Raw genomic sequence first — 71,471 nt, forward strand, 5'->3', positions numbered from 1 at the left:
ACAATTAACCTAATAAGTATATCCCTATCTTCTAAGTATGTAATATGAAACGTGCACATTTTCTAACTCAAGCAAGCTAAACAAGGTCCCTTAGTCAAACATAAGATTTTACTTTTGAGTAGTGTTACGTTATCTGTTAAATTCATTACAAATAGCAAAAATGAAAATGATAGTTGATTTTTACCTTTTTAAATCATTTTGAGCAAATTATAAATTAAAAAAATTAATTAATTAACAAATTATATTACACTACTTTTGAGTTATGGTGTGATTAACAAACTTAGTTTATGAATTCCATTCAAAAAATTGTGAGTTACTGCCTTACAAAGTAGGAGTAATTTCAAGAGATAATATGGTTTTTGTTCGTTAGTACACCATTTCTCTCATCCACCATTACATAAATAGAAAAGAAAGAAATTGCATATCTTCCTTGTTTTTCACATTTTCTCTTCTATCAAAATATGATAACCCCTCACCGACACATCTTCTACTCCATCCAACTGATTTTGCCTTAATGGAAAAATAAAACGGAAATTAAGAAAATAGGTTTGGTGGGTTAAAGCGGTTGAAGTCATTAAATATAAAAAAGTATATAAAAAGTTAGATGTATTTAAAGGGTGAAATCATATTCTAAAACAGTAATAAGACAAATTTATTGAAATGGACTATAATACAAAATATAACAAATTGAAAAGAATCAATTATTAGTAAAAAAATATTATGACCCATAAATCACAAATAATCCAAGCAATGAATCAGAAAAAGTGGGTCAAACTTGACAATGACTCGATCCGACCCATTTTTCAAGTTTGATTTGCTTCTTGAGTTACCCATCTTAATTAGTATACGTTCGTCCAATTATTTTTTAAGTCAATATTTAATTTTAGTTGAAATCTTTAATTTTGTATATTGGTTTATTCTTACACGAAATAATAATAAAAAATAAACAAAAATATACTTTTTTTTTGTGATGACTAGAAAAAAATTCCCCAACAAAAAGCTACATTCGATCTAAGCTTTAACAAACTTACGGTTATGACTTATAACAAATCTAATATCAGACCATATAATATTTTTTAGAGTCTTAACTATCAGTTTAAACTTTTACTTAAGTTGATTTCTTAACATGATATCAGAAATCAATTTGATAAGAAGTCACAAATTCGAATCTCAACCACCCCTCATTTAGTATATGAAATATTCAGCACAAGGTATAAAAAGAGTCTATGCTACATCCACGTGTAAAGGATATCATGAGGTTGTATTGATTCCAAATTCATTCGGTTCTCCTCTATCCCTCTAAATTTACACTAAAAAAACTATGACATATTGAATTAGTGATATACAAGTCAAAGAACAATATATTATGTATTCCCAGTATTTGCTGGTATAATCAAGAACAGGCAGGGTCACAAGCTTTATGAAGGAATAACATAGAAGATTATACATTTTGATTAATACAATCATATTTAAACAGCACTAATTGCTGCAAGCATATCTTAATTTTAACACTCCCTAAAACTTAGACCAAAAATAGAAAAAATATGCTTGAACCCTAGTTCCAACTTTAGTTTTTAGGAACTTCAGGACTTTTTCCTAGATTCAAGGCTCGAGTTTCTACTGATCTCGGACTTGGCCCTGTCCTACCAGACTGGGGATTTATTTCTCCCCTAAGTTCGCGCACACGAGGACTGTATGCTGCAAGACGCGGGCTATGAATGCCTTTGATCTCTTGTGTTGGCGTTGCTGTTGAGCTCGTAATCTTCGGACTAGATATGCGCCTTATTTCACCACGACTTCTAGTCACCATTTCGTCTAATATCTCTGCATCCCCAGCAAGAGTAGTTCCCGATGCCAGCTCCATTTCCTGTTTTATTTCATACAATATCGATATATATCAGTCAGATCATTGTGAATGTAGTCTCGACATATGAGTATACACGAATAGTACCGTTGCAAGATTGAAGGGTAAAGCGGGAGACTCTTCAAATTCGGCTGCATCTAAATCCTGCAGATGGGCTCCTTTGAAGAACTTGGGTAAAATGTATTGTCTTACAGGAACTAAAAGCATGATCATAAGAGGAAACAAAACCCCGGCTATTGGGATCCATGTAATTCCGAAGCACACCAGCAGATATAGTGTCTGAAAAACGGTGAAAATCGCAATGGTTTTGAAAGGTACTGTTTCCACAAAGGTTGCATGGTAGTCTTCTAGAACCCTGCATTTTTCATTCAGTCGCAATGATTTATGAACGAAATTTTGTATATATAATGAAATATTTTGTTGGGACGAAGGCTTACTTGTATCGTCTGCTTGGTGCAGTGAAGAGAAGCAGAATCCGTTCCCAAAACTGATTGCCCGGTAAGCTTTCAATGGCCATGAACGCGAAGTATCCCCAAAGAACCGAGGTTGGGATCATTTTAAGGATAGGCATGGCCGCAACACAGCCACCAACCATGACTGATTGAAGTAGGTTACTGACACGCTGCTCTTTAACCTCGACAGGGAGCAGCTCATCTATCTCCTTCTCGACATCAAACACACTCTCGTCCACTGGGGCATCGATGTGCCCCATGCTCGCAGCCGCTTGAATAGTTGAATCTTTCAACTCTTTGAGTCCCTGATTAACAAATTTAAGTTCATTTCTCATTAAGGTTGATGGAAATACTTTTAAGCTATGTTACTTGGATTCGGGTAATGATTCCGGATACTAGTACGTGTCCAAGTGTCGGATACGTTTAAATATTCAATATTTACGCCTAAAATGAAATGTCTAAATGCCATACCAATGTCCGAGCATCAAGGATCGGACACGGGTACTTAGCAAAATGAAGAGTCCGCGTAACATAGCTTTTAAGTTTTAACTAATACTAGGTAAATAAATAGTTAAGCATACATAAGCTGAAGGCTGCTGATAGATAAGAGGGGTCTGCATTTGCTGATATGCTTCTTGCATATTACCGTACAACTGTCCTAGACTCGCGTTCAACTTCATGCTTTTCTTAGCCGTGGCCACAAGGCGGTTACGGAGAAGCTGGTGTTTTAGGGTAGCTAGACTCTTTGTATGCATAGGAGATTGCGGGATGACTCCGTTTGCTGGAGGAATACCGATAAGACCACAGAATAATGTCTGCAAGAGAGCGAGAACAAAAATTCCAATCCGTATCTCAAAAAGTTCAAAAATCGGAAGAATGCAAAATTATCGGGACAAAATGAATACCATAAATCCCAAAAGGAGTAGATCATAGTGGAAAGACGGAGGCTTTCTCAAATTAAACTCTTTCTGTTGTGCAAGTTGAGATGCTACACTATGATCGAAATAGTACAGGACTGCTATCATTGTTGCGGGGATAAAAGCTCCGATTATGTATAGAACGGGAACATCAAGCATATCCTGTTAGGAAGAGGCACTATTGTGTTGGTGTTTGCACCTCTTATTTCAAACAACAAACGCAAACAATCAATCTAAGTTGGAATTAGCACTTGCCTTGATGACAGTCCAATTCTCGTATGCACCAGGGGACCATGGGTTTGGGCTAAAAAGGCGTCTAGGGATTCCATGCGGAACAGTTTTTGTAGGTATGTAAGAAAGACCCGTCCATACTAGAACCATGAGAGGAACTCCATAATCTGCTATCAAGCTTCGGAGCCAACCTGTTCGGCACCATAAGAGCCATAAAAATTTTATGTTTCTGTTCGATACATTATTTGATGTTAAGCTTCATATTCGGAAAAAGGGTATATGTGAAGGTGGTTTACCTGACCCATAGCGCCATGATCTTGCTTTTCTGCTCCGTAGTGCTGTCAGCATAAGTCCGAATGACAGAACCAAAGCAAACATTCCATTTGCGAATCTCCATGAAGGCAGATACTCTGTCAACTTGGGATTTGCTCGCTTAGGTGTGATGAACTCATCCACTAGTCCCTAAACGAATCGATAACATTCAACCAAAACAAAGCCATCAGTAAAAGTGCCACGCAATGGCTCTCACAATTCATAGCTTTAGATATAATTTGTCTCAAACCAATGTTACTTGGACTCGGGTACTGATGTAGGATACTGATACATGTCCAAGTGTCGGATACGTTTAAATGTTCAATTTTACGCCTAAAATGAAGTGTCTAAGTGTCATACCAATGTCCAAGCATCAAGGATCAAACAAAAATATGTAACGCAAAATTAAGAGTCCGAGTAACATAGTCTCAAACCCTCCAAGCCCTGACATAGCAAGAGTAAATTTGGGTTGTTGTCTATTTTATTAGAACTATTCATTTCACATTCAAGTTTCCAGGACGTGTTCTAACACTCTTAACAATTAGTATCTAGTATTTACACTTCAATTCGGACCAAAATCTGTGTGGTTGAGCGTCTTGCACATGTCCAGAACCACCCGTAAAGAGTACAAGCAAAACAAAAAGGGTGCATTGAACTTTTTTTACCTTAATGGCTTGCTGCATGAAGAGCATGGCTATTAGAAGGCCGAACAATTCTCCAGCCAAACGGGTGAACCGATTGATTATGGAGCAAGCCCCTAAGATTGCCATAAAGCACAGTAACAGTGCTGTCCACACACAAACCCTGATAACATTTGGAAAAATAATCAGAAAACAAACTCTCAGACTCAAAACAATTGGATTGCTACTACTTAATAAAGAACATTCAGATTAATAATAGCTCACCATCCTGCCCAAGCTAAGAACAAATTCCTACCCAATTCGGGCCGGTCTTTGGCAAAATTAAACATGAATGTGTACATTATAACTGTCGGTTCAGCAACTCCTAGGATCAGCAAGGGTTGACCTCCAATAATAGAGTGTATAATGCCACAAAGTGCAGTAGATGCTAATGTCTGTACTGCTGTTAGAACTCCATCTGCAGTTCATTGAGTTTATTAAGCATCTAAACATTTCATACTAAGCTGTCATGATGCTACCAAACTCTGTTATCGGGCCTGTACACAACAAGACCCTGCATAAGACGAGAGTTGGCTGCACACAAACCTGATAAGGTTCCATCCTAAAACCAATCGGTGATAGGAGAAGTAGTCGATCAAGTAGTCTAACTCTCTTTAAATCATCGATGTCGGATCACATGTGTGCTATTTTTCTAACAAGATAGTAGTATCAGGTGTGTGCTAAGCAAACTCGATTTTCATTCTTATGTGTTGATATATGTTACACAATTGTATTAATCGGGTTTTCAATTAAATATTCTAAGTCATGGCCTAGGCAGACATGAGCCTAGATTCCTACAAACTATTGCTAATGGTCTAGCAGAAAATCAGGATTGATTCATACCTGTATCTCTCTCAAGCTGTTCCCCAAAGGAAATGACAGGAATTGCTGATGCAAAGAAAATATATGTAGTAGGAGCTAAAATCCTGAAAAAAAGATGACTCTATGTCAAGATAAGTATATTTGTATGTTTCTTCAAATTTGCTGCATCACGTAAATCGAGCTTTTAAGGCGAGCTAATGCAGCAAACTCAATGCGACACGGGTATTTCAATAGTAAAAACCAGCACGAATAAGTGTGATACCTGAATCCTGCTTTGATCCCACCAGTCCAATCCTGCTTATAACACATGAATCTTCCTTTGAGATCATTTTTTATTCCTTGGAATGGTATAAATGTCTCCTCCATAGTTCAAGATCTAAACTTTCAAAGAAATTTTGACTTTTTAACACTTAAGCTTTTCAGAAAGTGGATCTACCACTCCAAATTTACAGGAGCAAGATCACTAAGCACAAAAAAACCCAAATGCCTATAAATTACATGACTTTTCAAGATTTCAACTAAAACTTTCCTTTCACTCAAAGTGCAAGAAACTAAATGAGATAAAATGTAAGAAACCCAGATGGATAAAATCAGCAAGGATTAAGAAAAATGGGTCTAAAACTCATAATATGAAGGAATATTACAAAAAGTAACTAAATTTAGAAAGGGTATACATTAATAGTAGTTGTATTCAGAAATTATAATGCAGTGTCAGTAATTAATAATATGAGTACCAAACGGAAACTCCCACAATAAGCTTTTATATGGGTTAAGGTTATGTGAAGAAGCTTATGCAGGAAAATGTAAGGAAAGATCCAAATATATACAGCTTAAAAAGGAAGAAATGTTAAAGGGTGGGTGAGTGTCTAAACTGAAAAGGTGAAAATGAGGTTGATGATGAATAAAACAAGCAAAATGCGGGTCAAAAGCCAATAATACACTTCGTTTTTTTTGGGTTTAAGGATTTAAAATAAAGGGTATGTACCCATAAATGTAAGTTATAAGATGCTGTTACATTATACAGTACACATGCATTATTTGTATTAGATGCAGACTGGCGGGTTCAGCTTTAAATATTTTTTCTTGTTGTAGATTTTTTTTTTCTAGGGTTCATTTCGAGCTGATGAATTTTTTAGTTGCATTCGTCTTTATGAATATGAAATTTTGACTTTCATTTTTTTAAATCCTAATTATAATTCATACAAATGATACATTGAATATCAAAAATAATAAATTATTTTTGTTAGGCAAGGTATTTTAAAGAAACAGGTAAGAGCCAGTCATAGAGTTGATGCATTGGAAAGAGCCATTTTTCTCTCACATGATTTGCATAAAATTTCGATGTATGACGTTTACTTTCAGGACAGATTACATTTTTAAAAACAAAAAATTTGGCAATGATATCATATTACCATTAGTATTGTTCTTCTGTCAAGGAAATAGTTTATACTTCCTGCGCGTTATTGATAGTGATATTTTTCTATACAACATTTCACATTTAGTAGTAAGTGTTATAGAACGAAGGAAGTATAATTATTTGGTTCTAAATTTGAGTTTTTTTAACTAATTTTCTTCCTAATATATTGATTTTTGGCTTAAATTTTTGTTTAAATTAATTTTATGTCAGATGGAATGTCATGAATTTGATTGTTATTCAACCCTCATATCAAGTGAAATATTTAGCGTAGATATGAGGAGAGTTTGCGTGCAGCCACCGCGGCGCTATGTGATAAGAAATTTCCAAGCAAGTTAAAAGGAAAATTCTACCGGACGGCTATCAGGCCTGCTCTGCTATATGGGATCGAATGTTGGCCTGTTAAGAAGTTTTTTGAACATAAGATGAAAGTTACAGAAATGCGTATGTTGAGATGGATGTGTGAGCAGACATTGATAGATCGAATTAGGTACCAAGAGTTTAGAGAAAAATTAGGAGTAGCCCCTATTTCTTGAAAAATATGTGAAAATAGATTGAGATGGTTTGGACATGTGCAGAGAAAGACTCTCGCCGCCCCTGTGAGGAGAGTAGAAAACATTATAGTAGAGGGTAAGAGGAGTCGAGGAAGACCTAGGAGAACTTGGAATGAGCAGGTAAAACTTGACTTGCGGGAGCTAAACCTCTCCGAGAACCTGACTAGGGATAGGGGTAGTTGGAGGCGTCATATCCATGTTTTAAATTACTGATGTCCTCGTAGGTTCTTGCCATCTTGCTCCTCTCGTTTCTTTATTAGTTTATTAGTTTTTATTAGTTTTTTGGTCCCCTTTTATTTTGTAGGTGGGTCTACTTTTTTCTTTTATAGGTCTTTTTTTCCCTTGTACGATTGTACCTACGTCTCGTATCTTTCTCGAGCCGGGAGACTCCTTTGGCTACACTTTCCTCTATGGGTATGAGTTGCCGCCGTCCTTCCCTCCCTAGACCATGTCCATAGTTTTTTTCTATATGCGGGATATACTAGGTTGGATGATGATGATGAGGAGGAGAGTTTGCGTTGAATCTACACTTTTATTTCAAATGTCTTTCATATAAAGGGGCATATTGAGTATATAGCATATTTTGATGGTTTAATTATCAACTTACACTTGAGTTGACTCGATGAATATATTATGGGCTGCTTGTTTTGCAATTAATTTTTAATTGGAGGTATTGACTGGTTTGACCAACAGGAAGTGTTGGTTGATAAACTAATTGTTTATGCTATTTGCTAAAAATTATTTGTTAGTTGTTTATTATTTATTAAGAAAAAATTGGCTAAATCCAAAAGCCAATGAAACAAGCTACAAAAACTAACCTCTTGATTTTAGTTTAAAAATTAGATATTACTCATTTAAAAGTCATTTATTAAATCTTTTTATAGTTATTTGACCAGCTAAAAAACCAAAAGATTAATTTAGATAAGCCACCCTAATTATTTGTGTCAGTGTTTTTTTGGTTTCATTTGCACATTTAGATTGTATCAAAAATTAGGGTTCAAATCATATTTTCCCCAATTCAATTTTATGCTTAGTATGTTGGTGGTATTTAATTAATTTAACTACTGACAAATTGGTCAATTATAACTCATCTTACTAGAATCAACACATAGTATTCTGTACAGCAGGTTTTGTCTCAGCTTGTTTGCCAGAAGCTTGTCCACATTTGTTTCTTGTGTTATTATTAGGATTCTGGAGTAAAACAAGAGAAATGAGCCAAATAATTTCACCTTGTAAGATTGTTGTATTATTGGAAATAATATCTACAATTTGGAATATGCATGTGTGATAAGATAATAGGGTGTTTAGTAAATGGTTGATAGTTAGTTATAATAGTTATTTTGTCTAATTGATTTTATAATTGATTTGACCAGTTAATTTTGAATCCGTTGCTATAAGTAGCTTGTTCAAAAACGACTTACTCATAAAAATAAGTTGTTTCAACCCTTTTTTATCAAAATAAACTAAAATTGTCCAATAAGCTATTTTGCCAAACACTCATATTTCTTGATAAAAATAGTGTATTATGATTTTTATTGACTATTGATTTTATTATGTATCTTACAAAATCTATATTTTGTCTATATTTTTTCTTAACATGGGCCTGGCCAAAAAACTTGCAAATTATTAGCGTGCATGGCACACCACTTTCATGTTGCACTATGCTAAATAGTCCGCTCGATCGAGTGATCTTGTGCTAAGTCAAGCGCAAGATTAGAGTGCAAAGTTTTTGCCTTTCTTTTGTACTTTTTTAAACACTTACGTTATTTACTCGTATAAATTATATATTTGTCTGTCTCTTTAAATTTAACACTAAAACTAATATTAAAGTGATATCTTATAAAAAAACAAATAGCTTTTAATAGTAAACTTAATTGGACTAAAAACGTATATAATTAATTTGAACCGCCTTGACAAAGCAAGTAGATGTAAAAATTAGAATGGAATATGATTTATATGAATGACGTTGCCTAATTCTTATTGGTGTAAAAAAGAATATTTAAAGAATCAGATCATTTTGGTACCAATAGCCAATAGGAGTAAATGAAAACGTCAGTCCTATAATTAGTTACTAGCTTTCATGTAAAGGTCGGTTCATATAATACTTGTATTTCCCCTACTTCGTTATCATCCGAGTAAACTATACTTATATGATTTATCACTAGGAGCTTTATTTAGTCAACTAGTTCAAGCATACATATGAGTAAACTATACTTACCATGTCTTTTAAAATGCGCCTCTTTATTATATTAATAGATAAAATATTTCACTTAAAAAATTAATTTAAAATAAAATATATTATAATATTATATTCTAAAATTACTTTAAATATAAAAGAGTTTACAAGTAAATCACTAAAAACGGTTGGCTATCCGGAATAGGCTAAGAACAGGCATTGAGAAGTAGCTCCATCAAACACATATATTCCCTCCGTTTGATGGAATGATTTGTGTTTTATTCTAGATTCATGCATTAAAACATAGTCAAATAGAATCTTATTTGATTCATCTCAACATAAGGTCTATTAATATCTAGTTTTTATAATTTTTAATTATACACAATTATCGCTATTAAGTATTAAATTAGTGCATTGACAAAGTATAAAAAGCAAATGAAACATTTGAAATGAAACTAAGGGAGTATATATATTAGTCAACCAACTCCCTAGTTCTTCAATGTAGGATCACATGTGCATTATTTTTCCAACGGAATAAATCGGATATGATGATGATGTGTTATAATTAAAACTTAAAACCGAGCCTGTTGGGGTTTTTTTCTTATAGTTTTGCTTTGATATCGTATACTCTTTCCATCTACTAGAGTTATTCAATATTTTTATTTTAGGTTGTCTCTTTTTTACATTTTAATATTTTCGCTTTTAGTAATGTCACTATCATTTTTTTTATTTTCGTATCTTTTTTCATTGTATTAATTTCATGTGACAGATGAAGTATATCATATCTTGCTAAAAACAAAAGTCCAACTACAAGAAAAAGAAAGAAAAAGAGGGCTAAAAAAGTTGGCTTAGTATATTAACAAGATCCAATAGAGAACAAGAAACTCCAAGTAATGTAGTTGAATTTCTAAAAAAACTTGGCTGTCATAACCAAAATCTCAGCATCTTCCAGTAGAATCTGGAACTTTTTACCTTTCCTCCATTGTCTTTTATCATCTTCTTTTCTAAAGGTTCAAAGATACACCAACTTTGTATTGGAATTTGTATTGTAAAGACAGGAAATTCTGATCAAAAATATTAATTAAACTCATAAATTAAAGTTTCTTCACGTACCAACTACTAATCATGCTTCCCAACCAACAAAGATACTTTTTTTTTTTTTTTTTTTGACAAGAACCAACAAAGATATACTTATTCATACAATAAACTACTAAAATGGAAAGTAACCAAAATGATAATCCTGAATTATCAATGCAAATTAAATGCTAATCCTCGTATTATAAGCTTAATTTTTTTTCAAATGAAAGTGATTTTTTCGGTTTTTTTTTTTTTTTTTTTGGAATTTCTAGGATGTGTTCTCTTTTATATCATGTAGTCTATTGGACAAATAGTTGTTCATTGAAATAGTTGGTGTGATTAAATACACTTGAGATTATTTGTAAGTTTGTGTTTTTATTCATTCCTCATACCAGGGGCGAAGTCATGATTTGGAATTAGAAGGGTTATATTATATAGTTGATATACGAGCAACTTATTTACTATATAAAAAGCAGTTACATTATGAACATTTTAATATCATAAAGACTAAAATGAATTTGAAGCATAGTAAAAATTATATTAAACAAATAAAGATGAAGTTTTCCCATAATTATCACTTTTGAAAACTCAAATGTTTTTTGACTCAATTATGCCTGTAGTAAGTCTCCAAAAAAGTACTACTTCATCCGTTCCAAATTACTTGCGATATTTGTTTTTACATGCAATTCAATACACTAATTAAATCCTTAATATCTCAAACTATATATAATAAAAAATATAAAAATTAAATATTAATAATTTTTGCATTGAGACGAATCAAACAAGATCTCACTTGACTATATTTTAACTTATAGTCTTAAAACTAATCGTAAATTAAGGGTTTTGGATGAATAATGTAATAAACCTAATGTTGCAAGTAATTTGGAACAAAGATAGTATTAAGGTTAAGATAGCAAAAACATAAACACACACTAAAAAGTAATGATATTATAATATAAATTTATTATTTTATTAAAACATTAATTAAATTAGGATTTGATCTCTTGACCTTATGTTATAAATATGTTACTCACTCATTCCATTGAGCTATATATTATAAATTAGTAAATAGGCCAAAGCTAAAAAATACAAAGGATTACATTTTCGGCAAGGGGGGTCGGGCCTCCCCAGGCCCCCGGTGTAGCTTAGCCCCTACCTTATACTTCCTTCTATTTACCACAAGTGTTCCATTTGCTTTTTGAACATTATTCATCTCTTGCTCTTAATTTTTATTTGATTATTAATTTATAAGTTAAAACATAGTTATGTGGGATCTTGTTTGATTCGTCTCAATGCAAGGATTATTCATATCAATTTTTCATAAATTTTAATTATGCACAATTAGAGAAATTAAGAATTAAATAACTGCATTGGATAGAGTGTATAAAACAAATGGAACACTTGTGGTGAATAGGAAGGAGTATTAAACACAAAATAAATATAAGATCATCTTGTTATTTTTTTAATTCGTTAAGTTCTATCAACAAACCCAAATCTTGATAATTTGACGTTATTGTTTAATATTTTAATAATATTTGAAAATTTTATAATTATATTAGATTATTCTTTTTTTGATTAGTTTTAATAAATTTCTTTCATATAGGAATATAAATATTAATACATTTATATTAAAAATAAATTGCGATTTTTAAAATAAAGAGATTCGAATTATATAATTATAATCGTATTAAAAATATATTAACAAACAAATATGATTTTTTTTAGTTGGGTTTTGTAAGAAAGTTAATCTAGAAAATAAATAAATAAAATAACAAAATGAGTTAGGGATTTTAAATGAGACCAAACCCTTTCTTAACCTAAATGAACCGCACGCCTCCTCTCCTTCTTCTCTCTCCCTCTTCCTCTTCTCCCTGTGACACCATACTCCCTCAAACCGCACGTCTGGAGCCACCCAAAAGCACCACCAGCCTCCTCCCTCACAGCAGCCAACAACAAGAACAAGGCTGCGTCTCTTTCCCCACGGCAGCAGCAATCTACAGATCCTCCCAACACCAACAGCTCGGCTGCTGTGCCGCTAGCAGGGGACAGGCCACGCGACTCCTTCTCCCCCATTACGCACAGTGAGTCACCACCAACACAGAAACCACCTACCTCCTTGTCCATCTGCTAGTTGCACCCTTGTGAGCCATGCTTTACTTTCCCATTTAATTAATTTCTTGTTCTAAGTAGAATTTACCAAGTTTATGAGTTTTGGGTTGATTATGTATTAATTTTATTAAGTCTTTTTGTGATTAATAATTAAAGATGTTATCTTTGAACAATAAATTAATTAGGGTTTAATTTAAGGATGAAATTTTGATGGTGTGTGCTCTTATGTTATATGTTAGTTGTGATATGATTGATAGGATAATTTCTCAAATTGTTTTAAAGCCTAGTTGTGTTAGCTATGATTGTGATAGATTTAGTTGGTAATGGTTGTGATCATAGTAGACTATAGAAGTGGTTTTAGTTGTTATTTGGGAGTAATAATTGTTAATTGTTAGTGATTTAATTGTTGAGAATTACTAATATCTTATTAGGTTGTTATTGAAGTTATAAATACATAATTTTAATAAGTCATGAGCATAGCATCTAACTTATTGTTGATAGTTGCTAAAGTTACTTGTTGTGATGTTTGATTGTAGTTTTTCTAACTTCAGAGAATATAATAAATGATATTGTGATGTGGTAACTTTAAGATTTGTCATTGCCGTCATATTAGCACAATATTAACATCGTAAGATTCAAGTGTGATTTGTTATTTTTTTAAGGTAACGTGAACCAATATAACTCAAATTTGGTCGATGTAAAGGAACGATTCACACAGTCCTTTTATTCTTATGTTGTTGTTGAGTCAATGATTATGATTGGTGTGACTGAGATGTGTGTGTTCGCTAGAGCAATTGGAAACTTATCTCGAACGGATGATAGTGGTTACTTGGGCATTTAGTTGGTATGACAAAGTAGTCAACGGAACTTATTAGTTCTATTCCTAAGTTGTATAGGTTTTCAATTCATAAGAGGAAAGTAGAACCTTAATTGGGTGACTTTTGTAACTTTTGGTCGTGCAGTGACGCTTACAGGTACGTGCACACAGTAGTTAACTATCAATTTCATTGATTCAAAGTATTATCAATATTTCGTAATTATATGCATTGTACTAGAATTATAGAGCGCCAGATTGTAAATTATGCTATCGAATAGTCATAATAGTGGCATAGGCAAGTAGAATGAAAACATTAGGAGACTATGAGAATAAATTCCTAAATAGTAGAGAACGCATTATGGTTGTGTGTGGTATCGAAGTGATTTTCTAGTTATTGAGCCTTGATTTTGATTAGTTGGCGTGACTCAACTGGATTTATGTCCAACTGATTTAGTAGTTCCCTAGGTGAGATTCGAGGGGATTACCGTACGGGGGTATGAGCATACTTTTGTCATTGGGCGCCGAGTGGCCGATACCGCCCCTTGTCCTAGGTGTTATCATGCGGGCCTTGCAACCCCCAATATGGTGGCCTCTTCACTAGATTAGTACCCCCAGTGTGTTAGGTTTTCCTGAAGGTAGGACCCGAGAGGGTCTGATGGAGAGGGTATGAGCTCATACTTTGTCATGGGCGCCGGGTGGCTGATAACGCCCTTGGCCGTGTCACTATGCCATGAATAGAGAAAAGATCCACTACTTTTGAATATACTTTGAGGAATTAGTAGTTTGGAAGAGAAATCATGAGTAAATAGAAGTATTTAGACAAATGAGTAGATATGTTACTGCTGTGCTATGTCGTCGCCTATCCCCTTGTTCTATGATTCTAATTAGTATAAGTTCATGATTACTGACGTGTATGTGTTTGTTCCTTGTTGTTTGTTTATGATTCTCTATGATGTTCCTGCTATGATACTTTTGACTATGGTCATTATGTTGAGCAGCAGAAGGATCATAGTCTGGCATAACAGATTTAGGAGCTTTTTTTGCATTACATTGGGGAAAGAGTGGAGTACGATTATAGCACTTGTTATAGAAGTAGTCTGATGTTTTGTAGCTCTTATATTGCTTGTAAAGTTTTTGGATGTATAATTTCTTTGTAAGGAGCCATGTAACTCCTTGTATGATTCGTAGTTCCGCTGCATGAATTTTTGATGTATGGTCGTAGGAATACTTCCTTTATAGCTGTTAAACCGAAGCGTTAACACTAGAACTACGATCCGTGTTGGAATTGATAAATTCATTAGCTGACGATGATTCATTTCGTCGCGACATATTCTGGAGGACTTTGATGCCTTTGTTTAGTTTAGTTGAATAACTCTACTTATCGATCTATGTTACGTTCTCAATTTCAGTAGAGATGTTGCCGAAATTTTTACTCATCTTTTCTTTAAAATTAACCTTTAACTTATACGATTTGATTTCGTTTAAAGGGTTAATAATTTAGGGGTGTTACATTGAGAATAAATTAAATCTATAATTTGACTCATTGTGAGGTTATTTTTATCATATATACCAAAACTTGAAGACAACTATCCTAAACTAAACGTTAATTATTTATTCATTATTCAATATTGAATATTATTATTGAGTACATGATTTTAATACTATAGATTAGCTAGCTTGGCTTGGTGTGGGTCATATATAGTATTGTATGTTTATGACTAGATGGGAATAGTAATAGATAAACTTTCTTATAGGAAAATAACGCAAGGTTTTGGCATTACTATAAATTTTGTATTAGTTGGAAATTAGAAAGATGATAGACAATATAGAGAATAAAAGTCAAAAATAAAAATGAAGTACATTCATTAAGATGGATTAAAATGGAAAATGAGTCAAATTAAATATTACGGAGAAAGTAAGTACTATTTCAATATAAAACTATTATTTTGAGATTGTTACTAATAGTAAATTCAGACCTGTACTGCAAGCGATTCTTATATAGATATTTCATTGCTAATTGAGATAATCCGAACCTAATAGTGGTCGAATAGAATCATATCCTACATAAATATGCGCAAAATCAAACATGAATCAACTAAAATTGACTTAATCAAAACTAATTTTTAGTCGAGTTGTTGTAAACCCGAACCGATTATTAACTTTACTTTGCTAAACCCAAAATAATTTTTCAATCAAAATATTATAAACCCAAACTGATTATTAACTCAACAATTCTAAATTTGAACATATATTAAACCGAAAATAAGTCAAACCTTGGTAGGCTTTTAAATTTTCCCTAATTGCACAATGTAGATGTAGATAACGGTTCGATAACAAGAAAGATTAAATTAAAATCTTATCTATGGTTGAAATCATATTTCATGTTTCATCTTATGTTTTATTTGATTAGTCAAGGAGGACATTATCGACCAATTATTAAAGGACGATAACCCAAGCCTAATTAACACTAGACTCGAACTTCAACCAGTACTGAATCGGTGCAAACCCATAACTTGAATAATTGATCTTCAATTGACCTGAAATTAATTGATTCAACCCGAGCATGGGCCGTTGCGCAATCTATCCAACAAATAATCAATCTGAAATCCAACTAAATTAAATGAGATCTGTTAGAAATCAATCCAATAACTCGAAAAAACATCTCTAATTATAGAAATCCTTTACGTGTGGTAAATTATGGTCTATATGGATAATTTGTGCTCCATACATACAAATGAATTTGCAATACGGATGTGAGACTTCTCGCAGCGTATGTGATGTTGTAACCACTTGCTCTAACTAAATCTAATCTGGTACATTACTATTAACTTTACGGCCTGTTTGGTACATGGTATTAGAGGGTGGTAATGGTAATAAAATTAAGTAATAAAAAATTTGGTTGTTTGGATACCTTCAATGGTAATGAATGGTAATAAAATAAGGTAATGAAATTACCAAAAATGGCCATTTTTATTACCATCAAACAACCTTGTATTAGGCTGTAATGGTAATGAAGTATTACTGTTGTAATAAAATAAGGTAATGTTGTTTCGAGCTGAAGAAAAAAAATAATGAAGAAAAAAAGGTAATGTATGTAATTATCCAAAAAAATATTATTATTAAAAAAAGAATCATTAGATAGAATAATTTAGATACAATAATGCTTTTAGATACAAATATACAATAATGAAACTAAGAGTCATTACCATTTTTTATTACTAACAACCAAATGCAATCAATGGAATATTATCTTCCATTACCATTCTTTAGTCATGCACACCAAACAAAAGAATCTTCATTACCAATTCTCATATCCATTCCTTCATTACTATTGCCATTACAACATTTCATTCTCATTACTTCATTACCATCAACTAAACGGGCGTTAATATTGTTTTATTTGTTACCTTAATGAACTCAATTGATTTTTTTACATGGTTGTCATTAGTTCCTTGAGTTAACCTTTTTCCATTTTAATTTCATCCATTGGTTGTTGGCATGCAATAATTTTGTCTGGTGGCATTACTTTGAGACTAAGGGCATCATTTATCATCATCATTAAAAGAAAAAGAGAAGGTTATTGAGTATATTCTCTGTTTCTACGCTCATCCCAATTTCTTCATCTTTTCAATCTTTTATGGTCCATATATCTTCTCCTTCCTCTATAATTCTCCCATTACCACAAAATTATGTTACTTTAGGGTTAATGATGCTCCTAATGTACATCCTTAATCATTGACCATCTAAAGGAGGTGTTGTCAAATGTTCCTTAAATGTTACATTCCCTAATTAAGGGCCATATCTTTTAATATGTTGAGTAGTAAGGGTGTCCTTATACATTGTTGTAAAGTGACTAATTGTCATTACATGAATTATTCATTGGTCAAACTCCAACATGATGGAAGTTGTCAAATTTAAATTTCATTTACCCCTCATATTAAGTAAAATAGCGCGAAGTATAGAATATATATCATATCATAAAATACAATTCTCTGCTTAAACTTTTGGTTAAGTTGATTCCTTAACACATTACAAATATTTTTAAATATAACTTTTTAATTATCATGAGACTAATGTTGAATGTGTACTTATCTCATCGTTATATGCATATGCATCTTCTACTTGATTCATTTTTATTGTTTTGGTATTTATAATTGCTAGGGGCGGAGCAAAATTTGAAAAATTCTTTGAAGGTCCTGTGTAATTTTAAAACTAATGCTTTTTTTTAACAACTTTGTATTTTTAAACACTTAACATATATTACGTAATTCAATATCGAGGTCCTATGCGGTTGAACATGTTGAACATGCTCAAAACCTCACCTAATAATAGCTTTTATATTTCTTTGATCACGTTATTAGCCTAAATTTTTTATTTTGTATTGCCTTGTCGTGTTTTTTTTTTTTTGTCTTGTGTGTTGTCTTGCTTTACTTTCCTTTTTAGGTCTTTCTCAAGCTGATGAACTTTTTGACCATATTCTTTTTATGGTATGATTTGCCTTTTTCCATCTCTTCTTAGACCCTATCATAGTTTCTATAAGTGATATACATTAGATATGAAGATAAGTGATAATCATGATCATGATGATGAGAGTAGTGTTTAGTGTTTAGATGAAACGCTGTTGGGATAATTTCTCTCACATTCAACTCAACTAAAAGTTTAAGCTGATGGTTGAGGCCTTATATACTCTACTTTTAAAAGTGTTTTGAGTTTAAAAAATCAGAACACTTGAATACACAAAAATACAAAGTCCAATTAGCTCATGCACTAAGGACATAAGCTTCAGATCATGTACGATACATAAAGTTTGCTGCACAGTTGAGCTTATTGCAGTAGCAATCAAGTGAATGGCTAGCCTTAGTAGACTGAAATAATCAGTCCCAGAACTGCTCAAGCTTCATTGGCGGAGTAGAATAAAGTCCTGACAGTATTTCAGTTGCTATAATACGATTAGCAGCTTCAGTGTAATGAACACCATCCCAAACTATGGACTGTGACACATTGCTACATATGGTTGAGCCTGGCTGCCCACATGTTGCATTTCTATCGTAATTGAATGGAGGTGTACGACCGCAGCAAGCTACAAATGGGTTCTTGAATCCTGTAACAAGACACCCCATTACACCTATTTATTTTGATCTCATCCCAAATTAATGCAAAACAAAATACCACTGTAATTGGTGCAATTTTGACCCGTTACACAAAGTTGATACGATCCAAAAGCGATCAAAATGGGTCAAGACTGACTGTAACCCGATTTGATCGCCTTAACTCTTTTTCCGAATTTTGTAAAATATTTGGTCGACAACCTCTATTTTTCTAGTCAATACCATCCTAAAAATGATATGCTCGGACATTTTTATAAGAATTCATTTATAAAACAAAAATGTATTTTATCTCTACTTTTTATAAAACAAAAAATGCATTTTATCTCTACTTTTAAAAAAATAGTGGTAAAAAAATGCATTATCCTCTATTATTTATTAGTAGCTACATTTGAATAGTAAATTCTATATAACGGTTAAGAAAAAATACAATCAAATAAGATTTTGTTAAATTGATTTATCATAATTATATTTTATCAAATTATTCTATATTTTTTTATTAGTTCACATTTAAAGATATTTAATGCTATAATAACACATTGGATAATGTGAAAACTAAAATTGTACTATTAAAAAAACCAAACGATAGTCAAGCATCAGCTACTTTTATGAGAGATATGCCCTTCAATGAGACAACCTCCAAATAAAAAGCACATATTTCGTATATAATTTATATTAGTTGAGTTATTTAATCAATGTGTGAGGTAGTGCAAACACCGCCTCATACAACAATGTGTGAACCAGCATAAATCGAAAACGAGTGATCCAACCAAAATCCATCCAACCTGACCATTTAACAAGTTTACATCCCATTTATAACTTTCAAAATTCGAAGTCAAAAGATCAAGTAATGACATACATGTTAGATATAGGCTGGATTGAGTGTAAATATTTAAAAGAGTAAATAAAAGTCAAAATAGGCAATTAAAGTTAGTTAAAGAGAAGATTAAAGGAATTTGATTGTTAGAGAGGTAGAAAAATTAATTAGAAAGTAATAAAAATTTGATAAAATAATAATTAATTCTCCCATTTTGAGGTATAAATTTACAGAGGGTGGTGGAAAACTTTTCTCTAAATCAGGAATATCATCCGCCTTTTTTATTCATTAATTTTAGTTTACTTTCATTCTATCTCTTTTATAATTATTTCAATAACTTTATTTGCATCTATACTTACCTTTGTTTCATAATTTGACTTTTTTTACTCCCTTAAATAATTACACTCAATCTAAGAGAGCCATAGAAAAAAAAGTTGTAAAGATTAGTAGTTATTACCATATTTTTCAGGATTAGCAGAAAGACTGTACTTGACAGAATATATATCAACATAGACAATAATAGCATCTTTGAATACCAATCTCAGATCTTCACAAAGCACGCGAAGACCTTCATTGAAGGTCTTCGCGGCTTCGTTAAGTACAGCAAGGCATCCAACTTCATCAAGATCACTGCTATTGTGGGGATGTAGAGCCATTTCTTTTGGTTGGCACCCTAAAGGTCCTGTATTTTGGATCCAAAAATTTCTTGCTCCATATTGGTATACTGTCTGAATTTATTGTTTGTCTTAGTAATTATCCCACATTGATGAATTAAAGATAGCGTGCATATTAGGATGGTTTATACCGCGTCAATAAATTAAAGATGGTGTAGTATGTGCATCATTTTTAATTCATCGATATGGAATAAACCATTCAAAAAATACTTGTCTTTGAAAATAAAATTGAATGTAGCAAGTAAGAACTTAGTTTATACCTCAACAGCTGTTTTTATTTCTTCAATATATGATGGGATTTTTTTGGCCATTGGATCATAGGTTAAGTTTGATGCATAACCGTCCAGTAGAATATCGTTTTGTCCAACGTCAATCATATATAGTGCGTTACGGAACCCTTCTTCGTGAATCAAATTCTTTGTTCCTACACGGCCAAGGGATCTGTCATTTTAACCACTACACAAGGATTTAGCAAGGAAAAAGACCATTATAACCTTTTAGAAGATGAGTCTAAAAGTTAATAAGACATGACAAAGGCAAAAAAATGTATAATAGAATAGATGAACTATGAAGTATAAGCATACATTCAACAATAAGGCTTCAATTTCTCATAAGTTCTGCAAATTGATTTAAGTATATAAAATATCATTCTTAAGGCTTCAACTATTAATTTAAATTTTTGTTTGAATTGGTCTTTTTACATGACATTAGAGGCCAACATGATAAAAGATTGCGAGTATAGCTAGATCTCATTTACCCCTCTTGAATATTTAGCGTTTGGCATGAAGGTAAGTATTGTATCCACCCTTCTTCTATGAGGAGGCGTGATAGAGTACATATCTTGAGCTTTTAATTTCAACTTATCAACTTAAACTTTTAATTAAGTTAGTTTTCTGACAAATGTCTTTATCTATGTTCCAACAACGACAATTGAAGTTTGTACAAAGACAGCCAAACCTACCAAAAAAAATTAGTTCCAAGGAAGAAGTATTCATGACTAAGGAGGCGAGTTTTACCAAGTGAGAGTAGCTCAAGTGACCGATTTTTGAAGCGAATGAACTGACGGACTTGGACGCTCAATGTAAAAGGAACATACTTGGGCAAAAGCGTTGCACCTGAGACCGCAAAGTTGACTCCACTGGTAAAATTTGGTGCCAATGAATCGAAGTATGGGCTTAAGTAACTCAAGTTAAGGTGTTCACCTGCCAATGACATATAAAGAAAAAATATACGTATAAGCACATTCTCCAAATTTCACATAAAAAAAGTCCGTTATGATATAAATGAATACTATATGCATGTTACTTACAGTAAAAGTCGATGATTAGACGACCATCGCCTAATCTTCCGGTACCCTCACGGAAGAAGGTAATACCATGAGGCAGGCCAATAGGAAGTCCTGCCCCAGCTAGAACACCTCCCGTATCAGAATTAGCATCTCCTATATTGATAATAAGAGGCCTTCTATCACTTCCTTTTACATAATTTAGTCTATTTGAGAGTGTTAAAAAGATTACTAAAAAGCTCATCCAATTCATTTTTGCACTCATCTTAGTATATCCCAATTGTGTGCTATAAACATCATAATCCTGCCCTTTTTATGTACTTCCTACACTATTTTCTGTCAAACTTTAAAATGTTGTAATTAGCCAAGTTGATATATTTTGATATTCAAAATTAATCCACTTGTATGACTATATATGATTGGATTCTCTTCTTGGTAATAACTTTATATTATAATTAGCATTACAAATGTAAACGTGTCATAATTTTAAAATGATAAAAGAAGTACTCATAAATTGGAAATTTTTAAATGTCTAGTTTTCTAATTTTAGGGCCCTTTCTAACTCTAGGCCTTAGGCAAATGCCTACCTTGCCTATAGTCGGAACGGCCCTGGTAGTAATATTTATTTTGCTTCACGTACCCGTGTCCGATCCTTGATGCTGGACATTGGTCGGATTGTACTCTTAGACACAACATTTTAGGCATAAAATTAAATATTTAGACGTATCTGACACTTAAATTGTTGAACACGTGTCAGTATTCGACATTAGTACCCAAGTTCAAGTAACATAGTTTGTAAAAATACACGTTTTTCCTTCTAAGTTTTCTATTAAAAATGAAGTATTGTGATTTGCGAAGAAAAGATGACACTTTTAGTAGCAAATTTAGATCGAGGAAGTATAGATTAAGAATACATGTTACAGGATTCACTTTGAAAGTCTATTCTATTGCTATGGGTCAATGAATACAACAATGAAATAGTAGTTAATTTAAACAGCTACATCATGTATGCTTAGTAACTCCAAGGAACATCTTTTATTTAATGTTGTGAACTGCGCTTGTATTTGAATATGTGCATTGACTGGACTTGATAATCAATTTGATTAATTAAAATTAAATTTTATAATCTTTTGGCATCATGATTATATAATTTGGACTCTCTTTTCAACTGCGGTCGATGAGTACATCTTAAGTTTTAGATAGCAAAAATAAGAAAGAATTGATAAATAAATAAATAATCTAATTCAAAATTAGGATGGACTATTTGAAGTGGTGCTCAAAAATAAATTTTTGTAGACCTGAACTAAATCAGAATATATCGTTCACATCAATACCAACAAACATATCAACACTAATTTGAACCAAAATCATGAAAATTTTTTAACGTTGTCCCTTAATTAAAATTTGCTACTTCATATATGTAGCATTAGTTTTTGCGCTCATTCTCCTGCTCTCATTTATAAAGTCGTTATTTCTCTTTATCTCATTTATCACTAGTTTTCTTTGAATTATTATCAAAAATTAACAACTAACAAAGAGAATCAAGTCTTCGCTCAATTACATCAAGTACTACTTAATCGAACAAATACCCTAAGTTTGATTTTCAACTAGTCTTTTGATCCCTTAACGTAATTAAAAAAAAATACACACCGTTGTAAAACTAAAGAGATGGATCATGGATGGATTAATAAAACCATACCAGGGAAGCATGTGCAATAAATTTATTATTCCATTCATCAAAGAAAATACTTTACTTTTACTGCTCAGTGCAACTTCTAGTTATTTAGTCTAATTTACAGTCAAGAAATCATCCCATAACTGTTCAAGCTTAAGTTTTGGAGTAGAGTAATGTCCAGAAAGTATGTTTGTTGCTACAACACGGTTAGCAGCATCAGTGTAATGAACTCCATCCCAAACTATTGACTCTGATACATTGCTGCAAATGCTTGATCCTGGCTGCCCACATGTCGCATTTCTGTCATAAAAATATGGAGCCCCTCGCCCACAACAAGCTGCAAACGGGTTCTTGAAACCTACCACAATGCACACAGTTTTACTTCCCATATTACAAGTATACAACAACGACTAGGTCAGATTGAGGGTCGTATATGCAACTTTACTTTTGTAATCATGGTCGGTTCTAAGGGTACTCCGGGTAGACTGCCTAGGGCCCTCGAAAAAGCGGCCTCAAATATTAAATGATGTTATTTAGGTTTGTTTCCAAGCAAGTGATTTATTTGTAAATCTTTTTTATATTTGAAGGGATGTAATGTTACAATATATTTTATCTTGAATTCTTTTCTTAAAGTGGAAAATTTTTTATCTTTTAATATAATAAAGAGCCCCACTTAAAAGATAACCCAACAATGTTATATATTAGTTAACCTTGCTTTAATTTTTAAATGTGAGATTACATGTGGATTATTATTCCAACGATATAGTATATGATAAACAAGGAAACTTTGTAAGGTTATTACCATAATTTTCAGGCTTGGCAGACAGGCGGTACTTGATAGAATATACATCCACATACACTATAAGAGCATCCTTGTACACCAATCTTAGATCTTCCGAAAGCACACGAAGCCCCTTATTGAAGGTCTTTGCTACTCGATTATGCACACGAAGGCATCCAACTCGATCAAGGTCACTGCTATTGTGTGGATGCAGGGCAAGCTCTTTGGGTTGGCACCCTAAAGGCCCTGTATTGTGGATCCAGAACTTCCTCGCACCATATTGATACAGTGTCTGCATATTTCAACACTCAGCCTTAGAACAAACATGAATCCGTGCTGCATTTACACTTTTAGCCTAAAAAGTTCTTATCTGAGGGGGTGTGTTAGAGCATATAATATATCTTAGGGCCTCAACCATCGGCGAAAGCTTTTGGTTGAGTTTGTTCCTTGATAGTTATCTTACAAGTAAGAGCAGAAGTTGTTATAACGGGGTGTTTGGTTCATGGCTTTTAGTTTAGCTTTTTGGTTGGATTTTACTTTTTGACTTGTTAGTTGGCTAAACAGTCAAAAAACTGTTTGGCAAATGGCTTTTAAGCCACTTGAAAAGTTGGCTTTTAAGCCAAAATAAAAAAGCTACTCCAATATTTTTTTGTTGTTGTCTTTTGGATTATTGACTTACTTCTTCTCTAATAAATAGCCAACAATGAATTCCTAAATTTACCAACATCTCTATAAACAGCTGGCTTTTTCAGTTAGTTTAAAAGCCAATAAAAACAGCCAATATTTTCAGTTTGTCAAACCAACTAAAAAAGCCAACAACCAACAACCAACAACCAATTGCCATACACCCTCTAAGTGATTTACCTGCACAGCTACTTTAATTTCTTCAATAAAGGAAGGGATTTTTGCAGCAACTGGTGCATAGGTCAAGTTTGATGCATAAAGAGATAACAGAAGATCATTTTGTCCAATATCAATCATATAAACTGCACTAAGGAACCCGTCTTCAGTGATCAAATTCTGAGCATTCCCAATTGATTCAAGCTCAAGAGAGCGGTTTCTGAATCGAATATACTGGCGGGTTTGAACACTTAATGCAAAAGGAACAAACTTTGGCAGCAGAGTTGCACCCGAGACTGCAAAGTTAACTCCACTGGTAAAATTCGGATACAATGAGTCCAAATACGGACTTAAGTAGCCCAACTTTAGGTGCTCGCCTGCCAAAAAAGAAATGAGTGGATGAGAAAATAAGACGCACAAAAACAGAATGTACTAAACTTAAAGAGACAGACAAAAATGGAATAATGTGTTTACTTACAGAAAAAGTCGATAATTAGACGACCATCACCTAGCCTGCCTGTGCCCCTATGGAAGAAAGTGATGCCATGAGGAAGGCCAATGGGAAGTCCAACACCGGATAAAACCCCTCCTGTATCTGAATTGGAGTCTCCCAAATTGATAATTAGAGGCTTGATTTGAGTTCCTTTTGCATGAACACAGTTTGAAAGTGTATATATGATTGTCAAAATGGTTATTAAACACCATATTTTACCCATTTTGAACCTCATTTTGGTTATGATTAGCGATAGGTGAGTCTGGTATTTGAACTATTTTTATGTTGACTTGTTAATTATTTAAATGCAGCAATTTGGCAAATTAAACTTAGATTTAATTTCTGGAATTAAATTTAGATCAGAACTGAATTTTTTTTTGCTCCTGATATATAGCTCTAATGATAACTTTAAACAAATAGGTAGAGTAGAGTAATAGTAGTATTAAAGAATTTATATCAAGTTTTGAAAGTCTTCTGTGAGTATTAAAAAAATGCAGTAGACGTAAAGCAGTCACATGCGATGTTACAAAAAATGCGGTGAGCGTGGATCGAACACGCGACCTTCAGATCTTCAGTCTGACGCTCTCCCAACTGAGCTATCCCCGCAAGTTGAATTATAATTATACAATAACAATTAAGTATTTAAAATTTCCAAATTAAAACAATATACCTGTTCGTTTTGAAACATCTGTTTGCAATAATGGAGTTAGAGGATGATTGCCTTTACATACTGTCCTATTAAATTCGTCCAACTTTTTTTAAGTACATCTTTATCAACTTTGTTCTATTTTTATTTTCGTTTATAATTAACACATATTTTTCTTTAATTTTTATTCACACATGTAATTTAAAAAATTTTTCTCATCCACACATTACACAATTTTGGGTCTAAAGTTGCTAGAGTAAACCTAGTAGTCAATAGACTTGACTGTAGTGGTGGAGTCGGAATTTAAAGTAAATATAATCAATATAATCAGGCAATATTTGCTTGAGGGGTCAAAATTTATAAAACTTTCATATAGCTATCTATTAAAAAATTTTAAATTTGAAGAGAAGCTCTAGCTGACCCCACACCCTCTTACCTATTAAAAATATTTAATATCAGACCCTTAAATATGCGGACTCTAACGGATCTTTATTATTATTTTTCTTGCTTGAATTATATTGCATTACTACAAATTTTATTATCATCAATGCTCTAATTATATTTGAAAAAAGCAAGCATAATTAATTTATAAAACATTTTACTCGATATAACATTCTTATTTCAATTAAAATATAGAAAAGCAAAATTATAGGAGTAAATGAATAGGACCGAAGCGAACATAACCCATTTAAGCCTGTATAACTTTTATTTGTTGCCCAATGCAACCCTTAATTTACCCATTTTACAATTTTACATAGCGTCATTAATACCTCTAGTACACAAACAACATCTATTATTGCAGAAGCCAAACTTCACAATTACAGTGTAAAGTGTAAACCCAATACACAGAAGATTCTGAAAGCAATGGGCTGAAATGAGCAAAATAATTGTACCACGTACGCGTTCTATGCAGAACATCTAAAGTCTTACTCGAGCAAACTGCAATTGAACTTGCCATTGGATAAAGTGATCTTCTTGGCTCTGGTTACAGCATCTAGAGGAAGCGGAGCAAAGCTACGCGATGGTCCATAAAAATGTGGAAACCAATGGGTTCCTTCCACAAGCTCATATATCAATCCATCCCCAAGCTGCAAAAAGATGTTACGAGTGTTATAGGGTGGCTACTGATATGCAAAACAAGAGGCATACGATCAATCTTATCTCTGATGTGTGATTATCACTTTCTAATAAAACTATGGATACAATGGATCACTAGCATTGTTCTCTTTGTTTGAAATCCGAATCATCGAAGTTACAAAGGATAATCAAGTCCTAGCTAATCAAGAATACATCTTTCTTTTCTAAACAATGAACAAATGAAGCATTTGAAGTTCGTTCCTTGAATAAAGAATTGTGTCGGTGTTGTTCCTTAAAACATTTGCAGGGCTCTCTTTATTTGGGGGTTAAGGTTGCGCACATTCCTCTTTGTCCTCTCTTTGGAGGGGTATGGGTATGCTATGTGCTATCTTCTCCCCCGGACCCCGACTTTGTACGGAAATATTGGGTTGATGACTATGACTACGAATGTTCCTTCCAGCATTTCAGTTAATGGGCATCCTTGTATCCCTTTTTGTAGCTCAAAAGGGGTTGAGACAATATAAAATTGTTTGCATACTTATTTTCCATTGTTATGGAGTAAAAGTATTTATGATAAAAGCTGAAAATACTTGCTACCCAACCACATTTCGCTTTCCGTCCAAGGTGTGATTATCAATGATATTTTACTATCACGTAAAGCTGATATCATTTTTATTAAATTCTTGATGAACGCTTCCAATGACTTTTCTTTAGCTTATGGTCTTGTAGCTATTTTGGACAAAAATTGTGCTTATTTTGTTTCATTTCCCAGTGATGGCCAGCAACAATCCGTTATTAAACCAAATGGGTGCACTTTCGCTCACTCAACCTTCGATTCCCTGTACTGCCAAACCTGAATTGATGGGAATTCTGAGCTGAAACCTCACCTGATCCAAATGATCAAGAGGAATGTGATACCATCACTATCACTGCCAAGACCTTTCAGCAGAGACAGTAAGGATGCCACTCTTTCCACTCAGTCTAAAGGACAAGACAAAGGCTTAGTTGAAAGCTAAGTCTCACTACACAAATGGTTAAGGCCGATGTGGTAACCTATACTCCTCCTCATTCAATTAAGGCAAGCACCAACTGCGATACATGTGATGTGCCTAGTCACAACTCAAGTTGAGCAAAGGGGAGGAGTGTTTTGCATCAGAGTGTTTGCCTGCGGTGTGTCCATCAATCCATTTTCGGATAAGTGCATATTTGAAAGTGGACAGTGTGTTCACGTTGAGCAAAGGAGAGGAGTGTTTTGCACCCGAGTCACTCTCCAGATATCAATGTTGTTAAGCTAGAGACCTCATGTCTCAGACACTAAGATTCTAATTTAATCATATACTACAACAATATTGAACTAAACCGCATCCCATAGACCATATATATAGATTTTAGACAACTAAGATAAGATATGAGTATGAAATTGGAACATGGACACAACATGGAAATCAAAAACAGTAATGACTTATCAATACCTTATTTGAATCAACTTGAAGCAAATACAACTCTTCATCAGTGTTTGTGAAAAATCTTTGCAGGGTAGGCTGCACCTGAGAATATAAAACCCACAATCTTAATGTCCAAAATTTGAGCATGTTCTTATCATACATAAAGAGAAGTTTTAGATTATGTGAAAAACTACAAATGGGTTTGGCTAAAATTTAGTTTTGCCCATTCCCAACTCCTGAACCCATGATTCTATTCAATTTAAATGGGAAATTGCAAAAGGATAAGGAATAAAAGACCAGCAACATCCTCATCCTCATCCACAAATAGACCCTTGTTAGCAAAATTCAATTTCAAAATTCACAAATTATATGATTAGGCAATAATGATTATGTTAATTAATCCAATAGATGAAAAATTCAAATTGATCAAATTTGTGAACCGGCTAAAGCAGCAATTATGTTGGGAAAGCATACCCACGTAGAATTTATGAAAAAGATTGAAAGTGATATCAAAAAGGGAAAGACAGAACCTGAAGAAGAGTGCTGAGATGAAAGCAAGCAGTAGATTGGTCTAGGTCGCCGCCATAAGTGAAACCAGATTTCTGTAATTCATCCCATTCTTTGGCGGTGCTTATCCTATAAACATACTGCTCCTTCTTCCCATCGTCCTCCTTCGACATTACTCTCTTACCTTGACCACAGCTCTGATTTTGAAAACTAATTTTGCCCAATTTAATTAGGAACTTAATTCTTAATTTAGACGAAATATTAATTCTTAAATTAATAATTAATTTATAATCCCTTAAGGTTAGATGTAACTCATTAGATACCGATGTGATCGATTATTTTAACAGTTTTACGCACTTGCTAAATAAGATGTGCTCATGACCCGCTCAAGACGGCGTGACACAACATACCAGGATCACTATTTTATAAGACTGGCACAATATGGTTCACAAATTCAACCCTTCGACATGAATGCCCAAATGTCATTCAACCTATTTTGTATGAGATCATCTAGATGACCTCAAAACAAAAAACTTATAAACTAAAATTTTTTATTATTGAGCTATTTAATCCAAATATAAAACATATCTTACGGGGATACCATCACATATTACAAAGAAATTTGAGTTGTGGCCCATTTGTTTGTGTCGTGTTGCATTTGCAGGGCCTTAACTAAAGGATAGTTGACACCAATCACGATACAACTTAGTATACTATTACTAGACCTTGCCTAACAAACACATGGCGTTTCTACACGACATAAATTTTATGTCTAAAGACAAACACTTAGATAATAGATCATTTAATTTCAGGTTTTTCTATTAATTCATATTCATTCATAAAATCACTAAATAAAGACAAAACCCAAATTGCCGCATAAATTTTGAGTCAAGTAAGAAATAGAAAGAAAATATGTTAAAATGAATTAGACGTAAATTTATGTGTATTTTTAGAGTTAAATTATTTTTATAGGTTATAAACCATTTAAAAATCATATTAAAATAGATTAATTCAATTGGGACGATTAAAAATTATATTTGTGCTTATCAAATTCTGCTAATGATGGGTTAATAATAAGGCTTAAAGAAGATTACTACATTAAAATACCAAGAAGAAAAGTTCAAAATTGGAGCAACAACTTGTTCTTTTTCTAGCTACTCAAAAGAGCAAGGTAAGTGGAATAAAAGGTTTTGGAATGTTTGGGAAGAATAAAATGGGTTAACAAATACACAAAAACAGAGCAACAATAATAGAGAACAAACACACAAAATTTATAAGGTATTTAAGAATATTTCCCCCTTAAACAAAGATTACTTTCATTAAGATATCAACATACATTAATGACAAGTCACACACAACCTTTGAGAGTACTTTCTCAAGGTAAACTCACCTTTAATGGTGGTCTCACTCAAATACACTAATGCAAAAAGAAGAATTCTAATGGATGAACCGTAGTTGCCTCTCGTATATTAGCCTCTCTCAATGTTGCTAATAATGTTCCAAGACTCATATATATAGTCCCTAACATATTAGAAAACCCTAAAACGAAACCCTTAACCCAAGCACAACAACCCTCAAAACAGAAACTTTGATTTTGGGTCTGCACACATCCGCTGGACAAGCACACCAAGCGCTTGAATGAGCAGGCCTTTACCAGCAGCTACTAATCTTTGTTGCCCTGTGCCTTGTTTAAGCAATGGTCTCCTTTATCCTTGTCTCGTTCGAGGCACAACTTGAACCTTCCTTTTATTATAAACTAATAATACAAAATACAAATTATAATTGGAAATTTGTATTTTCCCTTTGTTGATGGCTAAATAAAACTTACAAAATACACTAAGAATTCACTTGAAGATTATCTTTGTAACGACAACTACTACCCGAAAACTTGATACTTGTTGTAGGCGTTTAATCACTTTCTTTTTGTGATATTTTCCCCACAAAGGTAATTGGGTTTTGAATTAATTGGGTTTTGAATTGGAAATTCACAACGAGATACAAACAACACAACACCCCTTAGTACTTAGGGTATGTCACTTAACAACAAGTGTATGATGAATTATAAGCTTTGAAAGTTTTAACAAAAGTTAATTACTCTCTTGAAAGATTACAAGTGAAAGAGAAAGAGCAACAATGAGAATTCACAAAATTAGGTGTAGTGAACATCCTTCCCTAAGCCCCTATTTATACTACTCCAGTATAACTAAGGTCATGGCACATTCAATCCCCCATTGATGACCAATATTAATGGCCTCCAATCAATACCATTAACAAGGTATTCATGAGCATTATTCCTCCTAATTACTCCTTTGTAACTCTAGAATTAATATGGAATAAGTAAGGGATTCCAATGCAATCAACTCAAAGAAAACGTAAAGACTCAACAGTTATATCAGAACAAAAAGCCGAGTCGGCTTTTGCTCCATTCCCAAGAAAGTCGACTCGGCTTTTCCTGCTGGACAAAATTAGTTTTCCAGAACCTAAAGTCGAGTCGGATTTAAGCTCAAAACCAAGAAAGTCGAGTCGGCTTTTCTTGCTGACTCGCTTTTCCAATTTTCTTTTGTCCTATCCTTTGAATCCCTTTTGGACTTTGTATTTAATACATATTGTCCCACTATTATTTGTAATACTTGGTGATTATATACTTAGGATTATTATACACTAAATATTCAACACCTTTTGCACTCCCTTGTCTTCATCAAAGTACACCAAATCATCCACTTTGATTACTTCATCAAGTGAACCAAACTTCAATTCTCATAACCCATGTCGTACATCTTTACTCTCAAGTGTGCAAGATAGAGCATGAGTTATGAGATGATCAAACTCATCACCAATAGCTTGAGATTTAAGACTTGGCACAATAGGATGGTTTCGGCTTTAAAACTGCCAACTCAACCTTCTCTCTTTCCGATCTTGTTTACTATTTAGAAAATATATTTTTCCGTTTGAGATATTTCACAAAATGTTACTTAAATTATTATTTAACAATGTAGTTAATCCAACAATAATCTTCTTAAAATTAAACCTCACTTTGTTTAAGACAAACTTTTTTAGACTACATGATAGATTGAGGGAAGAACATGTAAGAACTTTCACAATTGCTATTTATTGGGGTTGTTTAAAAATATTCAGTTTCGAAAATCCGATCCGAATTATCTTGTATCTAACTTTAAAATGAATAAATTATTTGAACTTAAAAGTCACATATCCTAATTAGATATGAATCACATTTTCCAATATCCGGATCGATCCGGTATTCGGTGGTTAACACCCTAACTGTTTACGGTTATTAGTTTTTTATAATTGTATCCCTTATTCCCTTTAATGAGAGTATATATTATACAAAATTGATTTCCCTCTCACATTCTTTTTCCTCTCCATAGTAGAATTTTCACAAACCCAAGCAAAACCTCTCCTGATACAATTTTCTTCAGCAAAGCAGCTTCAACAATCAACAATGGCGGTAAACATGGCACCAACAAGAACTGCTGTTCTTGGGATAATGACAGGACCCTTCAATTGTCCCTTCTCCTCCAAGAACTCTAATCTTGGACATGGAAATCATTCTCACAATTACTTCTCCCGAATTCCCCCCAAATTTGGTTTCTGTAAACCACTTCATCTCAATGCTAGTTCTAATCGTTCAAGACAGTTGCCTACTTTTCCACAAATTAAAGCTCAGATGGCATCCGGTACTATTTCTTCGATAATTGCTTCATGGGTTTTATCATTTTTGATGGATATTCAAATGGGTTGCTTGTAATTTTGTAAATAAATCTTTTTCCCTTTATTTTTGTGTTTCATTGCAATTAGAGCATGTCCCAGATTTCAAATTTTACAAAGTGGAAGCTATTCTCAGGTAGGTTTTTCTTTTTACTATCACTTTCCAGATTATTGATTGAATATTCAGAACAGTATTTGCTTCAAAGCTATGGGTTCTGCTGCAATATCTTTTTGTAGTGCACTTGAGAATTATTGGTGTGTTTAGTTGTCTACTAAGAATTGAATGAAATGAAGTGAGATTCAAGTTCATAACTGACAAAAATTTTAGTCAAAGAAGTAGATTCAAAGAAGTATCAGAAATTTTGTTCATTTCTGACTTCCTTACGTTCTTCATTTTTTGGTGATTTTTTCCTTGGTGCTGTGCTGTTGAATCTTTATGGTGAAAGACCCTGGAGAATCCAAAAGGTCTCTGCGGTAAGAACTCCTCTGAAACGCAATTTGATCAATATGTTGTCAGATTAAGTAACTTGTAATTGTATGCTGAATTTTCTTGAGTTGATGCATCTTCATTAGCAAATACTCCTTCTGTCCTTCTCAATTTGCATCTCTTTCCATTTTAGTTTGACTCACTCATTTTATACCATTTCCCTTTTTGGCAATGCTCCCACTTTTTTTCTTTAAATCTTCTCTACTAACTTATTATCTCTCTCCATCTTAACCACTTATTTCTGTGATCCACTTGTTTTTTTGTCTTATTCTCAAACTTAATTTCACTTTCCACTAAATTTCATCCAAAATGATTTGGGTACATTTTAACAGGGACGGAGGGAGTATATTAATTATATGGTGCCAATTTTAGTCATGCATCTAAGATTGTTATCTTTTACTTGAAATCTCAATCTTTTGCGATTGCTTTGACATTGTTGTTGTTGTTGTTACTGTTGTTGCTATTGTTGTGGTACTTGAAATCTCAATTATTCCTGATCTGTGTGAAAGAGGGGGTGCTTGGACCCAATAATGGTAAGAATCGATGTAAAAGATGAAAAACAGAATATAGACAATAGAGATGACAAACAACAAACATATAACAAGTTTATGAGGTATCTTGGATTCCTTCCCTCAACAAATGTGTACTTTCATTAACGGATTCAACAATACGTCAACGAATGAACTCTCACCCTTGAGAACAAGCTCTCAAGTCAAATATTTCTCACTTTCATTGACGGATTCAACAAATGTTTACTTTCATTTGTTTTGTACTACCTTAAGTGGAATTCGATATCTTTTGTCACAGGATCTTTTATTGTTTATTCGTTTTTCAGTGTGAAATCTTTATTTCAGCATGTTCTTTTAATTGATTTGCTTTTCTATTGCACCTTTTTGCCACCTTACCATACTCTCAGAGATGGATTCCATATATATATGATTTTTCTATACAATAGTTCTCTGCCTATTTTCTTTTCCCCATTCCCCTCTTATTTTCTGTCGAGTAATGCCAATAAAAAGCTGTGTTTGTCTAGTCATGAATCATGATGAGCTGATATTCATTTACATGTTTTGTGCCGTATTTTGTAAATTGTAATTTGATCTGAGTACTTGCATTGTTTCAACTTTCTAGGAATGAATTGCCTTTTTGTTTCTGGGTTTTGACTCCTCAACTTTTTTCTTTGGATTAAATTTTTTGGGACCGCTTGTTCTCTGAATAAAGGCTCTGCTGAAGATGGGCATACGCGGTGTCACGGTTTCTGATGTTCGAGGCTTTGGTGCACAAGGTGGATCTGCAGAAAGGCATGCTGGTTGGTACTTCCTGTTTGTCGACATTTTGTGTTGTGTATCTCAATTTTTTGAATAAATAGAATGATCTAAAAACTGAACATGACCATTTGACTAGGAGACCTTATTTGTAGCACTATCCTGGCTGGCTCACTAGTTTTTATGCAAATGAATGTCACAAGTTGTTTCTTGAAATACCAATGTTTGCCTGGTTCCCTCAAAAATTGCTTCCTCTTAGCACTGATTGATCACTGATGTGAACCTTGGCTGTTCTGTGCCTTCTTCGTATTAGAGTCAGTTGTTTCGCTATTATTGAACTGCCAGGGAGGAAGTACTTCCTCATGTTTAGTAGCTCAATTCCTCCCCTAAACTATTATGTTTGTCTGTTGGTTTATTTAATATGTTACTCGGACTCTTCATTTTGTTTCACGTACCTGTGTGACGACTGTGTCTGATTCTTGATGCTCGGACATTGGTATAGCACTTAGACACTTCATTTTAGGCGTAAAATTGAATATTTAGACGTATCCGACACTTGGACACATACCAATATTCGACATCAGTACTCGAGTCCAAGTAACATAGGTTACTAGTTCAAAAAAATTGAACTGTCACACCATGGTATCTTTTTTTTGCAGTCTGCTTCAGATTGACGTTTCATTGTTACTCTTTCGTTTCGCAGGATCTGAGTTCTTCGAGGATAAATTTGTCTCCAAAGTTAAGATGGAAATTGTGGTCAGCAAAGATCAGGTGCTTATTGTTAAAACTTGAAACATCCAATTTTCTCTCCCACTTGTCTATGCTATTATAGTTGTTACCCACCTTCTGTTATAATTAAGCTCGGTTTGACTCTATTTCAGGTTGATGCAGTAGTCGACTTGATTATCCAGGCAGCAAGGACCGGTGAAATTGGTGATGGCAAAATTTTTGGTAAGATATTGATGTAATATGCTTCGAATTTTTGAGTAGAAGCTTGCCTACTTACAAACAGAATCAATCTGAATTACTCACTCTTGATAAACCTGTGTTATCTGCCTTAGTTGTACACCCTCCTTCCCTGGAACCCGTAGTGATGTGTAAAAAAGGCACTTGAATCTTCTGCTTATTACCCATTTGTAAATCAAGTATGCATTACCAATCTACATGTAACCCTTTACATAGTTATAATATAAAAGTGCATGAAAGGATTGTTTGGTTACTCATTACTCTCCAATTTACCTCAAGTACCCCTGTCGGACCCTAGACTCTCGGACATGGGTACACACTTGAACACTTCAATTTGGTTCAAAACATTGAAATTTTTTTCAGTAAAGGCACGTATTTGAGTCGGACAGGGATACAAGAGTCCAGGAAACACAGGTTTTCTTGAAAGAATCTCGAACCTCTCTAAGCTAGATGAAGAAACTAATTCGTAGACTTTTTTTTTGATGCAGTCCTGCCAGTTTCTGACATCATAAGAGTGCGCACAGGTGATTTTTCATTTCTATTTACCTCCTTCGATTTGTGGTGCGAAATGCTGTTCCTCCTTTGTATTAGCTGATAGATATTAAATCTTCGCATCATGATGGTTTGTAGGTGAACGAGGACTCCAAGCGGAGAGGATGTCTGGAGGATGGTATGACATGTCCAACTAGAAATATGTCTAGAATGGTTGGGTCTTTCGGCAATGCATTTTGAGAAGAGTTGGTTTTGTTACGTTGTCTATATTTTCTTATTTTCGAGAACTGTAAATGCTCATAGTCACAATCATTGAACTATGACTGCCCTTTCAACAACTGTAACGTGAGAGATTTTTGAACTTAGAAACTGTAGAAGGTTCTTGCAGTCTGGCTGCATGAATGACTGTTACAATGGCACTTGATATGTCTTTCATGGCTTATTTTGAAGCGATTCTTACCCTTTGTTCAATATTATTCATTTTAAATGATATGAAGTATTTTGGTTTTCATATTATAGGATCTTTTTATATTGGACGAGAGACTGAAAATAAGATTCATACATAAATATACTCATCTGTTTTATTGAATTAGATTAGAATCAAAGAAAAAATAAGTTATTTTTAAGGAAAAAGTAAATGAAGAGAGAGTTTAAATCGTATGAATGAGATTAAAAGGAAAGTTAGAAAATGAACTTTAGTGATTGATTGTATTGTAGTTTTGCTTTTGTAATGTTTGTGGCATGTAGATGTTGTGCGGATTTGACGACTTAAGTTGATATGTAGAGGGTTGCTATCTTTACCTATGACATTTGGCTAAATGTTTTGCTATTCGTTTTATTGAGTTTGCTATATATCTCTCAAAAAACTCTTATATACAAATTAAAATATTACATATTCAATAGGATAGAAAGAGTAGTTATTAATTTATATTGTGTTTTAATCCATGTACATAATCATCAAATATAGTTAATAGATTATTATTTGGAAATATATCGTAAAAATAATGTATCAATTGGTTCGTGTCATAAATATTAAGTTAATGCTTAATGTTGTTATTTCAAATTTCTTTTTGCATGCTTTGGGGATTTGTATGATTTTTGTTATAATTGAATGTTTTGGATTTCAAAAAATGTATAATTAAATATAATAATAATAGGTTGAGAAAATTAGATAGCTAAGTAAAAATTGAACACATGATCTTACATGAAAAGTAGTATTTTTTTTTTGAAAGGATCATAAAAAATAATAAATTTGATCTCACACTTTGATTTTTCTAAGTCATATCTACATATCGTAAACAAAATTGCAACTAAAATTTCTCTTAATTGCACAATGAACCGTAGTCGTAGATATATAGCTTCTACTAAAATTATTAGCAAATAAATTTGGTGCTTACCAAACTATTAACCCTAATTTTTTACAATAGAGGTCTCGAAATTGACCGCTCGAATAAACATATGAATTTCTTTTTCTTTTCCTTTTTATAGATCAACCAAAGAATTTTTGCTTCCTCTAATTGGAAATTCTGATTTTTTTTTCTTTACCCATTCCTTCGACGGGTATGTACTTTTCTTCTTTCCAATTCATCTACTTTCAACAATAGCTTGATTTTTCATGCTTGATCTGTTTCGATCCTTCTTATTTTTATTCGTTTCCTGATCTCAATTCTCATTGTGTTAAATATTTTCTGATCTTCATGGATTTCCTTTTAATTTGCAGTCCATTTCTTTCTAGCATAACTGTCCTTGTAATTGCTGCAAATGCTATAATAACATGAAATTCAAAGAATTTGTCATTTTCAAATCAAGATCTGATCATTTTACCACTCTGCTTTGTCGTTAAATGTTAATCATTGTATGTGAGAATGTGTTTGAGATCTGTGTATAATGTAAGATTGATTCAATCGAAAATGTGATTACTATTTTCTCTTTCAAATTCAGCTTAATTTGTTCTTGACTTAACAATTTTTGCAAATTTTCCTTGAATTTTAAAATGTATATGAGAAAATAACAGAATAGTGAATTAATGTCAGATTATTGAAGTTAAAGGGACGCAAAAAAATGGGGCTTTCTTTCACGAAACTGTTCAGCAGACTGTTTTCAAAGAAGGAAATGCGTATATTTGATATCTTCAACAAAAGTCACGTGACGAGAAATGATTGTTTTGTTTGATGACAAGTCACAACAAGTAGGTGTGGATTGTGATGAGACTTTCAGTCCCGTAGTAAAACCGGCTACAATTCGTACTGTTTTGGGTATTGCTATGGGTAAAGATTGGCCTATTCATCAGTTGGATGTTAAAAATGCGTTTCTCCATGGTGATCTAAAGGAAACCGTATTTATGCATCAACCTCCGGGTTTTGTGAATCATAAGGTTCCCACTCATGTCTGCCGCCTTCGTAAGTCCCTCTATGGCTTAAAACAAGCTCCTCGGGCTTGGTATCAGCGTTTTGCTAATTATCTTTTGCAGATTGGTTTTACTTGCAGTATCAGTGATAATTCTCTCTTTATATTACGCCATGGCGATAATATAGCATATCTACTACTTTATGTTGATGACATTGTTCTCACAGCCTCTTCCGACAAGCTCAAAAACGACATTATTGCTCTCCTTAAGTCTGAATTTTCTATGTCCGACTTAGGAAGCCTAAGCTACTTTTTGGGTATTTCGGTAAACCGTACGAAACATTCTATGTTTCTGTGCCAGAGTAAGTATGCAGAGGAAATAGCTCACAGGGCTAAGATGGATAATTGCAAGCCCGTTGCCACGCCAGTGGATACCAAGTCCAAACTTGGAGCTTCAGATGGCGACCCCATGAGTGATCCATCCCACTACAGGAGTCTTGCCGGGGCACTTCAGTACCTCACTTTTACCAGGCCTGATATAGCATATGCTGTTCAACAGGTTTGTCTATTTATGCATGCTCCTAGAGATTCTCACTTCAACGCTCTTAAACGTATTATCAGATACGTCAAAGGTACTTTGGATTATGGGCTACATTTATACAGGTCTGCACCAACAAGATTGATCTCTTACACAGACACCGATTGGGCAGGCTGCCCCGATACACGTAAGTCCACTTCCGGATATTGTGTATACTTAGGAGACAATCTTGTTTCTTGGTCCGCCAAGCGTCAGGCCACTCTATCCCGTTCTAGTACCGAAGCAGAGTATAGAGGTGTTGCTAATGTTGTTGCGGAAATCTGTTGGTTACGAAACCTACTTCTTGAGTTACATTGTCCAATTCGACAGGCTTCTTTGGTTTACTGCGACAACATCTCTGCCGTTTACTTATCATGCAATCCGGTACATCATCAACGTACCAAACATATTGAGTTGGACATTCATTTTGTTCGCGATAAGGTAGCCCTTGGTCAGATTAAGGTACTCCATGTACCCTCTTCGTATCAATATGCAGATATCTTCACAAAAGGTTTACCGCGACAACTATTTTTGGACTTCCGAAACAGTCTCAGCGTTCGTCCTCCTCCCGCTTCGACTGCGGGGGTGTGATAGACATAATTGATTGACAGAATACTTTGATTGACAAAATATTCTCAATTATGCTGTATATAGTTTGTATATATTTTAGGTAGTTATTTATGCTATATTTAGATGTGCATAATTTTTGTAATCTGCCTATTAATATTGAGGAATAGAATCATCTCCAATGAAGGAGAATTATACAATCTTACAATATTGATGGTGGGTCTCGATGCAGCCGGTAAGACTACCATCTTGTATAAGCTCAAGTTGGGGGAAATTGTCACCACCATTCCAACCATTGGTAAGCACACCATCAGTATTTTTCAAGTTATTTATTGATGGGGATGTATTTGATCTTATTGTTGTCTGTGTTATACAGGATTTAATGTGGAGACTGTTGAGTATAAAAACATTAGCTTCACTGTCTGGGATGTTGGAGGTCAAGACAAGGTATAATATAACTTGACATTTCATTTGATTATTTGTCTTTTGCTGAATATGTTTATGACAAGTGTTGTGCGACAGCGGAAGCAAGGTCGATGAACAATAATGAAACAATAAAGAAATTTAAATAAAAAAATAAGAATGACACAAGAGATTTAATGTGGTTCACTATCAACGTGATAGCTACATCCATCGGCACCGAGAATAAACTTTTCACTATAAACCGGCAGATTACAAGATGAACGAGAAGCCACAACAATGGCTCTCCAAGCTTTTTCTCTCTTAGTTTTCCTCACTTTGTGTTTCATGCATCATCCCCTAATTCTAATTACAAGAGGGGTTTATATAGTATGTCACTTAATAAAAAGAAATTAGGTTAACAATTACAAAGAAACCGGCCCAAAAACTAAGTAACCGTCAAAAGAACGTGCGAAAATTGAAAACCGTAAAAGTCGCCCAGTAGGTCGCGGCCCGCGACCTACCTGTTTTCCAAAACAGTAGCTTTTTCATCAGAAACTCGCGACACGCGACCAAACGTACGGCCCGCGACCCGGGTGTCTTCCAATTCAGTAGCTACTCCGCGCTCTTCGACCCATCTTTTGATTTCATTTTAAAACCCGATCTTAGACTCGGTTCGAGTCACAAAATCCCAACAATCTCCACCTTGACAAGAACCCGTAGTCAACAACTACTTCATCAAACCATAGTGAAACAACCATTCTCAAGCCAAAACCGATGCAAAGCTCAAACATAAGCCATACATCCCGACAAGTCTCCAACCAAGACCCATTCCGATAAGTCTCCAACCAAGACCCATCAACATACTCGTTTCCAAGTATAACCACTCATAATGCTCTACTAGCATCACAAGTCACTCATAATGCTCCACCTGCATCACGAGTTCACGAGGCAAGCTCTACCTTAAGGTTATGCACACCTCCACCTGTGAGGTCCCTCACACCGCCCCTGAGGGCCTATGCTAATGAATCCAGCATAGTAAAGAATCTACTAGGACTATCAGACCATCCTACCTACTTTACCTCAATCTTCATATACGTGCATTCCGAATGAAATCTGACCATATCGTGCTTCTCCCGAACATCAAGTACATGATCGCTAAACAAACAATCATAGTACACAAAAGCTAACAAGGTTGATCACAAAGAACCATCACCGAGATCATAACACAATCAAACTCAGCGAACACAACCCAAGCTTCAATCGATGTAACAAAGCACCTAACATCATTCCCGTACATAAGAAACACAACAGTTGATCCAAGCAAACCGTAGAGAGAACAAATCTCTACCTGCTAGTGCCCCCACCCAGGTTGAGTCACAAACCTGTAAATGACACCTCTGCCATGCGCAAAACAAGTACACATCATAGCATACTTCAAACACTGAACCGTAACTTTAGACATATAGACCGACTTAGCCTCAAAATGAGGTGATATAAATGAACTAAGTAACACTACCAGTTTATACCACAATTCCCATACTATGCTCATACGTAAAGTTATAGCAAGCCACTGCGCCCGCTCACTATACTCTACAATGTGCTCATAAGTTGGAGGTCCACGTGACTCCACAAAAACGGCTAACAACCTTGTCAATCCCACAAGGTTCAATGCATAACCTACTACACTTATAGCAACCAAAACAACACTCCCTACAACCAACCTATTAGACTTCTCGAGAACACATATAGGCTTTTCTTGAAACCCTCTAGATCGGCGAAATGTTCCCTGTACTGACTTCTTCAAACTATCCACAGAGATAAAGATAGCACTAGAAATCACAGTCAGAGAGCTACTTAGGGCAGCATCAACACCATCAATCCGGGGTTGAACAGAAATGAATAAGGGTTTAATCTCATACTCCACCTCAAACTCGATACCACTATCACCATAACCCGCAGCTGTAAAATACACAACAACACACCAAAGCTCTAACAAGACTCCAAATATGAGATAGCACGATACCCTACTGAGCCAAACCACACACATACTGGTCACCTCTAATCCCGTGTGTAAACCCCGATTGAACAAACTAATCCAGTATCCACTCAACAACCAAGTACTAGAGAGCATGCATAAGACTCTCCCTAACAAGGTTCGATTCGTTATTTTGGGAATCATCATCATTTCGGAGTTGGAAAATTATTTTGGGAGCTTATAAAAACATCACTTTTGGAGCATTAGAGCTTGGAGTATTTAGCTTGGAGGACCTTACTTATTATTTTCCTAATCAGTGCTTAGTACTAATCCTTGGTGTTAGTATGGTATAACTTCTTACCTTACTCTTTATGTGAAATATTACATTATATTTACTTTAGAATATGCAAAGTATGAAATATGTTGAGTATGTTTAAGTAAGAATTTAATTTAATGAAATTATAATTTAGATCATATCAAGTATGTTTATGTTAGTTATTTTTATTATATTAATTAGTAATTTTTGATCATGTTTAGGAAGTTGTGTAAAAAAAAATGTATTCTAGTAATATTAAGTATTATTTATGTTAAAACTAGTGTTAGTATGTTTGGGGGGTTATGTGTTACATTAAGAATGTTATTATATTTAATATTTTTATTTGTGATTGAATTTTTGTTAATATGCTTATGTTGCCTTTGAACTAGTTTATAAAGTTGTGTGCTATTTTGCGAACATACTTTTACTAAGTATGGTTATGTTAAAATTATTATCATTATACATTATTTTGATATTAGAGTTTAACCTTAAATTATATTAAATTTCTTTGTTATTGTTTAAAAGTTTCTTTTTTTTTTGGTAATTATGTTGATTATTTAAATTTAGAATTTAAATGATAAATTACATTAAGTTTTTTTTGTGAAAAATGTCCAAAAATAATCATAGGCCATTTTGCAACTATCATTTAAAAAAAAAATTATATACTATTTTAAATTATTATAAGCATTCTTTTTATAATAATAAAATAACAAGTTAAAATGATATGTTTTGAGAAATTTTTTTTTTATAAGTTATAAAATATTAAAGTGTTTTCTTGTGTTTATGAGATTTTTTTATGAAGTAACTTTTGTGATATTAAGTAATTAGTTTGTACAAAATATTCTTTAGTTGACTATTTGACCAAAATTTATTTTAAAATGATGTAAAAGTAGATTTTTTTAATATAAATATTTCCTTTTTAAAATTATGTGTGAAATTTCAATTTAATGAAAATATTAAAAAAATAAAGTTTTTACTTGTTTTATAACAAGAATTATGGATTTGTGTGAATATATAAGTTTTACTTGTTTTATAACTAGAAACATTGATTTTTAAAATAATAAGTTGTATTTGTTTTATAATTAGAATATTGATTTTTGTGAACTTGATAGGTTTTTCTTGTTTTTTTTTTCAACTTGGAATATTAATTTTTGGTGAATTTGTTGAATTTTGAAAATTTATCCATAGAATATAGTTTTACTTGATTCATAATTAGAATATTTGTTTTTGTGAAAAGAATTAAAATATTTATTTGTTTTAAAGTTATAAATGTTGATTATTGAAACTTATTTCAAGAGAAATAAATTTTAGTAGCTACTTGTGAAAAATATTAATCTAAAGACTATTAATAGAATATTAATTTATTAGTATAAATTTATTTAACAAATGAACTATTAAAAATAAATTTTAATGACTAAAACTTTAGTAGTGAACTTTAGAAGGGCATAAAGGTAGAATATTATTAAATAAGGAAGTTAACATCTAAGTTGGTCAAAGTTAAAGTCAACTAGTAGTAGTAAAAATGTGATTTGCTTGTGTGAAATTATCTGTGTATTGATTGAATGACCCTGATAGTAAGGTAATGTCGAACCATGGATCGGCATGTAAAATCCCGGCGCCCGTGTTGGCCGGCACGTAAAATGCAGTGTAAGATAGGGGGTTAGCTACCTATCTTGTAGAAGCTCGAGAATAATTGTATTGGAGGGGTGTCGACTCCCACCACAGTTAGATGTAGGGCTTTGGCCCTAATCTAACCAGATCCTTACATATATCAGGTGTCATATTGTTGTGGTTGCTTGTTGATCAGTGATAAACTTGATTGGTGTTGATGCAATGATGCATGGCACGGTTATGAGTATTAATCAAATGAACTTACTCAAGTATTAAGATTACCGATAGTATAAGTGGCAGTAACGTACTTCTGCCAAGGTTGAGAATGGTATCTTAATGACATAAAAGTATTGAACGATAAAGAATATAGTAAAATTATACAATAGTATTAATTAGTTATAAGTTCGTACTTTAAATATTATTTTGTAAATATAGTGTACAATTTCTGTATTTTGAGCTGGATATGGAGTTATTGTAGCAGGAGCGGCAGTCTCGATACATAATTAACATTAATAATTAAACTTAAGATAAATAATGCGGAAGTGTAAAACGTCAAACTGCTAAAAATTATTTAAACTAAAACTGTTCAAAACATCAGTTAAAAAAAAATTCTTACAACTGAGAAAATATAACATAAGTTTTGCTTAAATACGATAAAAAAAATAAGTACAATATAGTCATCAAAGTTATCAAGTAAAATTAATGAAGCTAAGTCCTCGATAAAATAATTAAAGTTGCGGCCTGGATTGAAACCTGAGCTAAATTTTCCTGCAAAATATTGTCATCCATAATACGGATGACAGACGATTAAATCGGTCAGCCATAAAGCCGAGTACAATTTCCTCAACAAGCTTATGATGCGATAGTTAAATCATGCTTACAAAATAATCATCAAGCACAATATAGAAGGTTATTATTCATTATTGACCTTTACTAAGCCATTAAGTTACATTCTCAATACTTGCAGAACTTCATTACTGCTACTAAATACTTGGTAACCTTAATGCTTATTTAATCAAGTTCAATTAAGCCTCATAACTTTACCATCATAGCACATCACAAGATCACAACAATAATGACAACTGATATATGTAAGGGTCTGGTTAGGTGAGGACCGTAGTCCTAAATCCTAACTGTGGTGGGAGTCGTCACTCCTCTCAATACTGTTATGCTCGAGACTTCACAGGATGGGTTTTTCTCGGACCCCCTGTCTGACACCGCATTTTACGTGCCGGCTAACACGGACGCCGGGATTTTACATGCCGGTCCATGGTTTAACGTTACCTTACTATTAGAGTCATACGATCAATATCATGCAATATCAAACAAGACTCTAAATAGAAATAATTTACATTCTTATAAGTCAAACTTCCTCAAAATTTTGACAATTTTATCCTTTTAATAGAAACAAATTACTAGTATCTAATAAATTAATATGAATTAAATAATAAATTTTCGTAGCTATACTAAGATTCCTGAGGCTAGACTTAGTCATTATTATGTCATAAATAAACATAAAAGTCAAGGGTAATATTTCTAAGTATTTAATAACGTATTTTATCAAATAACCAAGTAAAATAGTAAAACGAAATTTATCCCAACTATGAAAAATAATCCGACAAGTTATTAGGGTCCAAAATCTAAATGAAATGAGTTTTCAAGAAAAACAACCCTAAGCATTTCAACAAATTAGTTTGGCTATGTTACCCATAAATCGATTAATAATTCTTTATAATTACTTGAGTCCAAAATAAAAATTTTATCAAAACACCAAGATGATATGGAATCATTTTAAAGACATAAGTTTATTTAACTAGTAAAATTCATATATATCTATATTATCATATTAATCAAAAATTTTCATATATATGACTTTTTTTTCGAGTGTCCCAAAAGTATTATTGTTTTGACGAAAATATCACTAAACTGGATATGACTTTCATATTACCATGTAAAGTTTAAATGATTAAAATAAAATCACGTGATCATGCTTTTATATTATCGAGTAACCATAAATAAATATCACATAAAGAGAGAGTTAAGAAAATGTGTACTATTTTCCTCCAAAGGTGGTGCTAAACCAAGTAAGAGAATAATAATAGGAAAATAAGAACTTAAAGAAATAAGCTCCAAAAGAGAAAGTCTTCAAGGCTCCAAGCTTCAAAGAAATAGATCTTTAATTACCCAAAAGAAAATGATATCCAAGCTCCAAAAGATAATACTTGACTTTTCAAAAGTTGATGATTATTGACTTAATAAGTGATAAGATCAAGCTCCATCTTCATTTGATTCTTCAACTAATAAAAAAGGTATAAAGTTAGTAAGATGTTAATGAAATGAAGATATAAGAAAGAATGGTAGAAAAATTTGATGATGGAGGTGCAAGTGATCTCATGGCTAAGGAGGGGTATTTATAATGGGTTTTGGGCAACGTTTTAGTTCATATCAAATGCATATGAGAACGAATAGACAAGACTAAAGAGGAAATTAGAACACTGATTGTAAAGAATTGACATGGTTTTAAGCCGTCAAAATTAATTCTACACAAACTAATCCATTTGAAAATAATTGCATCAGTAAAAATTAAAAAGACAAGACAGATTTATAATTTAATGATCAGGCCTGTCAAACAGATCAGGTTGGTCGAATTCGGGTTCCGGTTATATATAAACAGGTCAGAAAACCCTTGACCCAAACTCAACCTATTTAGTTAATTGGGTCGAAAATCACAATCTTGACCCGACCTACAATAGATTAGATTGACCTGATTTCGACCAACTTAACCCGTTTATAATTTTTTTGTTTTCGTTTTAAGGTTTTTAACGTTGATTAAATCTAATTTTTTAGGCTTTAATTTTAACTTTATGTTTTTTTATTGTTTATTTTGTATTTACTATGAAAAATAAGCAAAAATATTAAATAAACTAAGTTTAGCTTATACTTATTAATTTAATTCGAAATTAACACATTTAATTAAATAAGTTAATACAGGTTTTTTTCAGGTTTAAAATTTTGATCTGAACCTAACCCATTTAATAAACAGATCAGGTTCGGTCGACCCATTTAATTAATTTGGTCAAAAGTTTCAATCCAAATCCACTTATTTCAGGTTAAGTTCAGGTCGAATTAGCAGGTCGGGTCAACCTTTGCCAGCTCTAATCTTATACAATCAATAATTGAGTGTGCGTAAACTGTAAGTTTAAACTTTAACAATATAAGTTTACACTATTCATGAGTGTTCGTTTGAACTTGTTAGTGAATAATTTTTAAAAAAGTATAATTACGTAAAATTTTATTGGATTTGTCTTACTAATAGGTTCGATGAATCAACATTTTATAGTTTTTATGTTTTAAAAAGAAATAGAGAAGGTTTACTAGATAGGGAATAAAGGATTGGAGGACCAAGGGAGGAATTTTATAATTTTGGATCCAAATGTTATGCTAACTACGTCAATTAACAATATCAAATTGTACTTTAACATGGATTTGATTGATAAGTTCAAATGAAATTCTTAAAAAGTCTCTTTTGGTGAATCAAATTAAGCTTTTAGATTGAAAAGTAATTTGATGTGTAATGTTGGTCAGTCACAGCAATGCATTTACAGCAATAAAAGAAGCAAACTTAAAATGTTTAAAAGGATGGGTAAGGTAAATCTCGTGTCGCTCATAGTCGACCTAAATTTACAACAAATAACACAGAATACAGCACCAAAAAAGGCGATAACTCGGTTTTCTTTTTTGTATAATAATAACCAACTTGGTAGAATAGAAATTGATTAGAGTATATTGCAGTCTTAACATAGAGGTAAGGTAAAAGAGCTGTAACACAGATAAACAAATGAATAATCACTATAGAAAAAGGCCACATAATCTAGAATAATAGATGCTTATATCAACAAACAAATCAACATTCCATGCAAATTATTCCTAGGTAAGTTTGCGCCATATGGATCCTCCCTTTGACGATGCTTGTAGGCACTTCACCCTGGGGAACACAAATCCAGCTTTAGGAGGGATTCCACCAACAAATGAGTTGCCATAGATTTCTTTGCACTCTTGCACAACCTGTGGAAAAGGAGCGAAGATTACTCATTAGTCCAAGCGTAGCGATAGAGCACAAGCAATTTGGTTCGGACCATATTTGGTTGTTTTTGTGTAGTGTCAAGCAGTGTGTGTCTGGGTCAGGTTATTTCAGCTCAATTAAGAAAAAAGTAGACAAAAGGAACAGAAAATTAACTAGCTCAAAGTATTCGGATATTTGCTGTTCATTTCATTTCTGAGACTGAAACATACCAAAGTTCTTATGCAGGCTAACCGGGCGCTATAAAAAAAATGTTGCAACCTTAGAATGTTAAAGTGAGAGAGGCTTCTTTAACTGAACCAATTTCACGAAATTCTGACTGTTACCACAAATTTCTCTCAATATAGTAGATTCCAATGATAGAAGCTTACAAATATAGATGTCATCAATCAATGTGATGGAATTATTTGATACTAAAAAGGACCTTCTGTAACTTTTTACCCCAATGCTGTTAAGTGGCTTCCAACTAGACGGGGTTGAGGGGGTCGGATGTACGCAACCTTATCCTTGTAAGTGATAACAAAGAACTTGTTTTCAATTGACCCAAGGTAGACTGCAGCTTCACATAGAAAAGAAATGATTGCAAAGTGCCCTTTTAACACTAAGAAATGCAGGCCTACATGCCTAACCAGAATTTATAGGTCCCAAAAAATTGGCATATGTTTCCCATCTAAAATTTAATGTTCACCAGGGAAGTAGAAAGATGATTTACCTCTTTTGCATCCTTTTTTGGTATGCCTTCTCGCAAACCCACAAGCTTTTCGACAACATCAGGCTGCATGGAAAAAAATCATGATTTCACAGAGCACAAAGAAATGATGAAAAGCCTTTTGAACAGAAAAAGATTATTGAGGACACCAAAACTATGGTAGTGATTTTATAGCCTATTTGAACTTATTAAATCTTATATTGTAGTTATGAATTAAAGTTTGGAACCCTTAACTATAACTTACTGGAACACAACTTTTCTAAGAATAGAGTAAATAAGCTATAGACAACAGAGCCCAAGAGTGCTCTTCCCCAGTTATGGAAGTGGAGGTTGGGCAATTAAATCAATAAAAACTTACTGGACAGTCGGGTTGATGTTCCAAAATATTTGTGTAGACAAGTGTGAACGTGTCAAGACTCTCAGCTGAAGCAAGCTCCCGCAAATCACTGAGTATTCTAACTCTGTTTTCCACCTTCTGCAGTATTCATTAATACATGCCAAGTAAAAAAACTTGTCTGGTATAGATACCACAAAAAGTGCCACCTCTTTTGAGGAGTGAGGCAAATTGCTTATTAATTTGAATTGGGGCATAATTAAATTTGAAGTGTAAACTTACGGAAACACTAATGTATTCCCTGAAGAAATCCATCAATACTTCTTCATCCAATCTCATCCTCTCAATAGTTTCTTCCTTATGTAGTGTTTCTGCAAAGACATGACAATAGCAAGGAAACATTGAGAAAAGGAAGCAAAGTGAGACTGTTTATGCTTGATGGTAACACAACCCTAAGACAACCTGAATCAAAAGGTGATCCACATAGACCACCACAGTCTCCTCTAGGCAGGCCTCAACAAATCTCCTGAATGATCTTTCCTCAATATACCTGTACAAAGGAATATTCATTAGGAGTTCAATCAAATGAAATTTGGCTCAATACACTTAAACTTGATAAGACCAATGATAAGTCATTTTGGCTTGAAACAGTAACGCAGAGATGAACACCAATAGGAAGAAATAAAATAATAAAAATCAGTTGCCAAGGATATCAATTATGACTTTACGTTTCTTCAATCTCTAGCTATTTTATTGATTCAGTAAATCAATAAACTTTAGTTCCTCAGAAGGGATCAATTGCTAGTAATATCTAGGAGACTAGGACCGTACTGGGAATGATTTTTTCTTGGGAATTGTAAAAGTAATGTCATATGCAGCTTTCATCTCAAAAAATAAAATGAATTAAAATGGATTGTCCTAAGTTTTGAAGTAGGTAGAACATGCAATCAAGGACAAGTGATTTAAATTGCCTCAACCCTAGCCTCAACAGAGGATATTTGTTTTGGCATACAGCAAGAAGCTAATAGCTGTTTCCATATTTTCTTGTTCAAATTCTCATGCAAGAGGCAGTAGGTTAATTAATAGGTTTACTGTGTTCTGTGAATTTTCCGTACCACGCTTCTCTAAGCTCAAGGATAGATGAACCATGCTTCACACAAATTAATATTTGTTGAGCACAACGGTGTTGCAAATGAACACCAACAAAATTTACTAAAAACAAAAACTATGTACTGACATTTTTATTACGGTGAAGTAATCCCTGAATGTTCCAACCACGTCCTCTGTCACCTGCCCTTCGCTCCATTATAATATACAGAGTGAACCACAAATTCAGCACAAGATAAAATTTGTTATTTAATCACCTTATTAAAAATTATTAACTATAAGCATAGTTCATTAATCATAGTTATAACTCATAATTTACTAATTATTAGCTATCATCGTAATTATAATAAATGATCATTATTTATTAATCATAATCATAGTTTAACCTGGTAGAACACCTCAGTTGCATAATATATTGAGCAGCATGTAGTGAGGCAAAATCCAAGATCTAAATTTCAAAGCTCATTGTACATGTGCTCAACAGCACCATTCAAGGTTGTGTCTCGGTACTCCTTATACATGTTGTGGTAACCGGTTCTGCTTTGGTAACGAAGCCAGATACCGTAGTTCTTGATCACAGTTGGGTTCTTCTCATATATCTGAGATAGCAAATCAATAAATTAATTCAAACCATACAAAACTATTGTATTTGAATTGCATAAGATTTGATCACATCAGCAACTCCAAGAAGGTAAACACTTGATCACAATTCACAATTACAATGTTTGAAATTTCAGTTCCTGATGTGCAAAAAAAATCCTACTAAAAGCCAAAATTATCTTTAAATAGCTCGTCTTATATGAGACCGTCTCACCCAAAGGCGAAAGATAATAGGGGCGGGAAGGGGCTTTGCCCCCCTGAGATCTTGGAATGAATTTTTTTTTTATAATTTTTTATCCTAATATTTGTATTATTAACTAATGTATACTATACCTATAAAGCAATTCTAATACTTTCAGGATGATTTCATTCATTGTTTTTTAATATGACTACTGATTAGTTTTTGGTATTATTTTACTAATAATTAATATTTCTCTCATTATAATTGCAACATTTTACTTTTTATACGCATCAATATAATACACTATTTCAATCACTTTTACCTTGAGTTATGTACAATTAAAAATAATAAAAATTAACGATATGAAAATATGCTATTAGACGATTCAAATAAAATCCCACTTGATTATACTTGTTCTTACTTATTATCCGCAATATATTAAACAGGCTTGAATAAAGAAGACTGTCGAAAAAAAATTGCAAATAAATAGCTAGGAACTGAGGAAGTATTTATCTAAAGCCTTAATTTTTTAAAATTAATATTATTCACTTTTATGTGACATTCAAGAACAATTTAATGGGATGTTCGAAAAAATAGTTTAACTTCATGAAATTTTTTATTATATATTTAGGTATGAAAAGATAGTTGAAACAACTTGTTGTACATTGTAAATATCGGCCATTCCAAAAATTTTAGTCAAATTTCGCCACTGGTCTCACCATGTGACGGACTCATGTAAGTTTCTCCAATTGATCACTTCAAAATTATAAGCGATCACATTAACAAATTAAATGTACTTGAACCAGCCTAATAGAGATGGTCTCACTATAAAAATCTCATATTGAGACAGTCTCATATAAGAATTTGTGATAAAACTATCTTGATGCAATGTCTTTCAAGACATGAAACTAGAATAATATCAAACTATAGATAAGATACATAATTCAAAACTTGAGCTACCCAAACCAAAATCCAAAATCTCATTAAGAAAATAGAATGTCCTTCAACATAAGTATCTCATCACAAAACACAGCGAATAGGGAACATTAATTAAATTCCAGCACCTTCCAACACAGGGTATAAAACTAACACATGATCAAACCAATTCATGAGTGACTTCAACGGTATGTGCACAGAACACAGAAGAATGACAAGCATCCAGCAGACCAATTGCATTATTCAAAATTCATTATAACAAAGAAACTACAACCATTAAACATCAAAAGTGTAAAATGTAATGCAATCTTAATTTAGACAAGTCCTCACGATAAACTAAGAAAGCAACAAAAAAAAAGCTTCAACGCAATTAAACGAAATAAACAGTCCGTTTGATTGGTTGTGCTCAGTATCCAACAGTGGTAACAAAAATAAATTTTAGGGTAAATTTAAATGAAATGTGGTATATCGTTCTCATGGTAATAAAGCACACATCTTTAAACATAATTTTCTTCATAATTTACCATTACCACTTCATACAAGATTACCATAGGAATGAACTCCATAAAGGGAAAAAGATTAGAACAAATCGTAAACCTTGTCAAGTAATTTTCCTAGCTAAATTACATTAAATTATTATCAACATTCCCCAACATTCATTGCCAACAACCAAACACATCATCAAAAACAAAATAAAATTAAAACATAATGACAAACAATAATCTTTTTTGCCCATTAATCAGTAAACATCAACACAGTGTTGCCCTTCACAAAAAAAAAAAAAACAAAACAACGAGATAACATATTTGTAAGTCTCTAAATCCAAGTTTACCTAACATTTAAAGAGCACAAATTTAAGATAAAATTAAACCAATATAGCTACTATCAAAGAAGACAAAACTTTTATCACTGTAATCAAATAAGATAGCCAGTATTTAGAGTATCCATTTAAAGCTTTAATCTTGTATAATAGATTCACATCCTGGAACGCCTAGTGGAGATTTTCTCGCATATGAACAACAATAAATCAAGAAAATGAAAAAAAGAGATCGAATCCATTACTTCATTAATGGCCAGGATCTGACCATTGCTTTTCTTAACCTTTTTCAGCTTCCTTAAGAAATACCTGTAAAGATAACAATTGAAAATCTCCATTAAAAACTTCATTTCCAAATCAGGAAAAAAAAAAAAAAAAAAAAAAAAAAAAGGAAAAACTTACCAGAATTTGGATTTTGCAGACATATTGGGATGGTTCAATGAGGATTCATACAGGAAGCATGAATGAAGAACAAAGCAATGAGTCATATGCAAGCTATCACACAGATTCAGCAACAAAAGAGGAAGAACAGAAGCTCAAAGCAACAGTACAGCAGCCTCTGATCAAAGCTGGCAAACAGCTGACCTTGCAAGACTTGCCTAGTTCAACCAAGAGGGATTCAGAAGCCATGCAAGATGAAATTGGAATCTTGGTACTGGAAACTTTGCACCTTGGCCCAAGGAAATTATTATTCATCATTAAAAACCCATGGAAATCAATGGTGAAGATCAGCCAGTCAACAGCTAGCCCAGAACAGAACAGAGCACAACTGATGACTTCCACTGACCAGCTGACCTTGAGGACTTGTGCTAGGACGAGCCTAGACTCCTTGGGGAACTCTAAGGGTAGATTTGGAATCTTTACACTTAGATCTATCTACCATGATTCAAGGATACTATTACTAGCCATTGGAAGAACCCAAGAAGAGGGGATGAAGGTCACCCACTCACAGCTGGTGCAGAACAGTACAGAATTGATCTTATGACCAGGACACATTGTGAGACTTGGTTTGAGCGCATCGTCTGACCTACGGGACCACCAAGGGTAGAAATGGAATCTCTACACTAGAAACTTGCTTCCAAGACTCTTAGTGGCCATCATCTACCTTTGGAAGAGCACAATAAGTTGAGTGAAGGTTCGCCTGTTCGATAGTTGTCTGTCAGAATATCAGTTTTTAACTTAGCTTGTTTTTTTCATGTTTTTAATGTGCACGTGTTTGGCACGTGTCTTGTAATGACCGTTATTATTAGTTGGACGTGTCATAAGTCTTCTCATTGTAATTCCCTCGTCCCATATGTCTATAAATAGATGGCATTAGCTTTGTAATGAACAAGTTTGATGAATAAAAAAAAACAGAAAATTCACTAAGTGTGTTTTTCTTTCAATTGCTGTGCAATTGGGTTACTAAGGGCCAGTTTGCCCTTCATTGCTGTGCGTGTTCTTGTGTGTTCATCAAGACACCACTCCTCCCTATCCAAGAACACTGAAAACTCCATCGTAGATCGAAGGAGGAAGCCTAAGATTGCGTTGATTTGAAGCCTGGTAGTCCAGTTCATGTCAAAGCGTTCTGTGCATCAGTCTTGGAATATCCTTCATTTCGTATTAAATCCAATTCGGACGTAATTTCTTCAACCACCACGCGTACTTGGATCAATTTTGCACGAACTTCATTCGTTGCCCACAGCTTCATACGATAGATCTTTGGATGCTCATCTCTCTCAAAAGGAAGAGCCCTCCCAACAACTTGGTATTGATGGAACTGTTTCCGATTATTCACATACGTAAATCTCAGAAATTAGAGAAACTAAAATTGGAAATATACAAAATGTGAATAAATACAAATAATATCTAAATGATGAAAAGGGAGAAGAGAATTAGAATGTAATGAATAAGATAACATTAAGATAAGTGATGCATTGATTCTAACTCTGTATTGAACCATTTCCGATAAGAAGAATTACTCTCCCTCACTCACTCTCAAAGACTTAGCTGCTGGATTGGGGAAGAATGAAATTAGGGGTTTCGTTGCATTTATACATCACCACTTCGAAATAAAACAATTTTGAAACCCTAAGATGCTGGATCATGCAATGCCAAAAATTGAAATGAATAAGCAGAAAAATATAAATAGTTCAAATAATAGAAAAATTTTGAAATTTTTTTTCAAAATAAACACTTTTTTCCCAAACTTGTGGTTTGGCTTTGTTCGCTGTTACTAACAGCGAACAGAGATTCAATTTTTTTTTTTTTTGACTTTTCTTGACTTTTTCTTTAAAATAGCCATTGTAGTTTTGAAATCTAGCTGCTATAGCCTTCAAATGTAGCCGTTGAGTTAAGTTATATATAAATAGATCACCCTTCGATGTTGAATTATCGGCTTGGATGAAACTATGTACTAATGTGGCTTAATAACTTCGATTCATACATTAGAAACTATGTACAAATGTCAAAATATCGAAATCCTACAAATGTTTTATATACACAAATGTTCAATGTATTACAAAATATACTCAATATACAAAACAAATTAACTAAAAATAATCACATTAACTACATTACGCCATAATCACATCAACCACAACAAAAGACTAAGTTTATTGAACCATAATAAAAAAAAATGCACAAATAAGTAAAGATTAACTAATACATTACCTTAATCAGCTTAAATTGAGCTAAATGAGTAGTAATTTCACAAGTAATTTCCTGCACTTTAAACAAAAATTAAAGATTATATTAAACCCTAATTTTTGTATGAAAAAACAAAAAAAACAAAGAAATTTATACCTTAGACAACTGGAAGTATTTGCTAGACCACTTTAGTAGTGTTGGGTAGGAAGAGGGAGGGACTAATAGAAGGTTTGAAGGTGTTTTAATGGAGGAAAATGAGAGAGTATTTGTCGACTTTTACTTAGGGTTCAATTGAATTGGGGAAAATGAGGAAGAAAGGGTCACAAACTGACAGAGAACAAGAAAAAAAAAATCAACATAATAAGCTCACAAACTTTAATTCTTAAATCAATAATAATAAGTTTAATTTAGTAACATCCCATTACAAGACGTCAATTTTCCATTAATATTCTATCTTTGGATGAATACTAACTTCTTAGTGACATCATGTTTCAGTAATTAAACACCGATAATAAATAACACGTCGACTATAAAACCTTCCTTTGGGACGATTAAATAATCATATGTAATCCTTATAATTATCACATGTTTATCACAACCCCAAAAAATTCATGCAAGTATAATATTAGGGAACTTCTTTTGAGCCGATCGATAACAATATGATTTATATGAATTATCCTTTTATACTGTTAATAATTTAATTTTTCACAAAAGAGGTCACTTTGGCGACTTATTGTGTCAATCAAATTACCTCCAGTATATATAAAACCATACTATAATTATACTTAAATTATTCTAAATATCCTATTTTACAATAACATTAGAATTATTGTAATACGAGAGCAATAAATAATTCATAATTCCAAAAAAAAAATGTGTTTGTCATAACTTAAAATAAATAGATTTCCTAAAATATCTCCATAAAAAGAGGGAATAATTAAACCATAAAACAAAAAAATAGGAACTTAATAATCTTAATCAAATTGTTGCAATAACCGAAACAATAAGTCAACATCAACACTTAAAAAAAACTGAATTTCCTAAAATTAGGAAACATGCAAAGAATAACAAAAAAAAAAGACTGATAACTTCTAGAAAAAAAAAACAAAATTGATTTCTTAATAAATATTAGCAAAAAAATAATGAAACCAAATTGCAAAATGTAATTCCAGAGCAACGTAAACTACTAAACTGCTATTCGAGGAGTCGTAGAACAATGGAACCTGCAAGGAAAGAAGCGCGCCTTCGCGCTACCAGAGAGCGCTTAGAAGGTTTGGAGTAGAGGCAGCAAGCGCTACAGGCGGAGCAAGAAGCCATAATTGTTCATTTAGTACTCAGTCGCCTGGAATACTAGAATAGAAGAGTCTTGTCGACTCTTTCTATCATATTTGAATAAGTGTTTGTAGACACATAAGTACTGTCTTTTAATGTATGGTCTTCTTTTTGATCTTTCTTGGTCTTTTAATCTATGCTAAGTGTCTTTCATTGGTTTTCTTCTTTGGTCTTTTAATCTATCAGATTTAAATGTCTGTAGACGCATAAGTTACTGTCTATTAATGTATGGTGTTCTTCATTGCTCCGCGCGCAGCGCTTGCTGCCTCTCCTCCAAACCTTCTAAGCGCTCTCTGGTAGCGCGAAGGCGCGCTTCTTTCCTTGCAGGTTCCATTGTTCTACGACTCCTCGAATAGCAGTTTAGTAGTTTACGTTGCTCTGGATTACATTTTGCAATTTGGTTTCATTATTTTTTTTCTAATATTTATTAAGAAATCAATTTTCTTTTTTTTTTCTGGAAGTTAACAGTCTTTTTTTTTCGGTTATTCTTTGCATGTTTCCTAATTTTAGAAAATTCAGTTTTTTTTAAGTGTTGATGTTGACTTATTGTTTCGGTTATTGCAACAATTTGATTAAGATTATTAAGTTCCGATTTTTTTGGTTTATGATTTAATTATTCCCTATTTTTATGGAGATATTTTAGGAAATCTATTTATTTTAAGTTATGACAAACACATTTTTTTTGGAATTATGAATTATTTATTGCTCTCGTATTACAATAATTCTAATGTTATTCTAAAATACGATATTCAGAATAATTTAAGTATAATTATAGTATGATTTTATATACACCAGAGGTAATTTGATTGACATAATAAGTCGTCAAAATGACCTCTTTTGTGAAAAATTAAATTATTAACAGTATAAAAGGATGATTCATATAAATTATATTATTATCGATCGCCTCAAAAGAAGGTCCCTAATATTATACTTAGCGTGAATTTTTTCGGCTAAAAAAATTCCGTTTCCAGTATTTAGAGTATCCATTTAAAGCTTTAATCTTGTATAATAGATTCACATCCTGGAACGCCTAATGGAGATTTTCTCGCATATGAACAACAATAAATCAAGAAAATGAAAAAAAGTGATCGAATCCATTACTTCATTAATGGCCAGGATCTGACCATTGCTTTTCTTAACCTTTTTCAGCTTCCTTAAGAAATACCTGTAAAGATAACAATTGAAAATCTCCATTAAAAACTTCATTTCCAAATCAGGAAAAAGAAAAAAAAAGAAAAAAAAAGGAAAAACTTACCAGAATTTGGATTTTGCACGAACTTCATTCGTCACAGCTTCATACGATAGATCTTTGGATGCTCATCTCTCTCAGAAGGAAGAGCCCTCCCAACAACTTGGTATTGATGGAACTGTTTCCGATTATTCACATACGTAAATCTCAGAAATTAGAGAAATTAAAATTGGAAATATACAAAATGTGAATAAATACAAATATTATCTAAATGATGAAAAGGGAGAAGAGAATTAGAATGTAATGAATAAGATAACTTTAAGATAAGTGATGCTTACTCTGTATTGAACCATTTCCGATGAGAAGAATTACTCTCCCTCACTCACTCTCAAAGACTTAGCTGCTGGATTGGGGAAGAATGAAATTAGGGGTTTCGTTGCATTTATCAACACCACTTCGGAATAAAACAATTTTGAAACCCTAAGATGTTGGATCATGCAATGCCAAAAATTGAAATGAATAAGCAAAAATATATAAATAATTCAAATAATAGAAAAATTTTGAAATTTTTTTTCAAAATAAACACTTTTTTCCCAAACTTGTGGTTTGGCTTTAGGTTCAATTTTTTTTTTTTGACTTTTCTTGACTTTTTTTAAAAAAATAGCCATTGTAGTTTTGAAATCTAGCTGCTATAGCCTTCAAATGTAGCCGTTGAGTTAAGTTATATATAAATAGATCACCCTTCGATGTTGAATTATCGGCTTGGATGAAACTATGTACTAATGTGGCTTAATAACTTCGATTCATATATTAGAAACTATGTACAAATGTCAAAATATCGAAATCCTACAAATGTTTTATATACACAAATGTTCAATGTATTACAAAATATACTCAATATACAAAACAAATTAACTAAAAATAATCGCATTAACTACATTATGCCATAATCACATCAACCACAACAAAAGACCAAGTTTATTGAACCATAATAAAAAAAAATGCACAAATAAGTAAAGATTAACTAATACATTACCTTAATCAGCTTAAATTGAGCTAAATGAGTAGTAATTTCACAAGTAATTTCCTGCACTTTAAACAAAAATTAAAGATTATATTAAACCCTAATTTTTGTATGAAAAAACAAAATAACAAAGAAATTTATACCTTAGACAACTGGAAGTATTTGCTAGACCACTTTAGTAGTGTTGGGTAGGAAGAGGGAGGGACTAATTGAAGGTTTGAAGGTGTTTTAATGGAGGTAAATGAGAGAGTATTTGTCGACTTTTACTTAGGGTTCAATTGAATTGGGGAAAATGAGGAAGAAAGGGTCACAAACTGACGGAGAACAAGAAAAAAAAAAAATCAACATAATAAGCTCACAAACTTTAATTCTTAAATCAATAATAATAAGTTTAATTTAGTAACATCCCATTACAAGACGTCAATTTTCCATTAATATTCTATCTTTGGATGAATACTAACTTCTTAGTGACATCATGTTTCAGTAATTAAACACCGATAATAAATAACACGTCGACTATAAAACCTTCCTTTGAGACGATTAAATAATCATATGTAATCCTTATAATTATCACATGTTTATCACAACCCCAAAAAATTCACGCAAGTATAATTTTAGGGACCTTCTTTTAAGCCAATCGATAATAATATGATTTATATGAATTATCCTTTTATACTGTTAATAATTTAATTTTTCACAAAAGAGGTCACTTTGGCGACTTATTGTGTCAATCAAATTACCTCCAGTATATATAAAACCATACTATAATTATACTTAAATTATTCTAAATATCCTATTTTACAATAACATTAGAATTATTGTAATACGAGAGCAATAAATAATTCATAATTCCAAAAAAAATGTGTTTGTCATAACTTAAAATAAATAGATTTCCTAAAATATCACAATAAAAAGAGGGAATAATTAAACCATAAACCAAAAAAATAGGAACTTAATAATCTTAATCAAATTGTTGCAATAACCGAAGCAATAAGTCAACATCAACACTTAAAAAAAAACTGAATTTCCTAAAATTAGGAAACATGCAAAGAATAACCGAAAAAAAAAGACTGATAACTTCCAGAAAAAAAAAAAAAAATTGATTTCTTAATAAATATTAGAAAAAAAATAATGAAACCAAATTGCAAAATGTAATTCCAGAGCAACGTAAACTACTAAACTGCTATTCGAGGAGTCGTAGAACAATGGAACCTGCAAGGAAAGAAGCGCGCCTTCGCGCTACCAGAGAGCGCTTAAAAGGTTTCGAGGAGAGGCAGCAAGCGCTGCGGGCGGAGCAATGAAGAACACCATACATTAAAAGACAGTAACTTATGCGTCTACAGACATTTAAATCTCATAGATTAAAAGACCAAAGAAGAAAACCAATGAAAGACACTTAGCATAGATTAAAAGACCAAGAAAGATCAAAAAGAAGACCATACATTAAAAGACAGTACTTATGTGTCTACAAACACTTATTCAAATATGATAGAAAGAGTCGACAAGACTCTTCTATTCTAGTATTCCAGGCGACTGAGTACTAAACGAACAATTATGGCTTCTTGCTCCGCCCGCAGCGCTTGCTGCCTCTCCTTCAAACCTTCTAAGTGCTCTCTGGTAGCGCGAAGGCGCGCTTCTTTCCTTGCATGTTCCATTGTTCTACGACTCCTCGAATAGCAGTTTAGTAGTTTACGTTGCTCTGGAATTACATTTTGCAATTTGGTTTCATTATTTTTTTTCTAATATTTATTAAGAAATCAATTTTCTTTTTTTTTTTTCTGGAAGTTAACAGTCTTTTTTTTCGGTTATTCTTTCTATGTTTCCTAATTTTAGAAAATTCAGTTTTTTTTTAAGTGTTGATGTTGACTTATTGTTTCGGTTATTGCAACAATTTGATTAAGATTATTAAGTTCCGATTTTTTTGGTTTATGGTTTAATTATTCCCTCTTTTTATGGAGATATTTTAGGAAATCTATTTATTTTAAGTTATGACAAACACATTTTTTTTGGAATTATGAATTATTTATTGCTCTCGTATTACAATAATTCTAATGTTATTCTAAAATACGATATTCAGAATAATTTAAGTATAATTATAGTATGATTTTATATACACCAGAGGTAATTTGATTGACATAATAAGTCGTCAAAATGACCTCTTTTGTGAAAAATTAAATTATTAACAGTATAAAAGGATGATTCATATAAATTATATTATTATCGATCGCCTCAAAAGAAGGTCCCTAATATTATACTTAGCGTGAATTTTTTCGGCTAAAAAAATTCCGTTTCCAGTATTTAGAGTATCCATTTAAAGCTTTAATCTTGTATAATAGATTCACATACTGGAACGCCTAATGGAGATTTTCTCGCATATGAACAACAATAAATCAAGAAAATGAAAAAAAGTGATCGAATCCATTACTTCATTAATGGCCAGGATCTGACCATTGCTTTTCTTAACCTTTTTCAGCTTCCTTAAGAAATACCTGTAAAGATAACAATTGAAAATCTCCATTAAAAACTTCATTTCCAAATCAGGAAAAAGAAAAAAAAAGAAAAAAAAAGGAAAAACTTACCAGAATTTGGATTTTGCACGAACTTCATTCGTCACAGCTTCATACGATAGATCTTTGGATGCTCATCTCTCTCAGAAGGAAGAGCCCTCCCAACAACTTGGTATTGATGGAACTGTTTCCGATTATTCACATACGTAAATCTCAGAAATTAGAGAAATTAAAATTGGAAATATACAAAATGTGAATAAATACAAATATTATCTGAATGATGAAAAGGGAGAAGAGAATTAGAATGTAATGAATAAGATAACTTTAAGATAAGTGATGCTTACTCTGTATTGAACCATTTCCGATGAGAAGAATTACTCTCCCTCACTCACTCTCAAAGACTTAGCTGCTGGATTGGGGAAGAATGAAATTAGGGGTTTCGTTGCATTTATACATCACCACTTCGGAATAAAACAATTTTGAAACCCTAAGATGTTGGATCATGCAATGCCAAAAATTGAAATGAATAAGCAAAAATATATAAATAATTCAAATAATAGAAAAATTTTGAAAATTTTTTTCAAAATAAACACTTTTTTCCCAAACTTGTGGTTTGGCTTTAGGTTCAATTTTTTTTTTTTACTTTTCTTGACTTTTTTTAAAAAAATAGCCATTGTAGTTTTGAAATCTAGCTGCTATAGCCTTCAAATGTAGCCGTTGAGTTAAGTTATATATAAATAGATCACCCTTCGATGTTGAATTATCGGCTTGGATGAAACTATGTACTAATGTGGCTTAATAACTTCGATTCATACATTAGAAACTATGTACAAATGTCAAAATATCGAAATCCTACAAATGTTTTATATACACAAATGTTCAATGTATTACAAAATATACTCAATATACAAAACAAATTAACTAAAAATAATCGCATTAACTACATTATGCCATAATCACATCAACCACAACAAAAGACCAAGTTTATTGAACCATAATAAAAAAAAATGCACAAATAAGTAAAGATTAACTAATACATTACCTTAATCAGCTTAAATTGAGCTAAATGAGTAGTAATTTCACAAGTAATTTCCTGCACTTTAAACAAAAATTAAAGATTATATTAAACCCTAATTTTTGTATGAAAAAACAAAATAACAAAGAAATTTATACCTTAGACAACTGGAAGTATTTGCTAGACCACTTTAGTAGTGTTGGGTAGGAAGAGGGAGGGACTAATTGAAGGTTTGAAGGTGTTTTAATGGAGGTAAATGAGAGAGTATTTGTCGACTTTTACTTAGGGTTCAATTGAATTGGGGAAAATGAGGAAGAAAGGGTCACAAACTGACGGAGAACAAGAAAAAAAAAATCAACATAATAAGCTCACAAACTTTAATTCTTAAATCAATAATAATAAGTTTAATTTAGTAACATCCCATTACAAGACGTCAATTTTCCATTAATATTCTATCTTTGGATGAATACTAACTTCTTAGTGACATCATGTTTCAGTAATTAAACACCGATAATAAATAACACGTCGACTATAAAACCTTCCTTTGGGACGATTAAATAATCATATGTAATCCTTATAATTATCACATGTTTATCACAACCCCAAAAAATTCACGCAAGTATAATTTTAGGGACCTTCTTTTGAGCCGATCGATAATAATATGATTTATATGAATTATCCTTTTATACTGTTAATAATTTAATTTTTCACAAAAGAGGTCACTTTGGCGACTTATTGTGTCAATCAAATTACCTCCAGTATATATAAAACCATACTATAATTATACTTAAATTATTCTAAATATCCTATTTTACAATAACATTAGAATTATTGTAATACGAGAGCAATAAATAATTCATAATTCCAAAAAAAAATGTGTTTGTCATAACTTAAAATAAATAGATTTCCTAAAATATCACAATAAAAAGAGGGAATAATTAAACCATAAACCAAAAAAATAGGAACTTAATAATCTTAATCAAATTGTTGCAATAACCGAAGCAATAAGTCAACATCAACACTTAAAAAAAAACTGAATTTCCTAAAATTAGGAAACATGCAAAGAATAACCGAAAAAAAAAAAGACTGATAACTTCTAGAAAAAAAAAACAAAATTGATTTCTTAATAAATATTAGCAAAAAAATAATGAAACCAAATTGCAAAATGTAATTCCAGAGCAACGTAAACTACTAAACTGCTATTCGAGGAGTCGTAGAACAATGGAACCTGCAAGGAAAGAAGCGCGCCTTCGCGCTACCAGAGAGCGCTTAGAAGGTTTGGAGTAGAGGCAGCAAGCGCTGCGGGCGGAGCAAGAAGCCATAATTGTTCATTTAGTACTCAGTCGCCTGGAATACTAGAATAGAAGAGTCTTGTCGACTCTTTCTATCATATTTGAATAAGTGTTTGTAGACACATAAGTACTGTCTTTTAATGTATGGTCTTCTTTTTGATCTTTCTTGGTCTTTTAATCTATGCTAAGTGTCTTTCATTGGTTTTCTTCTTTGGTCTTTTAATCTATCAGATTTAAATGTCTGTAGACGCATAAGTTACTGTCTATTAATGTATGGTGTTCTTCATTGCTCCGCGCGCAGCGCTTGCTGCCTCTCCTCCAAACCTTCTAAGCGCTCTCTGGTAGCGCGAAGGCGCGCTTCTTTCCTTGCAGGTTCCATTGTTCTACGACTCCTCGAATAGCAGTTTAGTAGTTTACGTTGCTCTGGATTACATTTTGCAATTTGGTTTCATTATTTTTTTTCTAATATTTATTAAGAAATCAATTTTCTTTTTTTTTTCTGGAAGTTAACAGTCTTTTTTTTTCGGTTATTCTTTGCATGTTTCCTAATTTTAGAAAATTCAGTTTTTTTTAAGTGTTGATGTTGACTTATTGTTTCGGTTATTGCAACAATTTGATTAAGATTATTAAGTTCCGATTTTTTTGGTTTATGATTTAATTATTCCCTCTTTTTATGGAGATATTTTAGGAAATCTATTTATTTTAAGTTATGACAAACACATTTTTTTTGGAATTATGAATTATTTATTGCTCTCGTATTACAATAATTCTAATGTTATTCTAAAATACGATATTCAGAATAATTTAAGTATAATTATAGTATGATTTTATATACACCAGAGGTAATTTGATTGACATAATAAGTCGTCAAAATGACCTCTTTTGTGAAAAATTAAATTATTAACAGTATAAAAGGATGATTCATATAAATTATATTATTATCGATCGCCTCAAAAGAAGGTCCCTAATATTATACTTAGCGTGAATTTTTTCGGCTAAAAAAATTCCGTTTCCAGTATTTAGAGTATCCATTTAAAGCTTTAATCTTGTATAATAGATTCACATCCTGGAACGCCTAATGGAGATTTTCTCGCATATGAACAACAATAAATCAAGAAAATGAAAAAAAGTGATCGAATCCATTACTTCATTAATGGCCAGGATCTGACCATTGCTTTTCTTAACCTTTTTCAGCTTCCTTAAGAAATACCTGTAAAGATAACAATTGAAAATCTCCATTAAAAACTTCATTTCCAAATCAGGAAAAAGAAAAAAAAAGAAAAAAAAAGGAAAAACTTACCAGAATTTGGATTTTGCACGAACTTCATTCGTCACAGCTTCATACGATAGATCTTTGGATGCTCATCTCTCTCAGAAGGAAGAGCCCTCCCAACAACTTGGTATTGATGGAACTGTTTCCGATTATTCACATACGTAAATCTCAGAAATTAGAGAAATTAAAATTGGAAATATACAAAATGTGAATAAATACAAATATTATCTAAATGATGAAAAGGGAGAAGAGAATTAGAATGTAATGAATAAGATAACTTTAAGATAAGTGATGCTTACTCTGTATTGAACCATTTCCGATGAGAAGAATTACTCTCCCTCACTCACTCTCAAAGACTTAGCTGCTGGATTGGGGAAGAATGAAATTAGGGGTTTCGTTGCATTTATCAACACCACTTCGGAATAAAACAATTTTGAAACCCTAAGATGTTGGATCATGCAATGCCAAAAATTGAAATGAATAAGCAAAAATATATAAATAATTCAAATAATAGAAAAATTTTGAAATTTTTTTTCAAAATAAACACTTTTTTCCCAAACTTGTGGTTTGGCTTTAGGTTCAATTTTTTTTTTTTGACTTTTCTTGACTTTTTTTAAAAAAATAGCCATTGTAGTTTTGAAATCTAGCTGCTATAGCCTTCAAATGTAGCCGTTGAGTTAAGTTATATATAAATAGATCACCCTTCGATGTTGAATTATCGGCTTGGATGAAACTATGTACTAATGTGGCTTAATAACTTCGATTCATATATTAGAAACTATGTACAAATGTCAAAATATCGAAATCCTACAAATGTTTTATATACACAAATGTTCAATGTATTACAAAATATACTCAATATACAAAACAAATTAACTAAAAATAATCGCATTAACTACATTATGCCATAATCACATCAACCACAACAAAAGACCAAGTTTATTGAACCATAATAAAAAAAAATGCACAAATAAGTAAAGATTAACTAATACATTACCTTAATCAGCTTAAATTGAGCTAAATGAGTAGTAATTTCACAAGTAATTTCCTGCACTTTAAACAAAAATTAAAGATTATATTAAACCCTAATTTTTGTATGAAAAAACAAAATAACAAAGAAATTTATACCTTAGACAACTGGAAGTATTTGCTAGACCACTTTAGTAGTGTTGGGTAGGAAGAGGGAGGGACTAATTGAAGGTTTGAAGGTGTTTTAATGGAGGTAAATGAGAGAGTATTTGTCGACTTTTACTTAGGGTTCAATTGAATTGGGGAAAATGAGGAAGAAAGGGTCACAAACTGACGGAGAACAAGAAAAAAAAAAAATCAACATAATAAGCTCACAAACTTTAATTCTTAAATCAATAATAATAAGTTTAATTTAGTAACATCCCATTACAAGACGTCAATTTTCCATTAATATTCTATCTTTGGATGAATACTAACTTCTTAGTGACATCATGTTTCAGTAATTAAACACCGATAATAAATAACACGTCGACTATAAAACCTTCCTTTGAGACGATTAAATAATCATATGTAATCCTTATAATTATCACATGTTTATCACAACCCCAAAAAATTCACGCAAGTATAATTTTAGGGACCTTCTTTTGAGCCGATCGATAATAATATGATTTATATGAATTATCCTTTTATACTGTTAATAATTTAATTTTTCACAAAAGAGGTCACTTTGGCGACTTATTGTGTCAATCAAATTACCTCCAGTATATATAAAACCATACTATAATTATACTTAAATTATTCTAAATATCCTATTTTACAATAACATTAGAATTATTGTAATACGAGAGCAATAAATAATTCATAATTCCAAAAAAAATGTGTTTGTCATAACTTAAAATAAATAGATTTCCTAAAATATCACAATAAAAAGAGGGAATAATTAAACCATAAACCAAAAAAATAGAAACTTAATAATCTTAATCAAATTGTTGCAATAACCGAAGCAATAAGTCAACATCAACACTTAAAAAAAAACTGAATTTCCTAAAATTAGGAAACATGCAAAGAATAACCGAAAAAAAAAAAAGACTGATAACTTCCAGAAAAAAAAAAACAAAATTGATTTCTTAATAAATATTAGCAAAAAAATAATGAAACCAAATTGCAAAATGTAATTCCAGAGCAACGTAAACTACTAAACTGCTATTCGAGGAGTCGTAGAACAATGGAACCTGCAAGGAAAGAAGCGCGCCTTCGCGCTACCAGAGAGCGCTTAGAAGGTTTGGAGTAGAGGCAGCAAGCGCTGCGGGCGGAGCAAGAAGCCATAATTGTTCATTTAGTACTCAGTCGCCTGGAATACTAGAATAGAAGAGTCTTGTCGACTCTTTCTATCATATTTGAATAAGTGTTTGTAGACACATAAGTACTGTCTTTTAATGTATGGTCTTCTTTTTGATCTTTCTTGGTCTTTTAATCTATGCTAAGTGTCTTTCATTGGTTTTCTTCTTTGGTCTTTTAATCTATCAGATTTAAATGTCTGTAGACGCATAAGTTACTGTCTATTAATGTATGGTGTTCTTCATTGCTCCGCGCGCAGCGCTTGCTGCCTCTCCTCCAAACCTTCTAAGCGCTCTCTGGTAGCGCGAAGGCGCGCTTCTTTCCTTGCAGGTTCCATTGTTCTACGACTCCTCGAATAGCAGTTTAGTAGTTTACGTTGCTCTGGAATTACATTTTGCAATTTGGTTTCATTATTTTTTTTCTAATATTTATTAAGAAATCAATTTTCTTTTTTTTTTCTGGAAGTTAACAGTCTTTTTTTTTCGGTTATTCTTTGCATGTTTCCTAATTTTAGAAAATTCAGTTTTTTTTAAGTGTTGATGTTGACTTATTGTTTCGGTTATTGCAACAATTTGATTAAGATTATTAAGTTCCGATTTTTTTGGTTTATGGTTTAATTATTCCCTCTTTTTATGGAGATATTTTAGGAAATCTATTTATTTTAAGTTATGACAAACACATTTTTTTTGGAATTATGAATTATTTATTGCTCTCGTATTACAATAATTCTAATGTTATTCTAAAATACGATATTCAGAATAATTTAAGTATAATTATAGTATGATTTTATATATACCAGAGGTAATTTGATTGACATAATAAGTCGTCAAAATGACCTCTTTTGTGAAAAATTAAATTATTAACAGTATAAAAGGATGATTCATATAAATTATATTATTATCGATCGCCTCAAAAGAAGGTCCCTAATATTATACTTAGCGTGAATTTTTTCGGCTAAAAAAATTCCGTTTCCAGTATTTAGAGTATCCATTTAAAGCTTTAATCTTGTATAATAGATTCACATCCTGGAACGCCTAATGGAGATTTTCTCGCATATGAACAACAATAAATCAAGAAAATGAAAAAAAGTGATCGAATCCATTACTTCATTAATGGCCAGGATCTGACCATTGCTTTTCTTAACCTTTTTCAGCTTCCTTAAGAAATACCTGTAAAGATAACAATTGAAAATCTCCATTAAAAACTTCATTTCCAAATCAGGAAAAAGAAAAAAAAAGAAAAAAAAAGGAAAAACTTACCAGAATTTGGATTTTGCACGAACTTCATTCGTCACAGCTTCATACGATAGATCTTTGGATGCTCATCTCTCTCAGAAGGAAGAGCCCTCCCAACAACTTGGTATTGATGGAACTGTTTCCGATTATTCACATACGTAAATCTCAGAAATTAGAGAAATTAAAATTGGAAATATACAAAATGTGAATAAATACAAATATTATCTAAATGATGAAAAGGGAGAAGAGAATTAGAATGTAATGAATAAGATAACTTTAAGATAAGTGATGCTTACTCTGTATTGAACCATTTCCGATGAGAAGAATTACTCTCCCTCACTCACTCTCAAAGACTTAGCTGCTGGATTGGGGAAGAATGAAATTAGGGGTTTCGTTGCATTTATACATCACCACTTCGGAATAAAACAATTTTGAAACCCTAAGATGTTGGATCATGCAATGCCAAAAATTGAAATGAATAAGCAAAAACATATAAATAATTCAAATAATAGAAAAATTTTGAAATTTTTTTTCAAAATAAACACTTTTTTTCCCAAACTTGTGGTTTGGCTTTGTTCGCTGTTAGTAGAGGTTCAATTTTTTTTTTTTTTTTTTGACTTTTCTTGACTTTTTTTAAAAAAATAACCATTGTAGTTTTGAAATCTAGCTGCTATAGCCTTCAAATGTAGCCGTTGAGTTAAGTTATATATAAATAGATCACCCTTTGATGTTGAATTATCGGCTTGGATGAAACTATGTACTAATGTGGCTTAATAACTTCGATTCATACATTAGAAACTATGTACAAATGTCAAAATATCGAAATCCTACTAATGTTTTATATACACAAATGTTCAATGTATTACAAAATATACTCAATATACAAAACAAATTAACTAAAAATAATCACATTAACTACATTATGCCATAATCACATCAACCACAACAAAAGACTAAGTTTATTGAACCATAATAAAAAAAATGCACAAATAAGTAAAAATTAACTAATACATTACCTTAATCAGCTTAAATTGAGCTAAATGAGTAGTAATTTCACAAGTAATTTCCTGCACTTTAAACAAAAATTAAAGATTATATTAAATCCTAATTTTTGTATGAAAAAATAAAAAAACAAAGAAATTTATACCTTAGACAACTGGAAGTATTTGCTAGACCACTTTACTAGTGTTGGGTAGGAAGAGGAAGGGACTAATTGAAGGTTTGAAGGTGTTTTAATGGAGGAAAATGAGAGAGTATTTGTCGACTTTTACTTAGGGTTCAATTGAATTGGGGAAAATGAGGAAGAAGTATTTTAATTCGTCTTTGTTCGCTATTAGTAATAGCGAACAAAGCCAAACCACAGGTCCGGAAAAAAAGTGCTTACTTTGGGAATTTTTTTGAAAAGTTTTCTTGTAACGGTCCGGTTTAAGTGACCCGGAAATCCATATGAAAATACAAATTTCGGTTCACCTTTTTGGACTTCAGAGAAGACTTTTCTCTAGGACCGTCAACGTTTCGTCGATAAAGAAATATAGATAAAACAAAAACAGTACCAGCGTGAAAAATAATAGGTCAGTGGAAGTTCTAACGTACAACTTGAGAGCCTAAAGGCCTCTAAACCAACTAATTGAAGTAGCGGAAGCGAAAAGAAAAACTACTCTATCTCCTGGTACATAAATACAGAGTTTCATTTTACTCATAATCTAATACAAAAGATAATAGCATAGTCTTGATGATTACAGGTTCTAAGTCAAGACCTCACTCCAGATCTCACCTGCAATCAGCCTACTAGTCGTCGTAAGACAACAAACAGTAGGTTTCAAAGAAACAATTCAATACACGTCAGAGACTTTATACAAATATCAACCAGGTTGAAAAACAAGCAATGTGTTCATCCTAGCATGCATAGGCTCTAATACATTCATAATTCCGATAATTCCAACTTGTAATGTTGCCCGTCCTGTTCGGGTCGTTCAAGTATAATCATTCATTATTATATAATTTCTAACTTGAAACGTTGCCCGTCCTGTTCGGGTCGTTCAAGTATAAAATCAATCCATTTGGTGGAATACACTTGGGAGAGCTAATCCCAAGGCAACCTCCGACCTAAGACGTTGCCCGTCCTGTTCGGGTCGCCAAAGGCTAAAGTATGCATACCCCCATGGTGATCGTAATGATCCAAAACTGCCATGGGAACAATAATTATAATAATCCAAACCAATCGTTAACCCCTTTGGGTAACACAACCAAACGTCAACCCCTTTGGGTGCCAAGCACATAAATTCAATTTTCAATTATTTATTTCATATTATTTGAGGTGTCTAATCCTTATGTGATTCACAATGCCTCGATTAGAAATGAAACAACACTACTTGCACAACCACATAAACAGTATGGTCTAAGCGTGTACCTTTAAGCACTGCAACCAAACAACGTTTAAGCACGATAAGAATTTCGCCCTCTTATGAATCGAGGTCCTAAATAACACACACACAAAACGGTCACGTATTAGAACGTGTTTACACATTTAATCCACTCCATACTACTAAGATATTACTAAGACTTGATAATTTTAAATGTTTTCATCTAATTTCCAATGATTCCAAATTTAATTTCTGACCAGAAACTTTATTGGCCATTTCGGACAGTTTAGAAAATTCAAATGAAAAATCCGACTTCACCACTGCGTCCGGAATACATCAATTACCTTGGGTACATAATTTCATGATTTCTAACATCCAATTGCTATTTTTAATTATTTCAAGCGTTTAACGAGTTTTTTTAACGCATCGGATACACAAACCAATAACAGAACACGACTAACGTTTCCAGATCGGCACCTTTACCGGGACAGAACAACTGCTGCCCGAATATTTTTTTATTATTAATATTATTATTATTATTATTATTATTATTATTATTATTATTATTATTATTATTATTATTTTTATATATAAATTATTCAAATGATTTAACTTTTAAATCCCATGACCAAAATACATCGAACAAGATCACATTCACAAAATCTTTTAAGAAACTTAAAATTTCATAAATTATGATAATTAAATTAAATACTTAATTCTCTTGACAAACTAAAATTTTGTAGAGAATGGTAAAACCCAAATCACTCTTTTAAATCAAAACGTATATGTATAAACACAAATCCTTCAAACAAATCAAATTTTGCTAAAGGATTTATAATTTCTTGAATAACTACACTACTTGGTTTATACCATTTAAATTTCATCTAACAATTGAAATTTTGTTAGAGAAAAGTAAACCATAAAAATTATTTAAATATCAATATAACTTTAATTCTTAAATCTTATAACAAATTTAAATTTAATTAAAGAATATTGATCAAGAAGTTCTTTTCTTAATCCTTTTAACAAATTAAAGTTTAT

At 32.5% G+C, this 71,471-nt stretch overlaps 6 protein-coding genes and 1 non-coding gene across 56 annotated transcripts in view; 1 reads left to right on the plus strand and 6 right to left on the minus strand.

The window, feature by feature from the left end:
• Nucleotides 1-1,239: 1,239 nt before the first annotated feature.
• On the minus strand, nucleotides 1,240-6,234 carry LOC130798708 (boron transporter 1-like). Its single transcript, XM_057661811.1, has 11 exons — nucleotides 5,541-6,234; nucleotides 5,300-5,382; nucleotides 4,682-4,874; nucleotides 4,442-4,580; nucleotides 3,761-3,926; nucleotides 3,489-3,655; nucleotides 3,222-3,395; nucleotides 2,898-3,131; nucleotides 2,302-2,621; nucleotides 1,952-2,219; nucleotides 1,240-1,867 (listed from the first exon to the last, which is right to left on the minus strand). The coding sequence occupies exons 1-11, from the start codon at nucleotides 5,642-5,644 to the stop codon at nucleotides 1,568-1,570; spliced, it is 2,148 nt and encodes a 715-aa protein (XP_057517794.1). The 5' UTR covers nucleotides 5,645-6,234; the 3' UTR covers nucleotides 1,240-1,567.
• An 11,815-nt stretch (nucleotides 6,235-18,049) lies between these two features.
• LOC130798709 (GDSL esterase/lipase At3g62280-like) lies at nucleotides 18,050-21,577 on the minus strand. The gene is made up of 5 exons (XM_057661812.1): nucleotides 21,331-21,577; nucleotides 21,038-21,223; nucleotides 20,282-20,445; nucleotides 19,805-20,075; nucleotides 18,050-18,526 (listed from the first exon to the last, which is right to left on the minus strand). The coding sequence occupies exons 1-5, from the start codon at nucleotides 21,569-21,571 to the stop codon at nucleotides 18,300-18,302; spliced, it is 1,089 nt and encodes a 362-aa protein (XP_057517795.1). The 5' UTR covers nucleotides 21,572-21,577; the 3' UTR covers nucleotides 18,050-18,299.
• Nucleotides 21,578-23,017: 1,440 nt separating this feature from the next.
• On the minus strand, nucleotides 23,018-25,333 carry LOC130798710 (GDSL esterase/lipase At3g62280-like). The gene is made up of 4 exons (XM_057661813.1): nucleotides 25,081-25,333; nucleotides 24,627-24,979; nucleotides 23,784-24,054; nucleotides 23,018-23,339 (listed from the first exon to the last, which is right to left on the minus strand). Exons 1-4 carry the CDS (start codon nucleotides 25,328-25,330, stop codon nucleotides 23,095-23,097), a joined length of 1,119 nt encoding a protein of 372 aa, XP_057517796.1. The 5' UTR covers nucleotides 25,331-25,333; the 3' UTR covers nucleotides 23,018-23,094.
• Nucleotides 25,334-25,628: 295 nt separating this feature from the next.
• TRNAF-GAA (transfer RNA phenylalanine (anticodon GAA)) lies at nucleotides 25,629-25,701 on the minus strand. Its single transcript has one exon. It is a non-coding gene; the product is annotated as a tRNA-Phe (tRNA).
• Nucleotides 25,702-26,347: 646 nt separating this feature from the next.
• Nucleotides 26,348-29,092, minus strand: LOC130798712 (uncharacterized). The gene is made up of 3 exons (XM_057661814.1): nucleotides 28,794-29,092; nucleotides 28,291-28,365; nucleotides 26,348-26,829 (listed from the first exon to the last, which is right to left on the minus strand). Exons 1-3 carry the CDS (start codon nucleotides 28,941-28,943, stop codon nucleotides 26,668-26,670), a joined length of 387 nt encoding a protein of 128 aa, XP_057517797.1. The 5' UTR covers nucleotides 28,944-29,092; the 3' UTR covers nucleotides 26,348-26,667.
• A 2,931-nt stretch (nucleotides 29,093-32,023) lies between these two features.
• LOC130798713 (nitrogen regulatory protein P-II homolog) lies at nucleotides 32,024-36,177 on the plus strand. Its single transcript, XM_057661815.1, has 8 exons — nucleotides 32,024-32,465; nucleotides 32,587-32,632; nucleotides 32,943-32,970; nucleotides 34,205-34,292; nucleotides 34,952-35,019; nucleotides 35,130-35,199; nucleotides 35,703-35,738; nucleotides 35,845-36,177. Exons 1-8 carry the CDS (start codon nucleotides 32,231-32,233, stop codon nucleotides 35,901-35,903), a joined length of 630 nt encoding a protein of 209 aa, XP_057517798.1. The 5' UTR covers nucleotides 32,024-32,230; the 3' UTR covers nucleotides 35,904-36,177.
• Nucleotides 36,178-49,086: 12,909 nt separating this feature from the next.
• The window catches only part of LOC130798714 (60S ribosomal protein L18a-like), a 24,828-nt gene continuing 2,443 nt past the window's right edge, over nucleotides 49,087-71,471 (minus strand). Inside the window, exons 1-22 of one of the 50 annotated variants that reach the window (XM_057661816.1) lie at nucleotides 69,084-69,140; nucleotides 68,364-68,506; nucleotides 68,092-68,203; nucleotides 67,938-68,001; nucleotides 65,523-65,573; nucleotides 64,825-64,966; nucleotides 64,553-64,664; nucleotides 64,399-64,462; nucleotides 61,988-62,038; nucleotides 61,290-61,432; nucleotides 61,018-61,129; nucleotides 60,864-60,927; nucleotides 58,451-58,501; nucleotides 57,753-57,894; nucleotides 57,481-57,592; nucleotides 57,327-57,390; nucleotides 54,918-54,973; nucleotides 53,927-54,024; nucleotides 52,668-52,685; nucleotides 52,511-52,574; nucleotides 49,862-50,330; nucleotides 49,087-49,174 (exon numbers count right to left, since the gene is read on the minus strand). In XM_057661816.1, the coding sequence (XP_057517799.1) occupies nucleotides 50,187-50,330; nucleotides 52,511-52,574; nucleotides 52,668-52,685; nucleotides 53,927-54,024; nucleotides 54,918-54,973; nucleotide 57,327 (381 nt within the window). In that variant the 5' untranslated portion in view covers nucleotides 57,328-57,390; nucleotides 57,481-57,592; nucleotides 57,753-57,894; ... (11 more) ...; nucleotides 68,364-68,506; nucleotides 69,084-69,140 and the 3' untranslated portion in view covers nucleotides 49,087-49,174; nucleotides 49,862-50,186. Of the gene's footprint in view, nucleotides 49,175-49,861; nucleotides 50,331-52,504; nucleotides 52,575-52,667; nucleotides 54,025-54,192; nucleotides 54,258-54,917; nucleotides 54,974-55,049; nucleotides 55,221-57,326; nucleotides 57,391-57,480; nucleotides 57,593-57,752; nucleotides 57,895-58,450; nucleotides 58,507-58,581; nucleotides 58,753-60,863; nucleotides 60,928-61,017; nucleotides 61,130-61,289; nucleotides 61,433-61,987; nucleotides 62,044-62,118; nucleotides 62,290-64,398; nucleotides 64,463-64,552; nucleotides 64,665-64,824; nucleotides 64,967-65,522; nucleotides 65,579-65,653; nucleotides 65,825-67,937; nucleotides 68,002-68,091; nucleotides 68,204-68,363; nucleotides 68,507-69,083; nucleotides 69,141-69,214; nucleotides 69,249-71,471 lie in introns of those variants that run through there. The other 49 variants (XR_009039150.1, XR_009039145.1, XR_009039146.1 and 46 more) reach the window with 49 other exon arrangements.

This window comes from Amaranthus tricolor, chromosome 13, assembly GCF_026212465.1.
Source record: "Amaranthus tricolor cultivar Red isolate AtriRed21 chromosome 13, ASM2621246v1, whole genome shotgun sequence".
NCBI lineage: Eukaryota > Viridiplantae > Streptophyta > Magnoliopsida > Caryophyllales > Amaranthaceae > Amaranthus > Amaranthus tricolor.

Coding starts and splice junctions, on each gene's coding strand:
- LOC130798708 (XM_057661811.1), bottom strand. CDS start 5,644: ATGGAGGAGACATTTATACCATTCCAAGGAATAAAAAATGATCTCAAA. Junction 4,875..5,299: donor ACAGCTTGAGAGAGATACAG/GTATGAATCAAT, acceptor AATGAACTGCAG/ATGGAGTTCTAACAGCAGTA. Junction 3,927..4,441: donor TCATGCAGCAAGCCATTAAG/GTAAAAAAAGTT, acceptor CGATTCGTTTAG/GGACTAGTGGATGAGTTCAT.
- LOC130798709 (XM_057661812.1), bottom strand. CDS start 21,571: ATGAGTGCAAAAATGAATTGGATGAGCTTTTTAGTAATCTTTTTAACA. Junction 21,224..21,330: donor TCTAATCATCGACTTTTACT/GTAAGTAACATG, acceptor TGTCATTGGCAG/GTGAACACCTTAACTTGAGT. Junction 20,446..21,037: donor ACTTGAGCTACTCTCACTTG/GTAAAACTCGCC, acceptor TTGGCCGTGTAG/GAACAAAGAATTTGATTCAC.
- LOC130798710 (XM_057661813.1), bottom strand. CDS start 25,330: ATGAGGTTCAAAATGGGTAAAATATGGTGTTTAATAACCATTTTGACA. Junction 24,980..25,080: donor TCTAATTATCGACTTTTTCT/GTAAGTAAACAC, acceptor CTTTTTTGGCAG/GCGAGCACCTAAAGTTGGGC. Junction 24,055..24,626: donor AAATTAAAGTAGCTGTGCAG/GTAAATCACTTA, acceptor TGAAATATGCAG/ACACTGTATCAATATGGTGC.
- LOC130798712 (XM_057661814.1), bottom strand. CDS start 28,943: ATGTCGAAGGAGGACGATGGGAAGAAGGAGCAGTATGTTTATAGGATA. Junction 28,366..28,793: donor ATCTCAGCACTCTTCTTCAG/GTTCTGTCTTTC, acceptor TTATATTCTCAG/GTGCAGCCTACCCTGCAAAG. Junction 26,830..28,290: donor TTCAAGTTGATTCAAATAAG/GTATTGATAAGT, acceptor ATCTTTTTGCAG/CTTGGGGATGGATTGATATA.
- LOC130798713 (XM_057661815.1), top strand. CDS start 32,231: ATGGCGGTAAACATGGCACCAACAAGAACTGCTGTTCTTGGGATAATG. Junction 34,293..34,951: donor ATCTGCAGAAAGGCATGCTG/GTTGGTACTTCC, acceptor TTCGTTTCGCAG/GATCTGAGTTCTTCGAGGAT. Junction 35,020..35,129: donor TTGTGGTCAGCAAAGATCAG/GTGCTTATTGTT, acceptor ACTCTATTTCAG/GTTGATGCAGTAGTCGACTT.